The following is a 72,089-nucleotide window of genomic DNA, read 5'->3' as shown; positions in this document are numbered from 1 at the left end:
TGGGAGTAACTTCCTAAGAAGGACCCAATGGTTTAAGCAGTTGTTTGCCACCTTCTCAAATATCACACAAATTAATATTCTTATAGATTTATAGAAACCTTTCCCAACATTTCACAGTAGCTATCCAACTGAAATTGCTGCAAAAGAAAACAGAAAGTTGGTTAATTTTAAAAAATCCATAACCCAGAGGTACTTACTTTTGTAAAACTTATTGCAGTTGGTGCTTTGATTGGGGTCTTCAAATTAGTCTGGTTTCTGAATTGGAGCCTGTTGGTTTGGCTCAGCTGCTCCTTGCATGAGCCATGTTTGGGGAGGTTTGCAGAAAAGTTAGCTCTCCTTTAAAATCCCTGTGATTGTAGGGAAGGTGTTTTGAGCTCAAGGAAGGTTCTATTTGTAATTGAAGGAAACTGACATTGTGAAGTTGAGTAATTCCCCAGCCTATTTTTGAATGTAAGTTTTATATTGTCATGAAGTTATGAAGATGTCAGAAAGGTAATTAATGCAAATAAGTTTTTGACTCATTAGATTTGGAAACCTTTTTTGGACTTTCACCAAGATTTTCTTGGATTTCTTTTGACAGAGGGAGTATAATTTTGTCATAGGGAATGTAAATGTGATACTGCAGATTGGCTATTCATTACAGATACTGTGATGGTGATTAAATTTGGGTGATAAGTTGAACATGTAGTTGGATTCCCAAATGCTTTGAAGCAAAAATAAACTACAAATACTCAGGTCAGGCACCATCTTTGGAGAGAGGAGGAAAAGTAGTTGATGTTTCAGGGTGATGTCTTCTCATAAGAACTGAGAAATTGGAAAATAAACATGATTTAAATAGTTTCTTTTATAAAGAAGTGCTTTGAGTCATATGCATACCTTTTTTTTAAAGACTTTATTTAAAATTTTATAACATGAATACAATAAAGAATTACATTTAAATAAAAATAGAAAAAAAGAATTTAAAAAGGTATGATTACAATATTACATCAGAAAACTAAACAAAATAACCCCCCCCCCCATTAATTGTAACACAATATTAATAGTCTAACTTAAAATTAGTCCAACCCTAGTCATATGCATACTTTGATGAAGGGCTCAAGTCCAAAACATTTGTTGTGTACCTTTATCTTTGCTATATAAATATCTTTGCTATATTTCTCCAGCATTATGTTTTTACTTTGAGCCTTGATGATCTGAAAGCTAACTTTTTGCATTGAGTTTATGTTCATTTGTCACATTATATCTAGTACAGTTAGAAGAGTTCTTCTGCAATATATATAACATACATACAGCCATGTAAAGAATACAATGAATGGAGTATAGTGTTACAATGAAAATAAAGATCAATTAGTACCAAGCAAGGTACACAATTGTAGGATTTATTCAGGATTCTGTTGGCTGTGAGGAATAAAACTGTCTTTAAGCCTTTTGATGTGCCCTTTCACAATCTTGAGCTTTCTTCCCAGTAGGAGGAGGGAGACAAGTGTGTGTCTGTGGTGTAATGGCTTCTTCTTCCTTGGCAGCAGGAGATGTCGATGGAATCCGTGGAGGAGAGGGAAGTTTGCACCATGTTCTGAGATGCATTCACTACCTTCAGTAGCTTATGACCTTGAGCAGAGCAACTCGCATAGCATGCTGTGATGCATCCAGCAAGAGTTCTTTAGCAGTGCATCTTACATCCAGGGACAAGGAGAACATGCAGGAACATAGTGGCATTGATGGGCTTTCTTGACCATTGCTTCAGTGTATTTGTCTCAGGTCTATTGTGTGTGCTTCAGAGATATTTGTACTTCAAGCTTATCCATTTATCACAATTCTGATTTCTTGCTAAATTTTGAAAAAGATTTTGTGATTTTCTCCCATTAAACACTTGTTTTTTTTAAAGAGTGGGTGAGGAGATGTAGTTGATCTACTTTAATTCTGATATAGAGAGGCATTGCAGTTGGATCAAATACTTCCCTGTGAATCGTAGAAACTATTGCATCTGTCTGATTACAAACATGTAATAGCAGAATTAGAGAAGGTGGTCATATGTCCAGTCTTAGCCGGAATGTTGTGTGAAAATGAACACTGCAAAATCACTTTTTTGGGATAGATTGTAGGAAAAGCAGGATACACCTTGAGTAAAAAATATCTGATTTGACAGATCTGGTTTATCTACTTGGGACCTACCAGTGAGGCTCAGATGAAGAAACTTTTGTTTTCCTATATTTCGCGGTCACACTGTACCTTGTCCTTCCAGTGTTTTGCCTTTTTATTTTATCAATTTATCTTCTATACTTTTATTGATTTCAATTTTTTTTCTCTGCAGGACAGTGTGATTTTGGTGCAAATTGCAAATTTTCCCATATGACAGATGAGGATATTCAGAAGTTGAGACAAAAGGTGGAAGGTAAATGCAAATGACGTAGAGGTAATGAAAGATGAATATTCAGAGGATTATATGGCAGCTAAAACTCTGATAAAACACTGCATTTTATTTCTTCAGGATTGAACTTGAGGATTTGTATTTGTAATACAGGTAGTCCCAGACTTACTACTGTAATGGGGACTGAAGGATTGATTGTAACTTGGGGTTGGTCATAAGTTGAGGAACGGGGACCTCGAGCTGCCACTCGGAAAGGAGATTTCTGGCTGCCGACAGAGAACGGAGACTTTGGACTGCTGCAGGGAATGGGGAGCGGAGACCACTGTATACAGTACTTTAAATACAAAATATGTACTTATACAGTACTTTTAATAAAGATTTTAAAAAAAAATAATTTTGGTCATATGTGCGGGTTGGCGGAAGTCGAGGACTACCTGTATTTCTTTGGTTTGTATTTTGTGACTATTCTGGGTCTCCATTCACACTCAAAGATGTCACAAAGTTTGAAATTTAGTATCTTTCTTTTATGTACCTGTAAAGTAAGACCTGGAACAATATTGAGGGTTTGAAGTTGTCGTACTTCTTCAGCATGTCAGAGAATAAGATTCATACTGAATATGAGCATTAATTTCCCTCAATATTCAGTATAGTTCACTGGGTATCTGTTTCTTCTTCTTTGGCTTGGCTTCACAGACGAAGATTAATGGAGGGGTAATGTCCACGTCAGCTGCAGGCTCGTTTGTGGCTGACAAGTCCGATGCGGGACAGGCAGACACGGTTGCAGCGGTTGCAAGGGAAAATTGGTTGGTTGGAGTTGGGTGTTGTGTTTTTCCTCCTTTGTCTTTTGTCAGTGAGGTGGGCTCTGCGGTCTTCTTCAAAGGAGGTTGCTGCCCGCCGAACTGTGAGGCGCCAAGATGCACGGTTTGAGGTGATATCAGCCCACTGGTGGTGGTAAATGTGGCAGGCACCGAGATTTCTTTAGGCAGTCCTTGTACCTCTTCTTTGGTGCACCTCTGTCTCGGTGGCCAGTGGAGAGCTTGCCATATAACATGATCTTGGGAAGGCGATGGTCCTCCATTCTGGAGACCCAGCGCAGTTGGATCTTCAGCAGCGTGGATTCGATGCTGTCGGCCTCTGCCATCTCGAGTACTTCGATGTTGGTGATGAAGTCGCTCCAATGAATGTTGAGGATGGAGCGGAGACAACGCTGGTGGAAGCGTTCTAGGAGCCGTAGGTGATGCCGGTAGAGGACCCATGATTTGGAGCCGGACAGGAGTGTGGGTATGACAACGGCTCTGTATACGCTAATCTTTGTGAGGTTTTTCAGTTGGTTGTTTTTCCAGACTCTTTTGTGTAGTCTTCCAAAGGCGCTATTTGCCTTGGCGAGTCTGTTGTCTATCTCGTTGTCGATTCTTGCATCCGATGAAATGGTGCAGCCGAGATAGGTAAACTGGTTGACCATTTTGAGTTTTGTGTGCCTGATGGAGATGTGGGGGGGCTGGTAGTCATGATGGGGAGCTGGCTGATGGAGGACCTCAGTTTTCTTCAGGCTGACTTCCAGGCCAAACATTTTGGCAGTTTCTGCAAACAGGACGTCAAGCACTGAAGAGCTGGCTCTGAATGGGCAACTAAAGCGGCATCGTCTGCAAAGAGTAGTTCACGGACAAGTTGCTCTTGTGTCTTGGTATGAGCTTGCAGGCGCCTCAAATTGAAGAGACTGCCATCCGTGCGGTACCGGATGTAAACAGCGTCTTCATTGTCGAGGTCTTTCATGGCTTGTTTCAGCATCATGCTGAAGAAGATTGAAAAGAGGGTTGTTGCGAGAACGCAGCCTTGCTTCACGCCATTGTTAATGGAGAAGGGTTCAGAGAGCTCATTGCTGTATCTGACCCGACCTTGTTGGTTTTCGTGCAGTTGGATAACCATGTTGAGGAACTTTGGGAGGCATCCGAGGCGCTCTAGTATTTGCCAAAGCCCTTTCCTACTCACGGTGTCGAAGGCTTTGGTGAGGTCAACAAAGGTGATGTAGAGTCCTTTGTTTTGTTCTCTGCACTTTTCTTGGAGCTGTCTGAGGGCAAAGACCATGTCAGTAGTTCCTCTATTTGTGCGAAAGTCGCACTGTGATTCTGGGAGAACATTTTCGGCGACACTAGGTATTATTCTATTTAGGAGAATCCTAGTGAAGATTTTGCCTGCAATGGAGAGCAGCGTGATTCCCCTGTAGTTTGAGCAGTCTGATTTCTCGCCTTTGTTTTTGTAAAGGGTGATGATGATGGCATCACGAAGGTCCTGAGGTAGCTTTCCTTGGTCCCAGCAGAGCTTGAAAAACTCATGCAGTTTGGCATGCAGAGTTTTGCCGCCAGCCTTCCAGACCTCTGGGGGGGATTCCATCCATACCTGCTGCTTTGCCACTTTTCAATTGTTCAATTACCTTATATGTCTCTTCCCGGGTGAGGACCTCATCCAACTCTAGCCTTGAGGGCTGTTGAGGGAGCTGGAGCAGGGCGGATTCTTGGACTGAGCGGTTGGCACTGAAAAGAGATTGGAAGTGTTCTGACCATCGGTTGAGGATGGAGATCTTGTCGCTGAGGAGGACTTTGCTGTCTGAGCTGCGCAGCGGGCTTTGGACTTGGGGTGAGGGGCCGTACTCAGCCTTTAGAGCCTCGTAAAAACCCCTGAAGTTGTCAATGTCCGCGCTGAGCTGGGTTCATTTGGCGAGGCTAGTCCACTACTTATTTTGGATCTCCCGGAGTTTGCGCTGAAGATGGCTACATGCGCGACGGAAGGCTCGTTTCTTCTCTGGCCAGGACGGCTTTGCAAGGTGAGCCTGGTGGGCACCACATTTCTTTGCCAGCAGCTCCTGGATTTCTTGGTGGTTTTCGTCGAACCAGTCCTTGTTTTTCCTGGAGGGGAAGCCCAGTACCTCTTCAATGGATTGCAGTATGGCAGTCTTCAGCTGATCCCAGAGGGTTTCAGGGGACGAGTCCGTGAGGCGGATTGCATCGTCGAGCTTTGCTTTGAGGTTTGCCTGGAAGTTTCCTCTCACTTCGTCTGACTGCAAGTTTCCAACATTGAACCTCTTTCTGGGGGCTTTACTGTTCCTGGACTTTGGCTTGAAGTGAAGGTTGAGCTTGCAGCGAACAAGCCGGTGGTCAGTGTGGCATTCCGCGCTGGGCATGACCCTGGTGTGGAGCACATCTCGTTTGTCTCCTTCTCGCACCAGGACGTAGTCCAGGAGGTGCCAGTGTTTGGATCGGGGATGTATCCAGGTATTCTTAAGGCTGTCCCTCTGCTGAAAAAGGGTGTTTGTAATGACAAGCCGCTGTTCTGCGCAGAGCTCCAACAGGAGGCACCCGTTGTTGTTGCACTTGCCGACACCATGCTTGCCCAGGATTCCTGGCCAGGTTTCGGAGTCTTTGCCGACACGAGCGTTGAAGTCGCCAAGGATGACAACTTTGTCGTCTGTAGGGGTGCGTTGAATGAGGTTGCGCAGATCAGTGTAGAACTTGTCCTTTTCTGCTGGTTCCGCCTGGAGGGTTGGAGCATAAACACTGATGAGGGTGTTGCGACGCTTGTTTTGAAGAGGGAGTCGCATGGACATGATCCGGTCCGAGTGGCCTGTCGGGAGGTTTTCGAGTTTGGAGGCAATGGAGTTCTTGTCCATGAAGCCTACACCAGATAGGCGTCATTCATCCATAGGCTTGCCAGACCAGTAGAGTGTGCAGCCCGCGCCGCGTTCTTGGAGGCTGCCACCATCTGTAAGGCGGACTTCACTGAGAATGGCTATGTTAATGTCAAGTCTGAGGAGTTCATGTGCGATGAGGGCAGACCGACGTTCAGGTCGGTGGCTGTCAGCCTTGTCTAGCATGGTTCTGATGTTCCAGCATGCTAGCTTGAGTGAGCATCTTTTGAGGGGAAGGACGTAGAGTGGGAGGACATGGACATGTCGTCGGTCCTGCGCAAAGGAGCTTTTAGGTGGAGTGCAGTGTGCGCAGTACTGGCCCCACCCTTTACACCCATGGTTCGTGTGCCGTGGCCAAGCAAGCTGGGACGTGGCAGCGAGTTCCTTGTGTCATAGGTTTTATATCAGAGTGGCCTTCTCCTATGCAGGTTTCTTACCCAGGATGGAGGGGCCTGCCTCCCCTCCTAGGTCGGACCATACCTGGTCGCAATCCAACCTGTTGGCCTCCGCCTGCCATTTCCTATATTTATATGTTAGGGGTATGTTAGGAGGCCCCGGTCCTGGCAGAAGCGAGGGTGAGGCGGTGGCCCCGGCCTCGGCAGAGTGAGGCAGGCGGAGGCCCCGGTATCTGTAGATCCCAGATTAGTTCTTTATTTCCCTTGTTAGTGAATGTCATTTGTGCTGCATTTAGCCTCTGTGATCTTGAATGAGGGGAAGGGGGAAATTCCATCCTGCAGTGGGCCTGGATGATGGATGTGGACTTGACATGGCAGAAGTGATGTCTATCACAGTAGCAAGAAATGTCACTTCTTGCCATCTGGGCTAATGTGAAAAAAAAATGGCTGCCAGTAATTTCTCAATTAGCTGGGGATGCATGGTTCACTAAAGAACTGCCATTTATTTTATTCTTGAAATTTTCAGAACCAGCTGGTGTGAATCCAGCTAACTTGAACTTTCTATGGTATGGAGAGGTAGAAAGCAAATTTTTGACACCACTGCTTGTGAAATCTTCCCTCCGTTGTCTGATTTTCAGTAGGTTTGCGATGATTTTGCTTCCTTTTTTTCTCCTGTGACTAGACTTAATTTGAATTTGAGAAACAATTCAAATATCTTGCTATTACCATGGAATAAAACTTATTCACCAACATTTGGTTTACTGGTAAAAATAATGAGCAAGCTGCATGTGGGGATGCAGAGAAATGGGCCATTTATCAAGGGCTGTCGAAAACTGGAAAACTAGAATCAATTGTAACAGTAAACCAATGCTAGTCTAATTTGTTTACATGGCAATTTTGTTTCAATTTGGTTTATTTTCAGTGGAATAATTCCATTCAGACAAATGAAAAGAAAATCAAATAATATGCAACCAATTAGAGACACACATTGGATCGTTTTGGCACATACTGCAACCTTGAACAGTTGAAACACATGCCCATACCAATGTCAGACGCCATTTATAACTTCAATTGTGGCTGCAATTCTGAGGCAGAATTGTTAACTGAAATATCAACTTTCACATCTGTGCAAAATTTATCCTAATGTAAAAATAAATCATGAAATATCAAGTTCTACAAATGTAGGTCAAGTTAAATATTCATAATCTATGCATGTTCTTAGATTTAAAACATCTCAGGAGATTTATATGCCAAAGATAATATTGAGGGTTGGCAAATTTGGAGAAACCAGTCTTGTCACTGGCATTCCAGTTCAATGAAGAACCAGTATAATAAGGAACTTCAAAGAATTTTAGTAAGTTCCTGCAGCCTAATAACAGTGTGTTTCAGTTGAGTTTATTTGGGGTTAATCACACTGTTGCAAAAACAATCCAGGAATTGATAGAGGCAGATGGCAGACAAGAGTAAGGTTCAGATCCAAAATTAAAAATAGAAAATGGAGGGGACATATTTCATCTGCTTTTTTTTTGCAACAATCTTAATGAAATTTTATTAAACTGTAACAACTTTGGAGATTGAACTTTTGCTTTCAAACATTTCTGCCCCTTTCATTCCCCTCCCCTCACCACCCACCCCCCAGCTCTTCAGATCTCAGAAAACCCTACCAGGTGTCTCACTTTTACATCCAGCAACATTGATTTTTTTTAAATGACTGCAAAGATTCAAGAGAAACCAACTCTTCCAGCAGATGGAGCTGTTGATTTCTTTCCCACTATTCCATAGAAATGTGCGGTTTGTATGAATCATTCCTTCATTTCAACACTGGAATGTACAGGACCTGAGTGTGGCAGATAGATCTAAATGACTTTATAAAAGAGGTTGCATTTGTGTAGGCATTTATCAAATCCTTTCAAATGTTAGTTTTGTGTGGTCATACAGATGATTGATTCAATGTATACAAAATACATGAAATCTTTCCTTTGTTTGCCCTGCCAAGACGAATGAAGAGTCACCAATCAATCCTGCACCATTAAAACAATAAGGAGAAGCAAAAGGAGAAAGGGTCCCTTGAGAAACATCAAGTGACCTGGATCTCATTGCTACAACCACTTGCCATTGCCCCTTCACAAGTCCTGGATCTGACTTCTGGTTCCCAGAACCAGTCACCAGCACCCTTTTGCCTGGTGTGAGACTTTCGGCATGTACTTGGCATGCACTCCATGTGCTAACCTAAAGTCTCTCCGGATGCATTTCCCTGGCTCAGCTCAGGCTGACCTGGTTCAATGTAGGATTCTCTTCAGAGCTTCTTCCAGGTGGGGTGGGGGGGGGGAGGGGGAGTGTTTTCCCGTCCTGGACTCTGCTCTGACCCACTGCTTCCTTGGTACTGTTACAAGCCCAGAGGACCCCAAAACCTAGCAGCAATAGAAATTCACCAAGACAAATGATTACTTAAACAAAAGTTGCTTTTAATTTTCTTTAAACATAAAAATAGGATCAAATTAAAGTTTAACTTAACTTAACCCCCTTCTAATTCTAAGTGCACATGTATTTAATGTGAAAATGTTCAGGAAAATTCTTTGCTTTAATAGCCCAATCATTCACTTCTCATTTCTCCAAGTTCACTGGATCAGGCAATTCTTTTACTGTGCACAGAATTTAACATTTATGAACCTTCACCAGGCTCTGGTGCTTAAAGGCAAATGGTTACTGCTCAGGAAGGTTCTTGTTGGCTTCAGAGAGAGATTTGTTGCTTGTTCGACACACACAAACTGATTTCCTCCAATCAGTCATTTCAATGTCTTGCCAAAGAAACTTGTCCCATCATGGGCTTTCCAAATGATGACCTCTTCTTCCAGGTCACCACAGAGTTCCTCTTGTTTCCCTTATATCAGGAGAAACACTCTAGCCAGCCATTTCCTCTTGTAAAGACCAGAAGGGTTTTCAACAGTCTGAACTCAGAACTCACAACCCGGCTTCAAAATGGGGTTTTCAATGAGCTGCCAGCTTGCAGAACTGACTTTCTAAGAGAAATCCTGTTTTTTTTTCTCTCTGCTTTTAAAAACCAACTTCTCCCAAGGGTCCTAACCCAATCCTTAAAAGATCTTTATCAGCACTTGAGTCGGACTTCTCCATTTGCACCTGCTTTTGAAATTCTTTCCAAAGCAGTTCCATTGTCTCTGCAAAGTCACAGAGCCTGAATGTCTGGTGTCAGCAAAGCTCTTGCATTTTAAATGAGATGTGAAGTGTAAGTATCTGTGAAGTCACCTGCACTAAACCCTCCATAATCTATATCTTTTAAAAACATATGTATATATAATATAAAATATAATATAACCCATAACAGTACCCATAACTTGTTGTTTGCTGCTGAAAGTTGGTGCTGCCACCTTGGATATGGACCTCAAAGGGTTTCCAATGTAAAAACAACCGTTTGCCCCATTCTCCAAGGCAATTTAACTTGCACCTGGGACTATTGAGCAGGATGGCCAGACAGTTGGACCCTTCAGAGAAGTACTGAAAAGCCCTGCTCTTCCTGGGTGTGCAACAGTGGCAACCTTACTGCCATCATCCTAATGCTGTGAATCAATTTGTGCAAAAGAGGTTTCACCAATAGAAAGTGATAAATGGTCAGAAATTCTTTCATTGGTATTTATTTTAATTAAATATGGTGGCTAGATCATTGGGAGACTGTTCCATTGTAGACAGGATGAATTTTTTCATGTTTGAGAGTGATTAGAAGTTTGCTGAATGCAGACTGCAGGACTTCCTGTTTTTGAAAGAAATTATAAATCTGGATTTTTTTTCTGCCAGTTGAGTTTGATGTTCTTCAGGAGTTATTCCATGGGGGGCGTGGCAAGATGGCGTAGGGAACAGATGTGCCTTCCAGACCTCTCCTGACTCTGATTTATTGTTTTGTCTTTAAGTGCCCGTTAAAGTTCTTTTAAAAGTTTATAAATAATAAGAGGTGTTGGATTAGTGCCTAATGGTTTATATGCAAAAAAAAAAGGTAAAAGAAAACATCAACAGACTGTTAAAAAACTACATTTTCCAAAATTGTCTGAGCCTACTTGTTTACAAGAAGCCAGGACTCAGCGTAGAATGGATCCAGAGGAGGACGTGCAGAGTTCGGCATTGAAGCTCCGTTTTAAGCCGGTGAGGCTCTTAGAAGGTCGCATTCAACAGCTTTCGGACCAAGGAGCTGGACGGGTGCCAGTATTTCACACAACGGCCACCGTGAGTGCTGTTACTCAGTCTTTGACAGTTGAATCAGCTGGGGCGCCACCAGCTGGAGAGTTAAAGAGCTGTCATTCGACTGCTACAGTGGTGGCGCTGCAAAATTCATCTTCAATTACAACGGTTTTTCCAGACATCGATTCAGTGAAGATGATTAAAGAGATTTGCCTTAAAGATAACTCTGATCTTCAGTCTCCTGGCATTGCTGGGGGGACTTTGAGAGGGATTTTTATACGAAGTCAAACTGCTAGAAAAGATACTAAATTAAGGGAAGGGACAGAAGATCCCGTGGTCTCTAAGGAACAGCAAGACCCCATTATGCATGAATCTACTTCTGTTGAAATGTCTGTTAAGGATCTTGAAAATAAGATGTATTCTGTATTGAGTCACTTAGCTAATTTTGTGAACCTGTTTATTTCCAAGATTAATGCGATGGCGGAAGTCATTAATGGAGCTTTTAAGCTTGAAACCATTGAAAGATTTGAAATGTGTGATCAAGGTTTAGTCGATGCACAGGATCAACTGCAAGATGAAAATAGAATAATTGAAACATTGCAGATCCAAAATAAAAATTTAGCAAAAAAGTTTGATTATTTGGAGAATCAATCTAGACGGACCAACGTGAAAATTGTTGGTTTGCCAGAAGGCATAGAAGGACCAGATCCAAGAAAATTTTTTACTGAATGGATTCCACGAGTGTTAGGACAGGATAAATTCCCTGAAGGTTTAATACTGGAACGTGCTTATAGAGTTTTAAGAAGAAAATCTTTTTCAGGACAGAATCCAAGATCTGTTTTGATCCGTTGTTTGAACTATTGTGACAGAGAGACAATTTTACGTACGGTTACTAGAAATGCCCAGCAAAATAGATCTCCTTTGATGGTTCAGAATAATCCTGTTTTCTTCTATCAAGATTTGAGTCAAGAAATTATGTTTGTTGCGAATTTAATTCTGTGAAAGAACGGTTGTGGAAAAAAAGACACAAGGCAACATTCAGGTATTCTGCGGTACTGAAGATTTTTTAGGATGGAAAGTAGCCAAAGTTCTTTGACAATCCTAAAGAGGTTATGGACTTTGCTCAGTCTCTACCAATCATGCAGTTTCAGGAACGATGTAGTCCTTCAAGGTCTCCAAAGAGAGTAGAGATGTAAGATGGGATCCAGATTTTTAAAAGAAATGGAAGCAATGGTGACCGAAGTGGTAACATTGATTTAAAAAAATAAATCTTTTATCTTTTTTTTGAGAAGAGTTTAAATAGTTTAAATAATGATGATAGTTTAATGAAATGGGAGTTGGGAGAGGGAACTGGGTGGGCACTAGTTTCCAGAAGTCATCAGCTACCTGTGAGTTATCTCACACCCAATATTTTGGGGGAGTTACCACTTTGGGCGGTTTAAACAGGAGGAGGTAGTTGTGACCTCCGACCTGTTTTTTTTTTCTTTTTAATTTTTGGGTTAAGAAGTGAAGGTTTTTTTTAATTATTTTTTTAAAATAAATAATTTTTTTTAACACTTTTTGTTTTCTGATTGTAATTGAGAGGGAATTAGGAGGTTTTTTCTCTCCTTTTTTTTCTCTTTTTTTGGGGGGGTTTCTCTTTTTTCTTTCTTTTTTAAGAGGATGATATCACAGAAGATAATAAGTCAAAAATTGAGGATGTTGAATTAGATGAAGAGGAAGATGAGGGGAAAGGTGATAAGAAGAAGAAGAAGAAAATTAAGTACAAATACATTGAGGGAGAAGAGTTTAATAAAATTAAGTTAATTTCGATAGAGAATTTTGAAGATGTTATAAATGAAGAATATGGAGAATTTTATAAGAGTTTGAACTTTTTTTCTTTTTTTATATAAGGGGAGGGGAAGGGAATAAAAAGTTTATCTGATTGTTTTTCTAAGGGATGCTTTTGTTCTCTCGATGAATTATAAAGGAAACGGTATTAATGGAAATTCTGTAATTATGTATTATTAATTATGATTTTTTTGTATAACAGATATGTGGTTGATATATGATTTTAATATTTGAATTTAGTTTTAAAGTGGATTTCATTTGTTAAATACATGAATTATGTTTGATTTAAATATATGTTTAAGGGTATTATTTTAGTATTGATTTTTTGTTGTTAGTAATTTTTTTTGTTGTTAAGTTTTATCCTTTTTTTGTAAGTGGGGTTTTTTCTATTTTATTTACAACATTGTTAATTAATTCTTCACTCTTTATTTTGGGGGGAGGGTTGGATTAATTTTAAATTAGATGATTAATGTTGTGTTATAATTATTGGGGGGGTTAATTTGTGTAGTTTAATTATGTAGTATTCTAATTTTTATTATCTTATTTTTTATTATTTCTTTAAATGTAATTTTTATTTTATTCATGTCATAAAATTTTAAATAAAGTTTAAAAAAAAAGGAGTTCTTCCATTATATTGCCTAATAACTCTTCCACAAGTAACAGTACAATTTTTACTGAAAATACCCAATCTGATCTTGTCATATCTGGTCACTGCACAGAGCAGTCTATTCTACATCTGCACCACTCTTTAGGAAGACTAATTTTAAAGCTATTTTACATTCATCTTTCCTCAGAGCCTTTCCTATGACCTTTATAAAAATCTGGGATCTGTAACTTAAGTGTATATTTACCGCTGAAGCTTCCATGTTATTGCTGTAGTCAGTTGTCTTAAGATTTTTCTTAAGAGCAGGCTTTTTTTTAATATGGAGGTTCAAAATAATGGTCTTTAGCTCTGATTCATGTTGAGGTGTATTTTCAGAATTTACTGTTTTTACTTCCTATCTTAACAGTTTCCTTTTAAACATAAGAACCTTTGCAGACTGTGTACTTGGCATGCTTACTAACAGATGGACAGCAATCAATAAAGCAGACGGAAACTGAAAAATGATCTAAAGCTGAAGGGAATTATATTTCAACTGAAGATTGACCTGGTTGTATCACATTTTAAACAATGTACTCTTAAGATTTACATCAGAGAAAATTATCCACCTACAGTTCAGAACTACCTGCTGTTTTCGGCCCTGAATTTGCTTTGCTGCTTGTTTGAATCGAACAGTAATTTAATTTGAATAATTGATTTTTTTCTGCGTTCCTGCATTAGGTCTTCCTGTTATCTTGATGAACCCAAAAGAACATGATTTTTTTTCCAAATTTTTCTTGTTTGTTAAGGTTGAATTTCTTCAATGTATTTCAGTTTAAAATTTGAAGTAGTTGAGGCATCCTCAATAAATGCATTTAAAACCACAGTTATATAGATGTTTGAATAGTAGGGGTTATAGGTGACAGATGGGTTAAGTGGAGCTGAGTACATGGTCACATAAACCATGAACTTTCTGAATGGTGGACCAGGTAAGAGAGGCCAGGTGGCCCCGACTACTATTTCTTCTATTCTTATGTGTGCTTTGTTGATCAGCCATTGGGCATTTAAAGTGCATAGTGCACTCAAGAAATTCACATGGGAAAGAATTGGTGAGATTGATTTAGAAATATGCACATTGTAGAGCCAGTGACCCCAAAATAGCTTGGATAGGAGTAGTGAGGCAACAAATAATGTTGAGTCAACCAAGCAGAAAACAGCGGAAAAGAAAATATTTTATAATTCTGACCTTTACCAGCTCCTTGTGAAGTTAAAATATAATAAATTAAAGGTGATTTCTGTATGCAGATCAGTAAAAACCCAAATTTTATTGCTTTGTCCCTTATCTTTTGTAAACATAGTAACATGCATTTGTAAAAACAAATATAGTCAGGGGCAAGGAAAGGTTCAAATTTACTGCACTAACTATTCAGTCGCTACTGTTTGGTTATTTCTGTTATTAACATTATTTGAAATTCATTTGTTGCAGAAGAATATAAAGTTGGACAAGAGGATAGGCCAGAGCCTAGCATTGATGAATGGTTGGCAAAGAGAGTCAAAAGAAAGGAAAACAATTCACATGTCAGGTAATATTGATGTGATGCATGTGAACTCTAATATTTTGCAAGCTTTTTAACACAATGACACTTAATTGGCTCAATTATTATATACATAAAGAAGCAGCAAATTGCAACTGGACATATGGGGAGTTAATCAGGGAATATGTCATTTTTCAGATGTCATGGGGCAAAAACATTAAACATTTTGTGCAGCTGCTTTATACAAATTCCATTCAGTAGCAGTTAACTTTTGGATGTTTTTTTCTTTCAACATAGTGAAGAGATGTACTTATAAATACTGTATATTATTGACCTAGCAAGAGGAAAAATATAAGCATATTACAATATTTCTTCCTTCAATTTATCATGAGCAAATTCGTGTTTTTTTTTGTATTCCAAAAATTCTTTATCTTTTATGTCTGTCATGTGTTATTCAAGTTCAACAAACAGTAAAATATACGTGAATGGTAAAGAACGGTGATAATAAATGATATTATTACATATCTAGCATTGAATAAGATGAAGTTTTGCAAGTTTTCAGTTGTGTCAACGTAGAATTGATGTGCTTGTTAATTAAAACTGATAGCTCTGAAGAATGAGATTTTTCCATTTTGTGCATCAGTAAATATGAACAGTCACGTGAAATATGATGCATGTTTCTATACACTCTCCATTATGGTGATGACTGTATTCAATTAGGTATTTTTAGATGTGGAGAATACTGTGTTTTAAATTCAAAGGATTTAAGTTCAAATCTTTATTGACTTTTCGGGGGGGTGGGGTCATTATTCTCTTGCTAGTATTTTGTTTACTGTATGCATTTCAGATGTGAGAGACTTTCTAACATGTTTTCCTATCAATTTCAATGTGAAATATGCAAATTAAAGTGTATTGTAAGTTTCATGCTCTAATTACAATAGCATATAAATTTGCACTATACAATGCAATTTCATTTTTTAATTTTCTGATTTACATTGCTTTGAAATGTGGATAGAACTACAGACAATAGAGCATCTGTAAATTAGAAAAAACAATAGTTGAAATGAAGTTCCTCAATTTTGAGTTGCCTAGGAATGGAATAACACCTTGCCTCATTGAATAATGTAGTGGAATCTTTCAATGGTCATCAAAACAGCTGTAAAATTATCTTAATTTCATGGACATTATTGATGTATTATTTTTTAGATTTTGAAACATAATTCAACTTAGCTGAAACTTGTGCAAACTTGTAGAAATTTTAACTGTGGAAAATCAGGGTTTTGGTATACTTCTATCTTGGTTCCTTCACTTCAGATTGACTTAAGTCCCTTTTCCATGGATTTCCATTAGGCCAGGAGGGTTGCATAAGCTTGTAACATCCATCAATAAATGCTGAAAGAAGTGAACCATTTTACTGTTTTTTTATATAATCTATTTGTAGCTTTGTTCTGTAATATATTCAAAAATATGCATCTTCTCTTGAATGAGTAGGGAGCAACAAGCTGCTTTTGGGCTCTGTCATTTATTTATGAGATGTAATTCAGGGCCTTATTTGATATGCTGTCAGATTTTGAATTCAGAAATGTCTTCCAAAGTATTTTCTTGCAATTATTTTCATTTTTATTTCCTGACCAAAGAGATTGAATATTTTTCTGTTTACAATTTAGGAATCAAATCTGTGGCTTTTTATTCAATTACCCTGTGAATTAATGTGCCAAAATAATGAGTGGTTAAGTTGTCCTAACTATTTTAAATTGCACACACAGAAGTTTTTTTTAAAGGAAAACTTAAATAATGGAACTCAAATTGGAAAATATTAATTTTAAATATTTTGGACTGGTTGAATTATATCATTTTAGACTGAGTTGTGGGAACATCATCTTGTAGGTTTTTAGTTGGTCTTCTGGGGCAGTTGCTCCACACACAGTGTTTAAATTATGTATAGTAAATTTACATAATTACAGTTAATCATGTTGTACTTTGTGCAATATTCAGAATAAACACCCGTTTCTTTTTACTTCAAGGACCTTTAGAGTTTTGTTAGAGGAATAAAGTGCATTGCATTGTCGAAGAGCAATTACATTGTGATATGCCAGTGTGTACTTAGTTCATTGAAATAATCTTAATTGCTGGATACTGATATGGAATACAATGGTTGCTATTTCAGAATAGTAGAGGATCTTGAAAGCTCCTGGTGATTGCTTATTGAAGAATTAGACCTGGTTTGGGACTTATCCTGAATAAATTGATAACTGTATTGACATTTATTTGTTTAGATGTCATCCTGATTTTTTAAAATGTCCACATGAAGCTCCTTTAGTGGTGTTTGAATTTCAATATTTAATTATCTAATATGACCATGTTGATGCACTCATAGATAATCCATTTCAATGAAATATTTTTCCGCGAATGTTTTAAATTGCTTTGGCTTTTGCCTACCAGGTCTTCTATTTGTCATATCTAGTCAAATTGCATTGTCCCACAAGCAGCAGTATTACAGATAGACAATCCTTTATCCGGAACCCTTGGGGGACAGTGTGTTCCAAATTTAGGATCTTTCCAAATTTCAGAACAGAAGTCAGCTGCCCCAGATTTAAGCCCACCCAAATTGTGCTGCTGTATCCACCCCTTTCCAGTTGTGCTGGCGTCTCTCTACCCCCGCCCACCTAGATCACGCTGCCGTCTCTCCCCCACCCACCCAAGTCATGCTGCTGTCTCTCTCCCCTGCCCCCCGTCCAACCTAGTCACGGTGCCGTCTCTCTCTCTCTCTTTTTATCTCTCTTCCCCCTCCGCTGTACCAGCACCAGGAAAAAAATGCTGGATTTTGGAGTTTTCTGGATTTTAGATGACTGGATAAAGGATTGTGTACCTGTATGTGTAAAATGATTGTTACATTTCCAACTTGACAGTCGTTTAAAAGCACTAAATTGATTGCAAAATATGTTAGCCATTGTAAGGTCATGAAAAGTGCTATATAAATAATTACAGTATTTTGTACTGAACTCTCAGTTTTGCAAATTACTGCTGAAGCCACCTCTGAGATCCCTTGTGTTTAATTTTACTGACACATTTAACTGCATACAGTTTAGATTTGTGTGCAAATATATTAAGTTTGTTCTCCAGAATTTTGTATTCTAAAATCCTGTGTCCAAATATAGTTTTGGGATTAGTAGTGGAATCTTAACAAAAATAAAGTAGATTACAATAACTCTAAATTTGTAATAGTTATAAATTTTGACATTGGTGGGACAGATCTTCTGCTGCTCAAGCCATTAGGCCCTTTCAAATTGCAGCGCCTGGGTAGCCCTCCTGGGACCCGGGTGTGATCACTGGGGCAAAGGTGCTGGAAAACTGCAGTGAGATCTACCCATTAAATCACCAACCCGGCGATTTAAGGGGGAATCCCGCCCCTGCAATGATGCTTCAAGCACTCACTGGAAGTACTGCCAGATGTTCAGATGCTGGCTGCCCGGTGATACATGCACGCAAGCACTGACTTCACCGGAATAAGTGGATTGGCCATTTTTGTTTTCAAATCGGCCTTGGACGAGACCTAGGTAAGTTTAACTGGGTTCCCTGACTACCTCTGGGGGCACGAACCGTGCAAATTGTTGGTTAACCTAATTTTACACAGCAGTTTGAAAGAGCCTACTTTTTGGCTTCCTGACTATGTGGCATTCATTATTGCTGAGCGCACCATGGGGCAGTTTCAACATGTAATAATATTGAGAGAGTGGTGAAGTACTTGTAGTTTTTCTTATGAAGCTAAAAAGAGTTTCAGAAAAATAAAATTTAAATTATTAACATCAAAGTACTTATTCTCTTCAAAAACAGTTCTCTAGCTATATTTCTCTCACTCATGTGGGTTCCTTATGGCAGGTTTAACAGGCAGGAAGTGAGTGGATGATTTCACTCTTCCAACTGGCAATGCCAACTGAAATTGAGGAGAGTAGCTGAAGTTGGCAGCAGCAAGGAGGACGCTTCTGCTTTGGACTCAGGTCAATAGCAGCACAGAAAGCTGGGACTAATCTTGGCATGGTTAGAAGATTAGTACCATCTTCTCTCCTCCCACACCCACCATTATACAATCTCAACTGAAGAATTATCTAGTTTCTTTAATCAAAAATTACAGCACAGTTTGAGTCTAAACATTCCCAGTGGTGCAGGTTCTACTTTGTTCAATACTGGTGAAAGAACCCATGAATTTAATGTGTTCCTTAACATCAATTTTAAATTGGCAAATAGTCTTCACAAGTTCCACATTTAGGATGCATGAATTTAAAGATTGTCTTCACTTTCTTGGTGGGGTATGCTGTCCTGAGAATTGTAAAATTGGTTTGAAATTCTGAAATTAAAAGTACTTGCGTTTAGATGCTGGTGAATGTTGCATTTCCAAGACCAATCAGTAATATATCCCATTATTAGTCCACTGTTTATTACGCTGTAATATCATGTTGACTATATTCTTTGTTTGAGAATTTATTGTCTACCATAGTAATGTTTATAATACAATACTATATCATATTTTATTACAGTGATTTGGAAGTGGAAAAAGAGGATGATGATATTCCTGTTGTGTATTGGCTACCTCCAGGATATCATGCAGTCCATGAGTTACCACCATCTTTACATCCACCGCCTCCTGGAGGTTGGAAGACTGAACTGAATGTTGAGTGGGGTTAACGCCAAAGGACTTGAAATAGCGAAAAACATGATTGGTGATTTACTTGGATGTGATATAAGTGAAGAATGTTACTTTAGTTTATAAAACTTCCAAAGAAGTTTTATTTGTATGCCAAATTACACTGTACAGCAACTAATTTTCAAAAGTAAAATTTGTGTTTTCTGCATCATTATAATGACCAAACACCACAAAGAATCAATAAAGAGCAAAGTGCAAAACAAAGAAATAGTAATTTTTGGAATAGGTGAATATTTAATCATCTGCCTGATGGTTAATCAACTGCCTGATTAATTGTCTTCTGCAGAATATTACAACTAATAGTTGTTTTGAAATATTTCTTAAGGAGGAAAATCATTCCACAATTTTGCATTTTTCAGAGTTTTCCGTTTAGTTATGCCATGGAATGTACCTAAAATGTGTTGGCCTAGGGTACAGTATTATAAACCTCATTCACTACAGGTCCTATTTATAGTTCTTACCTCAAATGCAACTAAATGGCAAAAATATTATTCCTGTTTTCATGTGTAATACCTCTGAAATTCTTTGTAATGGAGAAATATATTAATATTCACCACCATTTGCAGATTGGCTCAATGTGAAGTAACAATACCGAATTAAAAGGACAGAGAAATCTGTAATTATGGACCCTCTTCAAGACATTACTATTTACATCTGAGTTCCCTATTTCTCCATGGTAAAAAATAGATGAGAACACTCACTTACAATCTCGCCCATCTTCTGTGGTTCAATGTATAGGTGACCTCATTGATTCTTTAGGGGCCTTGCTCTTCTTACTCTTGCCCTTCATATTTTCAAAGAAAATCTTTGTATTCTCCTTGACCTTCTATACCAGAACTATCTCATGTTTCCTCATTGCTCCACTGATTGCATATTTATTAAATCTGTAATATTTATCTCTGGTGCATTGTCTATGAACCACAGGTTGAGAAATACTGGTCATATGGAAAACTAAAGGAGGTGCTGTGCTATTTAAGATACTGTCCTTTAGGAAAGATTTTAATTTGAAGTCATTCTGGTGTTTGTCAGGATAATAACGGTTTCAACACTGTTAAGTAACACAGAAGAGTACTGCACAGAAACTGGTACTTGGTCCACAGTGCCTGCACCAAACAAGATGCCAACCTAAGCTTATTGTTGCATTGTGTGTAATCCGTATCTCTCTCCATTCTGTCTGTCATGTGTCCGTCTAAACATCACCTTTTTAATTGCTTCTACCACCTCCTTTGCCAGTGCTTTCCTCCCAGTCTGTGAGTGGGGTGGAAAAAATGCCTTTCACATCTGCTAAGACTTTCTCTGTCACCTGAAACCTGTACCCTTAAGTATTTGATATTTCTATCTTGGGAAAATGACTGATTATCTACCCTATCTGTGTCTCTCTTGATTTTATATACTTCTGTCAGGTCTTCCCTCAGCCTCCCAAATGGTACATCCTTATTGTAACATGACAACCAGAGCTACACAAAATACTGCAAATATGGTCTAATCAAACTGGAACATTGCTTCCTAACTTTTCTATGCCCTGATCAATGAAGGCAGGCATCTTATTTATCATCTACTGTTACATTTAGGGAGTTATAGACACACCTCAAGGTCCTTCTGTACTTTATGCCATTTACTATCCAATTGCATTTGACTTCTCAAGATGCAAGACCTCACTTACATACTTTAAAATCCCATCTGCTATTTCTCTGCCTAAATAACCAACTGACAACCTTCCTCACTTTCTAGAACTCCACCTATTTTTGTTCTGTTTGCAAACCTACAGGATCTCCCCTGCACAAAGCCATGTTGACTTTCCCTAATAAGTTTATCCTTTTCCAAATGCAAGTAAATACTGTGCCTAAGAGCTTTTATTTAAAGATGAGTGGTTTCTTTGAGCAACAATATAAAACAAACTGTCACTTATTCTATTGCTATTTATGGGATGTTTATCATTGCCTAAATAACTGTTCAATACGTGGTGGTGCTGCAGATTACTTTGTGCTATCTTGAGTTTGTGTATACCTTTCAGCTCCTTGTGAAAATGATCAATATTGCTTAGATCAATTTATTTTTCTTCCTCTATTGCTCTCTTCCTACACCTGGCAATGAATGAAGTCTCAATGTATTGCTGAAGGCTTTATTTCAGTATAGTTGAGACTCGGAAGTTATTTACCACTTGTCACATTTGATTCCTTGGATTTTTCTCCAAGAGAGTCCCTTGGGGTTGCGGATACTTGCTTGTACTTTAGCTCTGTAGATTCTGATGAAGCTGATGTGGAACATGCAGAGAGGGTTAGGTGGTTTGTTCCTTTATTTGGGGTTCCTGTGCACTCCCAATAATGGAATTTGATGCTCCTCTATTTTGAAGGACACAAGCCAGGGTTTCCCATGACTTAGTGGAGACATTGTGCTTAACCATGGAGAATTTGGGAAGGTCCTTGAATTTTTCCTTTCCAAAGAGTAACCTCTTGCTGTTGATGAAGTCCTGAATAGAGTGTCTCTTTTGAAAGTATGCAGACATTGTAATTGTAGTAAATTCTTACAGTGTCCACAGGAGGCTCAAGCCCAAAATGTTGGTTCTATATCTTTACCTCCCATGGACACTGTGAGACATGCTGAGTTCCTCTAGCAATCCTGTGTTTTTACTTTCTCTTTATTGATTTTGGGCTGGACGGATGAAGCAAGCAGCTTGTTCAGCAGAATGGCCTGGTAGCAACCAGACCTCAGTTTCGGGCATATCTGTGACCTGGAAGAGGTCACTGAAATCTGTTTGCTTATCATTGAAGCCTGTTCTGGCTGTGATTTTAGAAGATTTTCCAGTGAGAGCGTTGATATTCTCCTGTGTTCCTAGGTGCCTGCAGTAGGTATCGTGTAATTCAGAGGCGTACTGGAGGAAAGGAATTTGTTGTCCAATGGAGCACGAGCTTTGTGTCATATTGAGTCCATCAACCATCGGCACCTGGAATGGCAAAGTTGATATAGACATCCTTATGGTCTCATGCTCATGATATAATCCAGTGATGCTAGCGTTTGATTTTCCATTGGAGAAAAGTACAGGGTCTCATGGCAACCCAAGCATTTTAATGGAAGAAGGGATTGTTTGGGGTCGCATTTCTTGCTTCCTCTTTGCCACTCATGTAGAGGATGCCAACTTTTCTGATCCTAGCATTGAAATTACCCAAGGAACAGTTTATTTCCTTCCAAAATGTAGTCCATGGATTTTTTTCAAAGTAGGATAACATCTGTACCTTCCAGGTTTGGGGTGTATTTGCACGCAACTGTGGCTTGCTGGTTATATATTTAAGAGCCTGAAGTATCAGAATTAAAAAAACAATTTGGACATACAGCATGGTTAACAGGCCATTTCAGCCCACAAGTCCGTGCCACCCAATTTACACCCAAATAACCTACACCCTTAGATGTTTTGATCAGAGGGAAGAAACTGGAGCCCCCGGGGAAAACCCATGCAGACATTGGGAGAATGTGAAAACTCCTTCTAGACAGCACAGAATTCAAATCCAGGACCTGACCACTAGCGCTGTAAAGGCGTGGCGCTAACTCCTACACCAACCATGCTGCCCCACTGATCCCAGCGGGTGAGAGAAGGGGGATCTTGGTGAAGTTACAGACATTTGCCCCTCATTTCTTATAAAAGATGCTAAATAACATTCTGATTGATTTTCACAGGTTTCTCCTCTAATTCCCAGTTGTTCCGATCTGCACATCTCCTGACGTGGTAGACCATCCCTGCCACCATGATAGGAGACATTTGTTAACTCAGCAAATACCAAGAACACATTTTCTAACATAGTTCACCAAAGTGAATGAGAACTCCAGTTCTGTTTTATATTACATAACAATATGGAGTCATGTTGTTGTCCTGAATGACCATTTGGAGAGTAGTTTCCACATTATTGCTGCACTCCTGGCGGCTAACTCAGGAGACCAGGTAGACTGAAACATGAATCACATGCTGAATTCCTTATGGAAATAGCTCCTTAGTGCAAGGAATAGTGACAATATACCATTGAAGGCTCTGTTCTGGTATTATTAATGCTAGGCAAGTTATTTTTCACTTGCCACAATTGATTCTTTTGGGTATATTTATTATTAAGCAACATCTGTTATGACAGAGGGAAACATTTAGTTCGTAATAGATATAATGTAGGTAGCTTGCAAAATGAGTGAAAATGTGATTGCACCTGAGATCAATATACCAAGTTTAATCTTGTGGGTATACCTGTCAAAACTTTATTCATAAATCATTGTCATTTTTTTTAACCATAGAAGTAATAAAATTTAGGTTGAAACAAAAAAGCCATGTAGAATAACCAATACTTACATTTATTACAATAAAACTGCAAACTTGTTATTGATACCCTACTCAAGCCTCTGACAGATGATACATTTCTTGGTTAAAACAAAATTAAGCAGTCGGCCTTCACAACAACTGCATTGTGCCATGGCATGACTTGAATTCAAGATTGTTTATTATCATCTGATTGTTTAGATACAACCCGACGAAACACTGTGCGTAATGATCACACAAATTATCAAAGTAAATATATAAACTATAAATATTCGGGATGATTTACACAGTTATAGAAATCTGTTCAGCAGTCTCACAGCCAGCAAAAAGAAGCTATTTCCCAGCCTGATGCTCCTGTTCCACTTTCTAAATGGTAGTGGGTTAAAGATATTGTGCTCTGGATGGAAAGGGTCTTCTGATAGTTCCTTGAGCCCTATTTAGGCAGCGCTCCCTGTAAATGTCTATCGAGGAAAGGGAGTCCTCAATGATCCTCTCAGCTGTATTAATGATCCTCTGTAAAGACTTCCAATCGGATGCTTTGCAGCTACCATGCCCCACAATCATGCATTCGGTCAGGATACTCTCAATTGTGTTCCCCTGTAAAAGGTTGTCTAGATAGGGGGCTGGAAATCTTGCCCTCCTCTGTCATTTTAAGAAGGGCAGGTGCTACTGCACCTTTCTGAGTAATGAGAAGGCCTTAAGAGTTCAAGACAAGTCATCCCTCAAAAGCATGCCAAGGAACTTTGTGCTGTCCACTCTCTCCAAGACAGTTCCGTTGATATATAAAGACCTTGAGGGAGGCTAGTGTAGAAATTGCAGGGGCTCCGGGAGAAATATTTAAAATGTCCTCAGCTAAGGGTGTGGTACCGGAGGATTGGAGGGGAGCTCTCGTTTTAAAAAAGGCTCCAAAAGTAACCCTGGAAATTATAGACTGGTGAGCCTGACATCAGTAGTAGGTAAATTATTGAAAGGTGATTAGGGAAAGTCAACATAGTTTTGTGTGTGGTAGGTCAATCTTATAGAGTTTTTGGGGAGGTTACCAGGAAGGTTGACAAAAGAAAGACTGAATGTTGTCTACATGGACTTTAGTAAGGAGTTTGATAAGTTCCCACGTAGGAGGCTAGTCAAGAAGGTTCAGACACTAGGTATTCCTGGTGAAGTAGTGAACTGGATTTGACAATGGCTGGATGGGAAAAGCCAGAGAGTAGCGGTGGATGATTGCTTCTTAGACTGGAGGCCTGTGACTAGTGGTGTTCCTCAGGGATCGGTGCTGGGACCATTGTTGTTTGTCATCTATATCAAGGTTCGAGATGATAATGTTTTAAAGTGGATAATCGGATTTGCAGATGGCATTAAGATTAGTGGCATAATGGACAGTGAAGAAGGTTTCCAAAGTTTGCAGAAGGATCTGGACCAGTTGGAGAAATGGGCTGAAAATGGCAGATGGGATTTAATGCAGACAAGCGTGAGGCGTTGCATTTTAGAAGGACAAACCAAGAAAGGACATACACAATGAATGGTAGGGCACTGAGGAGTGTGGTGGAACAGGGAGATTTGGGAATACTGATACATACTTCCCTGAAAGTGATGTCACAGGTGGATAGGGTTGTAAGACCTTTTGGCATCTTGGTCTTCATAAATCAAAGTATTGAGTATAGGAGTTGGGATGTTATGGTAAAGTTGTATAAGACATTGGTGAGGCCAAATATGGCGTATTGTGTGCAGTTTTGGTCACCTAACTACAGGAAAGATATCAATAAGATTGAAAGAGTGCTGAGAAAATTTGCAAGCATGTTACCTGGACTTCATGAATTGATATACAGGTTAGGACTTTATTCCCTGGAGGATAGAAGAAAGAGGGGAGATTTGATAGAGGTATTTAAACTTACGAGGAGTATAGTCAGTAAATGTAGGTAGTCTTTTTCCACTGAGGTAAGGTGAGATACAAACCAGAGTGAAAGGGGAAAAGTTTAGGGGGAACATGTTCACACAGAGTGTGGTGGGAACAAGCTGCCAGCTGAAGTGGTGAATGCGGGCTTAATTTTAACATTTAAAAATAATTTGACAGGCACATAGATGGGAGAGGTATGGAAGGCTATGGTCAGGGTGCAGGTCAGTGGGACTAAACAAAAAAATGGTTCAGCACAGGGCTGAAGAGGACTATTTCACTGCTGTAAGAAAAATGAAAAGATACCAAGATTACAAACGTCCTCCTGAAGTCCATAATCATCTCTTTTGTCTTGGCCACATTGAGACTAAGACTGTTGTTCTTGCACTATTTTATGAGCCTTTCAACATCCTTTCTGTAATATGACTTGTCAGTGTCGCCGATGAGGCCAACTATTCTAGTATCATCCATAAATTTGATGATTCTGTTGCAACTTACCAGCATGAACAGTAACAGGATGAGCACACAGCTCTGAGGTTCACCTGTGCTCAGCGTGATGCTGCCAACCCGGACAGACTGTGGTCTTTTTTATCAGAATCCAATTGCAGATAAGGTGTTTGAGTCTTCCCAGTGGGGACAGTTTATCTCCTAGTCTCTGAGGTGTAATCTTGTTGAATGATGAATGTCAGTGAACAACAGCCTAGCATATGAAGAATAGTCTTCTAGGTGGGTCAGAATGAAGCAGAGGGTTAAGGCAAAACCATCATCTGTGAACCAGCTGGTGAAACATATTGAGTTGTGGTCTTGCTATAAACTGACAGGAGCTGCTTCATATGGTGATGGATTATCTGGACACCACATTTTGCCGCATCACCCACTCCTATCTCCCCCTCTCTTTGATTGCTCAAGCTCAGAGGTTGATTATCATCACTGAGAAATTTCTGGAACGGAAGGAGCTGTGCAGCCAAACAAAGAGAAGGAGAGACAGCAGCTTCCATCACCTCCGATAGGAGGTGATGAGAGAGGCTACAACGTCAAGGTGATCTGTCAACCCGTAGAGTGGGTTCTGCTAATTTCTGCCCGTAGTCCCCACTCAAAATGCCTGCTGGTTTGCAGCCCTGAGGCTGGCATCTCTCCGTTCATCCCTGCCCACCGAACACCAGCCTTCATAATCAGCCTCACGCACCAAATAATGGCATGTTTGGGCCAGGCCAAGACTTTGTGGCAGGTTTCCAGCATTCAGGTTCTCTGTGCAGGAGTTGGGTAAGGTGGAGGGAGGGATGGCATTGGTTACTGGCAACAGACCAGTTTTTTTCCCCTGAGTGTTAGGACTTGGGTAATGCTGGTCAGGGTACCAGTATAGTTGGCGGTGCAAGTAAAGATGCTTGATAATTTTCCAGGCATTCTATACCTTGTGCTCAAGGTACTGGTGACCACTTTAATCATGAATCCTTTTAATACTTAAAGGATTATCAGAATTAGGTTTATTGCCACATACACACGTGTCTTGGGTAAACTTATACCTCTCACTTTGTGCATTTTAGATTGGTCACAGTGTTTGAGCTACCAAAAGAAAATAGACACACACACACCGAGAGCAGTTCAGTTTATACAAATGTTTATTACAAATTCAAAAGCTGATTTCACACTACAATATGCAAGCCCTTCCCAACTATACTTATCAACGCTTGGACTGGTCCCAATTGCCGAAGCAAGGCAACGACTGCACACTTGTAGTTGGTTGTCGGGGCGCCAGTAGCAGCTTCTCCACCTCCCCTGACCGGGACGTTGGCTGGACTCTAGAAGATCTTCTTCTTGCTGAGAGATGTTGTCACCTCTCGGAGAGTCTCTCTCTTCAGCAGCGGGACCATGGCTTATATTACCCAAAAACTGCTTACCCAAGCACCTATTCCCAGCACAGCAAGAAAGATAAGCAAGCAAGCTAGCATGCTAGACTATTAACGAATAACATAATTTTCAGCTTATCACTTTGAATACAATGATTTATTTTGCATCAAGGCTAGGCCTCTGATAGTCTGTGATCAAAGCAAGCAGGAAGATTAAATGTTATTGGTACACAGATGTCCTTTCTTCAGATAACAGCATCTCTGGCCCCTCGGTGGAATTTAGCTAAAGTCTGCTGATTCTAAAACACAAGCAGGTCCTCAGCCTTGCAAAACCAAGAGCAGCAAATAAAAAAAAAACAGGTTAGAATCTTCCATTACAACACGTCACAAAATTTGTTGTTTTGCGGCAGCGGTAGCCAAGCCAAAGAAAAAAAAGTATGCATTACAGGTGCAAAATTGCTATAAATTTCCGTAAATACAATATTTAAAATATAAATAATTAGTGCAAAAGAGAAAACAGTAAGGTAGGATCTATTGGTCCATTTCCTGTTCAGAAATATAATGGTGGAGGGGAAGGAGCTATTTTTATAACAATGGGTGTAGGTCTTCAGGCTCCTGCACTTTCTGATGGTAGCAGTGAGAAAGAACAAGGCCTGTGTGGTGAGTGCCCTTGATAATAGATGCAGGTTTCTTGAGACACTGCCTGTATTGGGAAGGGTTGTGCCTGTCATGCAACAGCACTGCCACCCCTCCACCTATTAGAGGACACACCACCTGCCAATCAAGGTTTGGTTCCGCTCCACCCATTGGTGCACAGCTTGCTGTTAGAACCATGTAAATTACCTGGACTGCACTCTCCAGCTTGCCTGTACTTAGTCTTGGGCCATTGGCTGTTGTAATTGGATTAACCCTCCTGGCATTGAGTCATTGGTTCCCCTGGAAATGATCTGGGCTTGTCCTTCCAGCACTATAAAGGTACCATGTGCTCTTTGCTCGCTCTCTTTGCCAGCTTGGGATCACCCTGCTTCACTCCAGGCCTAGAAATGTGGAAGGTGCTGGAGAAACTTTTGGTAAGATATATACTGTTAAAATGGTTGGGAGCATTTAATTAGTGTCCCTTGTAGCACAGAACCGTGCCTGCCTGCCTGAGTCAAGGGGTATTGTAGTGATTTTTCCTTGATGATTGTATGTACCAACTCATTGTGTGTGTGTGTGTGTGTATTTTGATCCCATGCTATTTTCCCCACATTCATTATTAATTGTCCACCATTTCTTTCCCATGGCTGCTGTAAAGTGTGTGTGTGTTGCATCAGTTACCATTTCCCACACTTTCCTTCTGTAAATAAAAATCCTTCACTACAAAAAAAAACTCTATTCAGAGTCCTTGCCTTTGAGACCTACCAAACCTGTTTCCTCACTCACAACACCGCCACATATAGATGTCTTTAATGGCGCTGGCCGAGTTTACAACCCTCTATAGCCTTTCCCTGTGCATTGAGTCCTCCATACCAGACAGAGATGCAACTAGTCAGAAAGCTCTCAATGGTACACCTGCAGAAATTTACAAGTCCTTGATGATATACCAAATCTCCTCATACTTCAAATGAAACATAGGTGCTGCTGTGCCTTCTTCATGATTGCATCAACATTATGATCCCGGGATCGATTTTCTGACATGTTGACACCCAGGAATATGAAGTTCTTCACCCTCTCCAGTGCTGGCTCCTCGATGAAGACTGTTTTGTGTTCTCCTAGTTTCCCCTTTGTGAATCAATCAATCCTTAGTTTTGCTAACGTTGAGTGCAAGGTTGTTGTTGTTACACCACTCAACCAGCTGATCTATCCTATACACTTCCTCGTTGCTGTCTGTGATTCTGCCAACAACCGTGGCATCATCAGCAGATTAACAGATGGCATTTGAATTGTGACTAGTCACACAGTCATTGGTGCAGAGCAGTGGACTAGGCACATAATTGAGGTGCACCTGTGTTGATTGACAGTGAGAAGGAGGTGTTGTCACTGATGTACACTTACTGTGATCTGATGAGCAAGTCAAGGATCCTGTTGCAGAGGGAGGTGGAGAGGCCCAGGTTTTGAAGCTTGCTGACCAGTACTGGTTAGTTCTCTACCCTTTGAAAAACATAGTTTTGTAGGGTCTGCAAGTGAACCGGGTCACGGAGATGCAGGCTTGCGCGGGGCTGAGAGCCCTGAGACACTAGGAGCATTGCCAGACTTCCAGGCTGATGTCATAATGGTCTGGGGGTGGGGGGGGGGGGTGGTGGGGGGGGCAGCAAAGTATCTTGGGGATTGTACTTATAAGCTCACACAGGAGTTCCAGTAAGATCAGTTAAATACACTGACTGTTGTGTCTTTGCTTGCTTCAGTTTTCATTTAAACCACCTTTCACATACCCCCTCCCTAAATCCTCAAAAATCCCCATACCCTTTCTTTAAAAAAAAATCTTAAAATGAAACCATTTCTAACCAAGATATTGAAGCTAATTAGGATCTACTTATTATCTGGTAACTGAAGCTATAAACGTGTAGCATAGTTTATGTGCTTGGGACTATTTTAAGGACCATACTATGTGCCAACTGCTTTGTACATATAGTAAAACCATTGTTATCTGGAATTCAAGCAACTGGCAGCCTCAAGAAACTAGCAAATTTTTTTTTGCGGTAAATAAATGGATAAAAAATATGGAAGTTTAAAATTGGTGCAACTCACCATTAGTTTGCCAATCACACAATATGCAATCTCTAGCAACCAGGAAATTCACTTATTCAGCATCGATCAATCCACAAACATGCCGGATTTCAGGGATTTTACTGTATTTCAATAGTATTCTGGACAGAATTTTCCTCTATGGAGAAGCTTGTGAGCTTCTTTTTTTTTTGTAATAACTTGTTAGTTTAAATAACTGTCTATCCCTCAATATCTCACAGTAAATGTGGTCCTCCTTTTCAAGAAGGGCAGCAGGCCATTACAGACATCATGGTACAGAAGTTACTGGAAAATACTGAGGGACACACTCAGTGATCACTCTGAAGGGCAGAGATGGCCACATGGATTTGTCAAGGGCAAATCTTGTCTGACCAATCTGATTGAATTTTTTAAATGATTTACAAAAGCCACTTTCAGGTGTTCCCACATAGATCATGTGCCAGCAGTCGCGGCTGGGGAAGTGCAGCTGGCATGTTCAGGTGGCCACGGAGTTGTTGCCTTTCTATCACTTGAACATGCCAGCTGATGGATACCCATCTACCAGCGAACGCTGACACCTCGGGACTGTGGCCTAGTCCTGCCCATACTGCTTCGATGTCATGGCAGCGTGTCAGGCTGAAGTGGAACACAGAATAAAGAGCATGGAGGACAGAAGAGAAACGCTTATGGGGTTGTTGTCAGCCTTTGTCAGCATCCAGGATGAGATACGCAAAATCCTTGGTGAGATCATGAAATATGTTGAGGTTCTTATCAGCTCCATGCGACCTGAACAGTGCATGGAGCTGAATCAGAGGATGATTCCTGCAAAGGTTGTTGGCCAGCAGGCAGCAGATGGAGGTGGAAAGGTTAGCGGAGCACAAGTGCAGCAGATGGATGCAGATGTGAATACTGCTTTTCAGTCAACTGGCCGTGATCACAAATCGGTCTCTATGGAGGTTGAACAGATCCCAGGGGCTGCATTCTGGAGTAATGTCCTCACCAAATTTGATGATGACGAGTGGAGGAGACACGGGGTACCTTCAACTCCGTGCTGGAACTCATTGAACCTTACCTGCAGCCTCATAGACCAAATCCATTGGTCTCGGGAATTCGACTGGCTGTGGCCCTGTGGTGGTATGCAGCCCCTTGAGAGTATCTATTCATCAGTGCCATATTCGGGATAGGCATCAGCACTGTGTGCATGGTGTTACGGCAGGTGACAGGAGCCTTGAAGGGTGTCCTCAGTAAGCGTTTCATCTCCCTGCCAAGTGGAACACGCCTCTAGGTGACAATTGACGGCTTTGTAGAAAGGGGCTACCCAATGTGTGCTGGCGCCATCGATGGGTTGCATATTCCCATTATCACCTGAGCGTGGCCCCCGCGGCCTACTACAGTCACAAAGGGTGGCACTCCATGGATCTGCAGGTGGTTGTTGACCACAATTTCTGGTGAGTTAGAGCCTGACTTTTTGTTTTGGCATCTCGCTTGCCCATGTTCACTGGTACAGGCTACTTTATTCGTTATATTGCAGCTTCTCTGACGTGTTTTGTGGGTTGGCCTGGCCACACGCATGATGCATGCAGGCTTGCCAACTCCCCTCTGAACAGAAAGGCAGAGGAGCAGGCTGGATAACTCTTTGCACGTGATAACCCTTACACGATCCTCGCGGTGACGTTGTTCATGCCTCGTGGGTAAATGGGCAGGTCATTGAAATAACGACATCTCTGCAGTTTTGTGCCCACAGGTGTCCAAAAATGTTGATGGAGTGGAGATCCCAGCTCATCTTGTGGGCGATGCGGCATACCCCCTTAGATCCTGGCCAATGAAGGGCTTCACACAGCATCGAGTACTGGATGCAGACCAGCGAAAATTTAACAAGGCGCTGAATTCCCCAATGATAGTGATGGAGCATGCCTTTGGCCGTCTAAAAGGCCACTGGCGATGCTTGTACAAGTGTCTTGATGTTGAAACTGCTTTTGTCCCAGATGTTGTGTTTGCCTGCTGCGTGCTGCACAATATATGTGAGCTCAACAAGGAGAACATTTTGCCCAAGTGGGCATTGGTTCAAGCAGATCCCCCTGCACCCAATACCCAGGACTGTAACGATCCCCAACCCCCTGGAGTACAGATCATACGCTCCGCGATTATGCCCATCCTGTAGGGGGGTGGATCTCAGGGGTTGCCCCGTGCAACGCGGGTATGTCCCTCACACCCACCAACCCAACTCCCACCACTGTCCTCCACCCCCAACCCTGGCCGAAAGGCTGTGACAGGAGCCAGCTGCCTGGCCCAAGATTACAGACTTGGATTATTGCTTGATCAGAACAGTGACAAAGTAGATGAGACTTGTATGCTTTTTGAAACTTTGATAAAAAAATTGTTCATTAACACTTGCATGGTTTCATATCTACCTGAGGTAGATAACGCGCCATAAACATTTAACTTATTGCAACAGACATGCTTTGTTGAATGGAATGGAGAAAAGAGTGTAAATCCACCCCATACAGCAAGTCAACAGATTGGACTTAAAAAGAGCACAAAATGCTTAAAGAACTACAACCTCCACCACCCGGTGGCCACGAATGCATGTTTCAATCCTTCACATTATGCATAGAGCCATAGAGGGTTTCTTTAGCATCAAAAGTGACTAGTGACTTGGGGCAGCATCAACAAGATTACAGGCAGACACATAAATCATTCCAAAAATGAGATGAATGAGGAGGGGGGGGTGTGGAAACACTGCTGGACCCCAGCATCTCCAACCTTTCCAAGTGATCACCACCATTACGCGTTGGCGTTGAACGATATTGTAGGCCAGCATGAGGGGGGAGGTACATGGACGGTGATCCATAGGGGTGTGGGAACTGGGATGGACAGGCATCCATTTGCGTAAAGAATTGTTGGAATGTGGAGGATTGCCTGTCCAATGCAGCACTGAGGTGCTCAAGCACGGATGACAAGCATGTCACTGCCTGCAGTTCGGACCCGTGAACAGCATTCTCGTGGCTCCTCAAATCTGCCGTCAGCTCTCTCTGCTGCTCCAGAGCCAACTCTGTATGCTAGCGGTCCCTCTCCACTTCCTCCTGGTCCGTGACAGACATCATGATCTGCAGCTCCTTGTTGGTCTCCTTTGCTTGTGTCTTGGACCGGGCACTGAGGGTCAAATCATGAAAAGTGCATCAGTATTTAAATTATGTGCTTCTCAATAAACAAAACCTCTTTAATGCTACTATACCTGTCCCCCCGGTTTGAATGATGCCTCACTACTTCCACAGTCAGCGAGTGGTGCATTGTTGTCTTGGGGACCATCCAGGGCTGTGCCATTAAGTCATCCACGGTGTCCTGCACCTCCTGGGTCTGCATCTCCAGTCCTTCTGCAATGCTGTTTGCATCCTGAGATGCCTCAGGGATGAGATCCTGTGAATAAGGGCTCTCCATGGCACTGGCAATGCTTAAAGCTTCTGCTGAGCAGCTGGACCCCCAGAGAGTGAGGCATTGCTGGAAGTACTGGCACTCCATTCTACCACTGCCACTCCTGTGGTTGTGAGCAAGCACCGCATGAAATTTTTTTCTGAAGTTCTTCGTCTTTGTGCCGGCATGGCCAGTGGCTGAGAGTGCACTGGCCACTCTTTCATATGTGGGACCATCCCTCACAGTCCCCATCAGCTCCCTCTCCTGTGCTTCCTGAGATAAATTGTCCAGAAGCAGTCTGACCTCTGCATCTGACCAGTTGGAAGCCATACATGGATATAATGCTGCAATGTAATGGTAAATATAAAACTGCACCGCTAACAACGAGTCTGCACACCGACTGGATTGTCAAAAAATGCGCCAAAAGTCGATGGCTCACGACGTCATCACGACGTCATCAGCCCGCCTCCTGGAAGCCCCTGCTGCTTTCAGCTGCAACGGAGGATTCTCGAAGCAGGATATTACACCTACTGGAGAAGGGTTAGGTAAGTAGACCTCCTGGTCGGGTACTCCAGTCTCAGATGGCCACCCAACAGCCACACAGGAGGAAAATGTGCGGCTTTACAGTGGGGTATTGTGGCCATCTGAAAGTGCCTAAAGTGTATCGGTAACGGCAGTGCAGTACATATGACTTGCATGGTTTTCAGTTAGTCGTCAGACATGTGAACCACATCAGTGCCTGATAAAGAAATAGCCTGAATTTGGGAATGAGTGTGCAGGATATTGATTGAAACATTGTTTCTGCAATTAGTACACACAATGAAGAGGGTGTCCAAGGTCCATGGATTGAATAAGCAGTGCTATGGAAGGGCTAAGGCAAAGTCAGATTCAGAAGTACCTGCCGCAGAGCAAGGTAAATTCTATAGAAGGAACACCCACAAGATGTTGCTCCAGGGGCAACCAATGACATTTAATTCTTTTTTGGGAGCCTGCTACAATGTTCTTCCAAAGCACATGCAACAGGAATTCTTTAAAGCTGACTCAGAAATGTTCATTGAAGTTGAATCCAAAGTATCTACAAAGTTGTCATATGTTATTTCATCAAATTAGACCAGAAATTCATCATATCTAGATTTCATTATATTACAATACAACAAATGGGATGGATGAATGGTCATACATGTACAACAAATTGGATGGATGACCGGACGTACATGTACAACAAATGGATATTTACAACAAACAGGATGGATGAACAGACATACATGTACAACAAATGGGATGATGAACAGACGTAAATGAACAACAAATGGGATGGATGAACAGACATACATGAACAACAAATGGGATGGATGAACAGACATACATGAACAACAAATGGGGTGGATGAATGAACATGCACAACAAATGGGATGGATGAATGGACATGTACAACAAATGGGATGGATGAACGGACATACATATACAACAAACTGGATGGATGAATGGTCATACATGTACAACAAATGAGATGGATGAACGGACATACATGTTTAAAACTTTATTTATTCGTTCAAAAAACAAATAATATATGACATATACAACAATTAACCATAAACATGAACATTATTTTTTATATAGAAAAAAAAGGAAAGAAAAGAACCCCCCCTTCAGCCAACTCTCCAAAGGAGAGCCATAAAGAAAGAAGAAAAAATATGAAAGAAAAATTAAATATACATATTAAAATCTAATCAATTTAAATTGAAATGTAAATATTCTGAATATAACAACCACTTATTAATAAAAAATATAATTATCATGTGAAACATACGTAATTTTTTCCATTATTAAACAATATTTCATCTCATTATGCCATCTACTAATATCAATCATATTTGTATCTTTCCACATATTAGCAATACACTTTTTTGCTACAGATAAAGCTAAATATACAAAAGCAAGCTGAAACTTATCTAATCCCAAGCTTTCAGAGGTTGCATACTACCCAATAAAAATACTGTTGGATCTAAAACTATTTTAATCTTATACAGATATTCTAAAAATGATTGAATTTTCTTCCAAAAAGATTGTATACATGACCAAACAGCATGAAAAAAAGTTCCAACCATATCACCACATCTAAAACACAAATCTGATTCATGAAAACCATACTTTTTTAATTTTTCAGGTGTTAAGTATAATTGATGTAAAAAATTGTAATTAATCATTGCATAACATGCATTTATCAATCTAGTTACACTATCATAACAAATATCTAACCAATCATCTTCGGAAAAAATAAAACCAGTATCCGCTTCCCATTTACTTTTAGATCTGTCCCAACCCTTTTTATCCATACCATCCTGTAATATTTGATACATAAATGAAATATAATCCATCTCAAATTTAGTAATTTCAGGTAAAATCATATCTCTACCAAACATACATTTTACCAAAGATCGAATTTGATAATAAAGAAACAAAGAGTTCTTATCAATACCAAAACCTTCCCTCATTTGATTAAAAGATAAAAAAATTACCCTCTTTAAAACAATCTCCCAAATTTTTCACACCTTTAAAATCTCCAATGCAATAAACTTTATGTATTGAAACAGAAATAAGTTGATTATTATACAACGGAGTCAAAGCCAATAATTTACCCCTAGAGCCTGTCATTTTACTTTTCTTTATCCATAACTTCATTAAATGTTTTAATATAAAAAAAAAAAAAAAAAAAAAAAAAAAAAAAAATGTTTTAATATAGGCACATTATATTGTTGTAACAAATTTGTATTCCATCTAAACAAAAATTGATGTATTTCAAATTTAGAAATATTTGCCATCTCAATTTTGGCCCAACTAGGAGGCCGTACCAAATCCATCAATGAACTAATAAATTTAAGTTGGGCTGCTTCATAATAATTTTGAAAATGTGGTAAACGTAATCCCCCTAACTCATATTTCCAAGTTAATTTATTCAAAGCTACTCTCAAAAAATTTACCTTTCCATAAAAACTCCCTAACCATTTTATTCAAGTCTCAAAAAAAAAAATTGTCAAGTAAATACGGAATAGATTGAAACAAATATTGTATATGCGGAAAGATATTCATCTTAATTGTATTTATCCTACCCACTAAATTAATAGGTAAATCTTTCCATTTGATCAAATCAGTTTTAATTTTTTTTCATTAACGGAACAATTTAATTTATATTAAGATTGATAATTAACATTCAAAATTATACCCAAATATTTAATTCGATCAGTCCATTTCAAATTAATAATATTCTTATAAACTGAATAATCTCCTTCACTTACCGATAATATTTCACTTTTTTCCCAATTAACTTTATATCCAGAAAGACATCCATATTGTATTAAACACTCCTTCAAGTGCAAAAGTGACTGAGCTGGATTTATTAAATACACCAATACATCATCAGCAAATAAATTAATTTTATGCTCCTCATCTAAAACTTTCATTCTTTGTATCTGTGTATTTTGTCTTATCAGCTGTGCTAAAGGTTCAATCACTAACACAAACAAAGCTGGTGATAAAGGACAACCTTGATTAGTTGATCGAGTTAACTTAAAGGGTTCCAAAATCAAACCATTCGTCAATACTCTAGCTATCGGTTTGCTATATAGAGCCCTAATCCAACCAATAAAGAAAGGACCAAACTTAAATTTCTCCAAAACTTTAAACAAAAAATTCCATTCAACTCTATTTAATGCTTTTCTGCATCTAGAGATATCACCATCGGGTGATCTGAAGATTGTCGAGAGCTATTAATCAAACTAATCACGTGCAAAATATTATCTGAAGCACATCTATTCTTTATAAAACCTGTTTGATCCATACGAATAAACTTGGGTAAAAATTTAGCAAGTCTATTCGCTAATATTTTAGCTATTATTTTATAATCTACATTTAACAACAAAATTGGTCTATATGAAGATACTTTCAAAGGATCTCTATGTTTTTTTGGGATTACTGTAATTAAAGCACTAGATCAAGACTCAGGTAGTTCATAATGTTCTCCAACTTGACGTAATACATCCCAAAACACTGCAGATAAATCGTCATAAAAATTTTTATAAAATTCAACCGAAAATCCATCATCACCAGGTGATTTATCGTTCAGCATTTCCAGCATAGCCATTTTAATTTCCGAATCAGTAAATGGTTCTTTTAACTTCTGTATATCTGCATCCTCTAATATCGGTAAATTCAACTGTGATTAAAAAAAAAACAATCGATCCAGACATACATATACAACAAATGGATGGATGAATGGACATACATACACAACAAACAGTATGGATGAATGGCCATAATATACAACAAATGGGATGGATGAATGGACATACATGAACAACAAATGGGATGGATGAACTAACATATATATACAACAAATGGGATGGATGAATGGACAGACATGAACCACAAATGGGATGGATGAACGGACATATATATACAACAAATGGGATGGATGAACGGACATACATGAACAACAAATGGGATGGATGAACGGACATATATATCCAACAAATGGGATGGATGAATGGTCATACATTTACAACAAATGGGATGGATGAATGAATATAGTAATTTTCTTTTTTGGAACAGGGAAATGAGAGGTGGAAAAAATGTGAAAGCAACTAAGAACTTTGTACCAAAGGATTTAAAAACTGGAAAGTTATTTTGGGTATTTTTCTTCTTGCTTTTTATTATTAAAGGAGTGATGTGTAACACAAATGGGATATTGGTTGATAGTTCTTAATAAATGTACCATGTAATTGTCTATTCCCTGTGAATGTTTCAACAATGGATCTGACTGACCCAGCCTACATCTGTCGGTCTCTCCCTGTGCTAGCCCTTAAGCTTTCTAATGATTTCTCGGCTGCATGGCTCTTAGGAGCATACCAGTATCTATCTCTATATTGGTCTCTGTGTGAGATGGAGAGCATCACAGGTTGACCCATTTGACCCATTTAGCTGCAAACAGCTAAAAGGTATGTCCCTACCAGCAGGCTATCCCAATGGACAACTCACAGCTCATGGTGTCTGAAGGTCACTTCACTGCTTCCTTGTGTCTCTGATAAAATGTCACTTATTTAGGTGTTTAGAAAAAAGATATTTCAAAACACGTGAGAGATATAAGTGAATTAAAAAAAATCAAGTTAAAATAAATTCACTTGAAAGCATGTCAAGTGAGTTAATTAAAAATGATCATATTATTTGAAATTACTAGAAAAGAAACATTGAACCACTTACCATCACTTTTAAATTAAGCTTGGTAGCCCCATTCAAGCCGAATGTGCAAAAGGCTACCTGACATCTGACGCTTTCATGTATAGCTCATATATTTGTGAATAAACTGAAAGGGAGGTACTTGGAAAGTGCTCAAGAGGCTCAACTGCCCGATGTTGCTTTTTACCCTGCAGTTATTTCAAGAAAGAATCTGGAGCACCATCAGACCAAAGAACAAGTATTCAAGAGCAGTTGCTCTGCAATGAACCTGGCAAATGGAAAAAAAAAATCTGTTCTTGTCCGGCACTCATTTAAGCTAGAAACAAAATCTCTGATTCTAATTGATAGGGCGTCAGGGATGAGATCAAATGAATTTCAGGGTTTTGGTGATCTGTTTCAGATTTTTTTTTCGAATGTTACAGTTATGATGTGATCTCTCTGGAGTTGATTTCTGTGTAACTGAGGTAATATATTTCAATAAATTCAGAACTGCATTGCTTACAACTTTGGACAGTATTTTGTTGCCATTAACAATTCCATCTCGAAGCAATTTTGATTTAGGCTTTGTTTAAGATGTACGAATGGATTTTTATGGAAGAAGCCATGAAATAGGAATGAATTTGCAGGAACATAAAGATTAAAGGCTGTTGAAATGAAAACTGCTTTAAAAATCTACAGCTCCTTTCAAATTCACTGTTTCTTCCAGCAGCAGGCTAATTTACTAACATTGGCCATGATTCGAACAAGCAATTGTTTATCTGCTTTTAGAAACATGAAATGAGTTTGTGCTCCGATATTCTGGGAAGCAAAATATTCCAAATGTTATTTGTTGCAAAAGCAGAATGTATTTGAAACACAGAGTCAAGGAGCTGGTTCTCTTGATGATTGATTTGTATACTTTAAGACTATAGGTCTAATTAGTTTCTATCAGTAAGAAGAGCTCATTCACTTCAAGACATCTATGAGTTATTAAAATGTTTTGAAGTCCCTGAATATAGAATCTCAATGGCTGATGTCCCTGACTGGCAAGAAGGCAATTCTTTGAGGGGCCTTGGTGATAGAGAGCAAATGTTTTTTCATGTCTGATCATACTTTTAACATTTTACAGGATCTAGGATCTTCAGCACCTGAATAGCTAGAAATTTCCATTGGTATTATTTCTTGGATATTGATTAAGCCTGTCATCACTTCTGCTTCCAGCTGGACACCAGACATAGGGAATGTGAACGTTGATTTAAATTTAATTTAAAAAAAATATTTACCACTTGATAGAAGCCGATTCCAGCCATTTAAGAACATAAGAAACAGGAACAAGAGTAGACCATCCGACCCATCAAACCTGCTCTGCCATTCAATGGCTGATCTAATGATCGGCTCATCTCCACCTACCTGCCTTTTTTCCATATCCCTTAATTTCCTTACTATGTAAAAATCTATCCAACCTTGTCTTAAATATATTTACTGAGGTAGCCTTCACTGCTTCAATGGGCAGTGAGTTTCACAGATTCACCACCCTCATGGAAAAGCAGTTCCTCCTCATCTCTGTCTTAAATCTACTAGCCTGAATCTAGTGCTGGTCTCCCCTACCAATGGAACAACTTACCTACCTCTATTTTATCTATGCCTTTCATAATTTTATGTGTTTCTATAAGATCCCCTCTCATTTTTCTAAATTCCAGTAATTACAGTCCCAGATGACTCGATCTCTCCACAAATGCTAACATAGAAACATAGAAGATAGGAGCAGGAGTAGGTCATTTGGCCCTTCAAGCCTGCTCCACCATTCAATAGCTGATCTTAAAGTTCAGTGCCCCGTCCCTGCCTTCTCTCCGTAACCTCTAATTCCCTTATACTGAAGAAATATATCTAATTCTCTCTTAAATATATTCAATGAACCTGCCTCTACTGCCCTCTGTGGCAATGAATTTCAGATTCACCACCCTCTGGGTAAAGAAATTCCTCCTCATCTCGGTCCTAAATGGTTTGCCTATTATCCTCGAACCATGGTCCCGGGTTCTGGACTACCCCACCATTGGAAACATCCCTTCCGCATCCATTCTGTCCAGTCCTGCCAGAATTTTATATGTCTCTATGAGATCCCCTCTCAATCTTCTAAACTCCAGCAAGTACAATCCCAAATTGTCCAATCTTTCCTCATAAGTTATTCCTGCCATTCCAGGTATCAGCCTGGTGAATCACCTCTGCACTCCCTCCATTGCAAGAATATCCTTCATCTCTGAAATAAACCTGGTGAACCTGCTCTGCACCGCCTCCAAAGCCATTACATCCTTCCTCAAATAAGGAGACCAGAACAGCCCGCAGTACTCCCAATGTGGCCACACCTGTACCTTGTAGCACAACTTCCCTCCTTTTAAATTCCATCCCTCTTGTAATGGCCAACATTTCATTTGCCTTTGTTATGAGCCCAGAGGACCCAGTAGGTCAGCAGCAAGCAATAGAAATAGAAATTCACCAAGACACATGGTCACTTCAACAAAAAGTTACTTTTAATTATCTTTAAACATGAAAACAGGATCAAACTTTAACTTATTACTATTAACTTAACCTCACTTAACCCATACCAATTCTAAGTGCACATGTATGTAATGTGTATGTACACAAGTTCAAAATATTTCTCTAATTCACAGTCCAATCTCACTTCTCATTCCTCTAAGTTCACTGGTGCAGGCAATTCTTATACAATACATTTATGTATTTCACCAGACTTTGGTGCTTGAAAGGTAAATGGTTACCACTCAGGAAGGTTCTTGTCAGTTTTCAGAGAGAGATTTGTTGCTTGTTGGACACAAACTGATTCCTTCCGATCAGCCACTTCAGTGTCTTGCCAAATCAACTTGCCCCATCATGGTTTTCCAGATGATAACCTCTTTTTTTCAGGTCACCACTGAGTTCTTTTACTGTTTTCCTTATTTCAAGTGAAATATTACAGCCAGCCATCTCCTCTTGTATGGACCACAAGGTTGTTGACCAGGCTGAACTCAGAAATCACAACAGACAGTCTGCAGCTCCAGAACTAATCTTCCAAGTTTATTCATCTGTTGGTTTCCAAAACAATAATCCATTACCCCACAGCATGTCCAATTAGCACCTTCTTGTGAAGTCCTTATAGGCATCCTTCAAAGTTTTTGCAAAGACACTCGGAGCTTGGACTGTCTGGCTTGAGCAGAGCTCTGGCATTTTAAATGAGATCTGTTTTGAAGTGTTTGTATGTGACCTACCTAAAAACCCTGCCACAATTTATCTCTTTTAAAACAATATAAAATATAACATAATTTGTCACACTTTCTTGTCAGCGTGCTGCACCTTCAAACCAAATTTTTGCAATTCATGCACAAGCACTCCCAAGTCCTTCTTCACAGCAGCATGCTGCAATCGCTTGCCATTTAAGTATTAATCTGATCTTCCATTTTTCCTTCCAAAGTAATAACCTCACATTTCCAACATTGTACTTCATCTGCCAGACCCTTGCCCTCTCACTTAACTTATCTATATCTCTCTGTGGACTCTCCATACACTCTGCACAATTTGGTTTTCCACTCAATTTATTTTTATCAGTAAACTTAGATACTCTGCACTCTATCCCTTCTTGCAGATGATTTATGTATATTGTGAACAGTTGCATGCTCAGCAATGACCCCTGAGGTACCCCGCTCACCACCAATTTCCAACCAGAAAACACCACTGTTCCCCAACTCTCTGCTTTCTATTTGTTAACCAATCCTCTATCCATTCTGATACATCAGCCCCAACTCTATGATCCTTATCTTCTGTAAACAGTGTCCTCTGTAGACAACGCCTTCCAAGTTCTAGTAATTTTTCAATTCCAAAACATGTCACTTTTTGTGTAACTTTTTATTTATTGCACTATGAACCATATCAACATATACAAATATTTTTCATTAAATATACACAGTGACATTTTCCCTCTTTTCTCCCCTGCCCCCACTAGCCTCCCTCCCCCTCTAAAACCAATAAATATCAAACATATAAAATACAAGAAAACAACAACTTCACATAAAAGAAAACAAAAAAGAAAGTTGTGTCGTCTACTTTTGCACATTAAATCTAATCATGTTTATCTTCTTATCACTTTAGGAGATGGAGGTCCGAAGCCGGCCTTTTCTGTCATATTTCATATATGGTTCCCAAATTTGTTCAAACAATGTAAATTTGTCTTTCCAGTGGAATACACTTATTCATTTCCATGTACCATTGTTGTATTTTCAGGCTCTCTTCCATTTTCCAGATTGTCATTATACATTTTTTTTGCTTCTGCAAGGGCTATCATAATGAATCTTTTTTGGGCTCTATCCAATTTGAGACTTAGTTCTTTACCTCTTATATAATTTAAAATAAAAATATCTGGATTTTTTGGTATGTTGTTTTTTGTAATTTTGCTTAATATCTGGCTTAGCTCCTTCCCATAAAGTATTCACTTTTGTGCATGCCCAAATTGTGTATATTGTTCCAATTTCTTGTTTACAGCGAAAGCATCTATCCTATATTGTTGGGTCCGACTCTTTTAATTTTTGAGGGGTGATATATAGCCTGTGTAACCAATTATATTGTTTCATACGTAGTCTTGTGTTTATTGTGTTCTATATAGTTCCAGTACATAGCTCTTCCTATGTTTTGTTCTTTATCTTTATGTTTAAGTCTTTTTCCCAGCTTTGTTTAGGTTTGTACCTTATTTCATAATTTTCCTTGCATTGCAGTTTAATGTACATGTTTGTTATAAATCTTTTAATTATCATTGTATCTGTAATTATATATTCAAAGCTGCTTCCTTCTGGTTGTATCAATCTGTTTCCCTATTTGTCCTTTAAATAAGCTTTCAATTGATGGTATGCAAACATTGTACCATGAGTTATTCCGTATTTATCCTTCAACTGTTCAAATGTTAATAAATTATTTCCCAAAAAAACAATTTTCTATTCTCTTGATTCCTTTTCTCTCCCATTCTCTAAATAAAAATAGGTTGTCAATTGTAAAAGGGATTAATGGATTTAGTGTCAATAGCATTTTTGGTATTTGGTAATTTGTGCCTGCCACATTGACCACCGCCAGTGGGCTGATTTCGTCTCCAACCATGCATCTTGGCGCCTCACAGTTCGGCGGGCAGCAACCTCCTTTGAAGAAGACCGCAGGGCCCACCTCACTGATAAAAGACAAAGGAGGAAAAACCCAACACCCAACCCCAACCAACCAATTTTCCCTTGCAACTGCTGCAACCGTGTCTGCCTGTTCCGCATCGGACTTGTCAGTCACCAACGAGCCTGCAGCAGACGTGGACATACCCCTCCATAAATCTTCGTCCGTGAATCCAAGCCAAAGAAAGAATTTGGTAATTTATCTTTTTTCTTTCTACATGTATCTTCTTTCATATTTTGAGTAAATGATGCAGTACTGGTGAGTTCTTATATTGCACCAGCTTTTCATCCCATTTATAAAGTGTATGCTCCGGTACCTTTTCTCCTATTTTATTTAGTTCTATCCAGTTTTTCTCCCATCTGGTAAAAATCTGATAAATACCTTAATTGTGCAGCTCTGTAATAGCTTTTGAAGTTTGGTAACTTTAATCCACCTCTGTTAATTTGTCCAGCGCCATCCTCGATTTCTTTCCCCCTTCCATAAGAAGTTCCTTATTATTCTTCTTAGTTCTGCAAAGAGTTTCTCTGTCAAGGAAATTGGTAACGTTTGAAATAAGTATTGTGTCCGTGGGAATATGCTCATTTTAACGTAGTTCACCTTCCCTATCAACGTTTGTGGTAATTCTTTCTAATTTTCCAAGTCTTCCTGTACTTTCCTTATTAATGGCTGATAATTTAGTTTGTGCAAGTGGTTTAGGTTATTGTCTATCCTGATACCAAGATATCGTATCGCTTGTGGTAAAAATCCATTTAAATGGAGATACTTTTTTGAGTTCTGTATAATCCACATTACTCATTGGCATCACTTCGCTTTTATTTGTGTTGACCTTGTACCCAGATATTTCTCCATACTCCTTCAATTTCTTGTATTTCTTGTATAGCTCTTTTATTGATCTCTCTGGTTCTGTTATGATGTCTGCAAATAGACTAATTTTATACTAATTCTCCTTTATTTTCATTCCTTTTATTTTATTTTCCTTTCTTATCATCTTATCAGCTCTGCCAATGGTTCTATTGCCAAGGTGAACAATGAGGGGACAATGGGCATCCCTGCCTAGTTGATCTGCTTAGTTTGAACTGGCTCGATACATATCCATTTATGACTTCTTTTGCTAATGGTCTGTTATATAATGCCCTGATTCAATTAATATATTTTTCCGGAAGTTTAAATTTCTGTAACACTTTAAATAAGTAGTTCCACTCTACCCTGTCAAAGGCTTTTCCTGCATCTAATGCAACCACTACCGTTGGTCTTTTATTCCCTTGAGCTGCATGAATTAAATCAATAAATTTACAAACATTTTCTGCTGTTTGTCTTTTCTTGACAAATCCAGTTTGGTCTTGTTTTACTAATTTTAGTACATAGTCGGTCAATCTGTTTGCTAATTATTTTCCTATTATCTTATAATCTGCATTTAGTAAAGACATTGGTCTGTATGATGCTGGTGTTAATGGGTCCTTCCCCATTTTTGGTCTTACTGTGATTATTGATGTCTTGCATGATTTTGGTAAGTTTTGTGTTTCTTCCACCTGCTTCATTAGTTCCAGGAGGGGTGGGATTAATAACTCTTTAAATGTTTTATAAAATTCTATTGGAAATCCATCCTCCCCCGGTGTTTTATTGTTTGGTAGTTTTCTTAATATGTCCTGTACTTCCTCTATTTCAAATGATTTTATCAGTTTACCTTGGTCCTCTACTTGCAGTCGCAGCAATTTGATTTTAGCTAAAAACTTGTCTATTTTATTGTTTTTTCCTTCGTTCTCGGTTTGGTACACTTGCTTATAAAATTCCTTAAAGTTTTTGGGTTGTATGTGATTTGGTTATCATTTTTCCTTGTTGCCAATACAGTTCTTGAGCTTGGTCTGTTTTAAGTTGCCAGGCTAATATTTTATGTTTTTTTCTCCCAATTCGTAATACCTTTGTTTTGTTTTCATTATGTTCTTCTCCACCTTGAACATTTGTAATATTTAGTATTTTTTTTTTGTTCGCCATCTCTCTCTTTTTCTTTATATCCTCCCTGTTCACTAATTCCTTTTCTGTAATTACTATCTCCCTTTCCAACTGCTCTACTTCCCTGTTGTATTCCTTTTTCATCTTGGTTACATAGCTTATTGTTTGACCTCTAATGAAGGCTTTCATTGCATCCCATAGAATAAACTTATCTCTTATGGACTCTGTGTTTATCTCAAAGTATGTTTTAATTTGGCATTCAATAAACTCCCTAAATTCCTGTCTTTTAAGTAGCATGGGGTTTAACCTCCATCTATATGTTCTTGGTGGGATGTCCTCCAGTTCTATTGATAATAGCAGGGGAGAATGATCAGAAAGTTTATACTCAGTTTTCCTGACTCTCCCTTGAATTTAGGCTGACAACAAAAACATTTCTATCCTTGAGTATGTCCTGTGCCTACTCGAGTAGTATGAATATTCCCTCTCTTTTGGATGTTGCCTCCTCCATATATCCATTAGTTTAATTTCTTGCATCAATTTAAGCATGAATTTAGCTACTTTATTCTTTTTGTTTGTTATCTTTTCAGTTTTATCGAACATTGGATCCAAATTAAGGATGAAATCTCCCCCCCCCCCCCCAATCAGAATGTTTCCCTGCGTATCTGCTATCTTCAAAGAGATATCTTGCATAAACTCTTGATCTTCTTCATCAGGCGTGTAGATATTGAGCAAATTCCAAAATTCTGAGTATATCTGGCACTTTATCATTACATACCTTCCCGGTGGGTCTGCTATTTCCTCCTTTATTTCAAGTGGTACATTTTTATTAACTAATTTGGCGACACCCCTAGCTTTTGAATTGTATGATGCTGCCGTTATGTGCCCTACCCAGTTTCTCTTCAATTTGCCATGTTCTGCCTTGGATAGATGCGTTTCCTGTACAAATGCTATATCTATTTTTTACCTTTTTGAGTTGTGTTAGTAGCCTCTTCCTTTTAATTTGGTTATGCATTCCATTGATGTTTATGGTCATATAGTTTAACATAGCCATCTTATACCTTTGTTTTCATTTCTTTTTTGCCTCCTTGACTCCTCCATCTCCTTACTTCCATTATTGTTTTTTTAAGTTTTCCTCAATACATGACAACATGCTTAAAACACAAAATATCCCCAAAATCCCCACAACAAATAACACAAAGTATACTTTTACCCCAAATAATATTGAACGCTCCCCCCTCCCCCACTTTGGGTTACCCCTAGTCCCTTGCCGGGCAATCACAACTCCTCTTTCCATTTAGTTTGCGATAATACTCACAAGCGTCAACCAATTTCGCAGTGACGGTTTTTCCCCCCTCCCCATCCCCCCCCCAGAGAAACACTATTCATTTTCTATACATATAACAAAGCTCTCTTTTTTATCCTCCCTTTCCCTTCTCTTTTTCAACTTTAAACATTGTCTCTCTTTGATATTATTATGTATTTTTATACATTTTCTTGCCAGTCTTTTTTTTGTGTTTCTCCTCCTCATCTCGTCTCCTGTCCTGCAAATGTCTGCAAATCCTTGGGCTTCCTTTGGATGGGTGTCGCAGTACAAAGTTAAAGCCTTTCTTCCATAAAATCATTTTCGCCATATTAAACTCCTTCCTCTTCTTTAAACGTTCAAAACTTATATCCAGGTAAAAAAATATTTTTTGTCCCTTATATTCCAATGGCTGTTTGTTTTCTCTTACTTTATTCCTTAACCTCTCCAGTATGTTCTCTCTTGTGTATCTTAGAAGTTTTATTAAAATGGATCTCGGCTTTTGATGTGGTTACGGCTTTGGTACTAGTGCTCTGTGTACCTTTTCTATTTCTATTCCTTCTTGTAGGTCTGTCACTCCCAACACCTTCGGGATCCATCTTTTTATAAATTCCTTCATGTTGGTCCCTTCTTCGCCTTCTTTCAGTCCCACTATTTTTATGTTATTGTGCCTACTGTAGTCAATTTTCTGGGATAACAAATCTTGTGTCTCCTTAATTTCCTTGACTCTTTCTTCCAATTTTCCTCTTAATTCATTTATTTCCATTGCTATACAGTTTCTTGTTCTTCCACATTTTCTACTCTTTTCCCTATTTCTGTCAAGGCCATCTCTAAACTTTGCATTTGGTCTTCTGCTCTTTTCCATTTTCCTTTTAATTCAATGTGTTAACATTTCTTTTAATAACCTCATCTGGTCTTCAAAAAAGTCTTTATCTATAGTCTGTCTATTTCCTTTACCTTCTTTCCTGTGTTGACCTTAATCTTCTTCCTTTTCTGTGTCTGTGTCTTCTTCCTCTCTTCTCTGTGTCTCTTCTTTCCTCACTGGTGTTTTCTCTTCAGCTCTTTCTGGTGAGCCACTCCTGTCTCGTTGTCAGGCCGCCAGTTGCAGGGACATCCTGTTGCTGGATGCCCTGCTGCCAATTGCTCCCTTCCTGCTTCCTGCTCCTCATATCATTGCTCGCCTCTCTCCTCTTCTTTCCGACTGGGTGTCCCCCAGCTGAGCGCCCTGTTGCTGGGCGTTCCTCAGCTGGGCACCCCATTGCTGTCCATCCCTCAGCTGAACCCCCCTCCCGTTGGCATCTTCTTTTGTATGCACGGTTGCGTGTCTTTGTCTGGCTCTGAGAGCCATTTTTGTAGTCTGCCGGTCGGGAAGTTGCTGCTCCTCCAGGCATCTACTAGCTTCGGGGGTCGGTCAATCCTCTCCACGGTGGCTCCCTGCACTTGTGTGCAGGTAAGGCCATCTTCTTTCTTTTCTGGGGATTTTCTTCTCTTTTCTCTGTCATTAGAGCTTTCTCTCTTTTCGGCGCCATCTCCTGGCTCTTCCTTGTTACTTTATCCTCTTTTTCTTGTGTTTTGTGTTTGTTTGGCTCTGTTTTTTTCGGACATTTTTCCTTTTCTCTGGAGAGGGCTGGTTCTACTCGACTGCCCACTACTCCATCATGTGACTCCCTCCAACACATGTAATCTTCTAAGAAATGTATGCTTTGATATACCAAATTACAATCTTATCACTCCATTAAACCAAACTTTGTAGTTGCAGCTTTAAGTAGCCTTATAAGATGATTAAGATGAATTCAAAGAAAAATATTTGAATGCTTACGCTTCCTCCATGGTTCTTTGAAGACTGAGATACAAACTCTCTGTTTGTCCGGATATTACAACATATGAAGACATAGAAACTATGATAACACTACAAACAACAATTTTTTTAAAAAAGGGATAATCACAAAATAAACTAAGAAGTAAAAACCTCCGTATTTACATTGTCTCTCTTTTACACCCTCCATAATATTTGGGACAAAGACATTTTTTTTCCTTTATTTGCCCCTGTTCTTCACAGTTTTAATTTTGGAATCAAACAATTTACATGTGTTTAAAGTGCACATTCCATATTTTACTCAAGGATATTTGTGTACATTTTGGTTTGACCATGCAGAAATTACAGCACTTTTTATGCATAGTCCCTTCATTTTAGGACACCATAATATTTTGGACATAGTAATGGTCTGTATATTAAAGTAGTCATATTTAGTACTTTATTGCATATCCCTTGCATGGAATAACTGCTTGAAACCTGTGATTCATAGACATCACCAGGTGCTGAGTATCTTCTCTGGTGATGCTCTGCCAGGCCTTACTGCAGCCATCTTCAGCTCCTGCTTGTTTTGGGGGCTTGTCCCCTTAAGTTTTCTCTAAAGCATATGGAAGGCATGCTCAATTGGATTTAGAACATGTGGTTTTGCAAGCAGAGAGGGAGTCAAATAGGCTTTTCTCTGAGAGAGAGAGAGAGAGAGAGAGAGAGACCAGTTCTGCAGTTCCACAGTCAGCAGCAATAGCTTGTGGAAAAACCCCATTTGGAAGATGGGTTGTGAGTGCTTAGTTCAGCCTGGTCAAAGCCCTTGTGGTCCATATAAGAAGAGAGGACTGGCTGCCTAATGTTTCACTTGAAATAAGTTAAACAAAAAGGAACTCTGTGGTGACCTGAAAGAAAGAGGTTATCATCTGGAAAACCCCGATGGGGCAAATTTCTTTGGCAAGACAGTCTTTCCAAGGCTACTCTTGGCATTTTATCTCTCCAAATATATGTCCTTATAATTTTGGCTCTTGTAAAAACTTCTCTAGTACAGGGATGGGTAATTATTGAAATAAATACTGTATTCTTGGAAAATTTTCAACTTGACACGTTTTACCCATCCTATTAAAGTTATTGGCAAATCTTTACATTTTTAAAAATCTTCCTCAGTTTTTTTTTTATGGTGGTACGCAATTCAATTTAAATAAATTATTTAAATCTCTATTTATTTTTATTCCTAAATTTTTATATGCTTCTTTTTTCCATTTAAATTTTGTCATTTTTTTGTAACTTTGTGTATATGTATAATCCATTTCAACCACAGGCATCACTTCACTCTTATCAACATTTACTTTATAACCTGACACTAAACCATATTCTACTAATCTTACATTTAATTTGCAGAATGATATTTCTGGTTTTGTTAAATAGTCTATAGCATCATCTGCAAATAAACTATTTTATGTTCTTTATTGTCTATCTCGAAACCTTTAATCTCACTGTCTCTTCTAATTATTTCCACCAAAGCTTCTATGGCTAAAGTAAATAAAAATGCTGATAATGGGCATCCTTGCCTAGATAATCTCTCTAACAATAATAATAAAAAAAAAGAAAATAATATTTGCCAATTTGTGATCACTTTCACTTTTGGTTGATTATATAATGCTTTTATCCAATCTATAAAAACAGTCGGAATTTCAAATGTACTTAACACCTTAAATAAGAAGTCCCATTTTAGTCTGTCAAATGGATTTCTCTGCGTCTAATGTGCCCATTATTGCTGGTTTCTCTTCTTTTTGTGCTACAGTTAATAAACTCATAAATTTAACTATATCATTTACAGATCTATTTTTAATAAAATCTGTTTGATCTATATTTATTAATTTTGGTAAATATTTAGTTAATCTATTAGTTAATAATTTAGATATAATTTTATAATCTGTATTTAATAATGATATAGGTCTATAAGAGGAAGGTTGTAAAGGATCTTTCCCTTTTTTGGAATAACTGTTATTAATGCTGTTTTAAAAGATTCTGGTAGATCATGTGATTCTCTCATTTGATCTAATACTTTCAATAATACAGGAGTTAACAATTCCTTAAATTCTTCATAAAACTCCAGAGGAAAACCATCTTCTCCTGGGACTTTATTATTCTGTAATGACATCAGAGTATCATACACTTCTATCACAGAAAAAGGATTAGATAATTCTAATTTTCTTCCATATTTAACATAGGTAATTTAATGTGATAAATATTTCTTTTTTTTAATCTTTCAGAGATTCAGATTGATATAATTTTTTTGTAAAAATTTCTAAAATTATCTTTTATTTCTTGCATCTTGTTCTTGATACTTGTTGAAGTTTTAATTGCCACACTAATACTTTTGAGCTCTTTCAACTAGTTCATAATATTTCTGTTGAGTTCTCATTATATCTCTTTCTACTCTATAAGTTTGTATTATATTAAATCTATTTTTTTCCAATCATCTTCTTTATCTTCATTTTTTTTGATATGTAATTCCTCTAAATTTAATATTTCCTTTTCCAATTGGTCTACCTCTTTCATATGTTGTTTCTTTATCTTAGATGCATAACTTATTATCTGACCTCTTAAATATGCCTTCATGGAATCCCATATAGTAAAATTATTCATTACTGAATTTTCATTAGTTTCTAGAAAAAAAATTATCTGTTGTGTCATAAAATTATAACAATCTTTTCTCTTTAATAACATTGTATTAAGTCTCCATCTATAACCTATATTTTGTTCATCCTCCAATACATTTGACAAAATTAAAGGTGAATGATCAGATAAAACTCTCACTTGATATTCTACCTTTTGAACGCGGGCTTGTAACTGTGCAGAGACTATATAAATATCTATATATGAATTTGTTTTATGTCTAAATGAATAAAAAGAGTAGTCTCTATCACTTTACTTTTTATAATTTTACTACCTGATCTATCTAACTTTGGATCTAAGGTGAAATTGAAATCTCCTCCTACTAATATTTTCCATTTTACACTCGTTAATTTGCATAAATTTTCCATCATCAGCATTTGGTCCATAAAAACATTCAATAAAGTCCAATATTCTGAATAGATTTGACAAGTAACGATTACATACCTTCCTGCTGTATCTATAGTAGTATTTAATATTCTAATTGGTAAATTTTATGTATTAATATTACCATACCTAGAGGTATGGAATTAAATTAAGATGGCAATACAAATCCAACCTAATCTCTTTTCAACTTTCGATGCTCCTTTTCCGTCAAATTAGTTTCTTGCAAAAAAGCTATATCTACTTTTGTTTTTTTAATATATATTAGTAATTTTTTTTCTGTTTGATTCTGTATTCCATTTATATTAATACTAGCAAACTTTAATTTCCCTGCCATCAGATACCTCTATAAGATCCTTTGTCTATCCATCCACCTTCTCCCACTCCTCCCACTTTCACAGTGTTAGCAACATATTATTCTTAATTAATCTAAGTGTACAAGGAGAAGAAAGAAACATATATAGAAAAAAACAAAATAAAAGAGAAAAGAACCCCCCCCCCCCCCACCAAAGCCAGATGATGTTTTAATGGCTTTAACTCCCTGATCTATACGGGTTGTGGTAAAAACCACACTTACTCACATGATTCCGCAATAGTCAGCTCCATTTTCCCAACTAACTCACTCGAAATACAATACATTCCCCCGTTGCATTATGAATATTAATTCAAGAATCTTTTTAAACATGTACAGATCAATTGTAGGTTAAAACCTTCCTCCCAATTAAATGCTCTCAAAATTTTTGGGTACATCTTAACTCTTTCACACTCATAGGGACCTTTCAAGTATCAATAGCCACCTGCCTCTCTCTTTCTGGCAAAGAATCAGCATACAACCTTTGCCTCATTAGGATCTGAAAAAAAATCTATTTTGTCCATCTGGGACAAAAACTTTTTAAACTGCCGGATACCTCAAGGCAAAGGCACGACTTTTTTTTAACCCCACAATACATTTTAAACTGCTTTAAATTCCTTTCTCTTTTTTTAACAAATCAAAACTTATATTAGAGTAAAAGAAAATCTTACTCCCATTATAAACCAAAGGTGATTATCTTTTTTTTCACCTGTTTAGCTGCCAGTTCTAAGATCTTCTCTCTCACTTCATAACGAAGACATTTAACAGGTATCGGACAAGGTCTCTGATCTGGTTGTGGCTTTGGTCTCAGTGCTCTATGTGCTCTCTCAATCTCAGTGTCTCCTTGGAATTCAGTTACTCCCAAAGTTTCCAGAAAAAACATCTTGATTTCCTGTCCTTCATCGCCTTCTTTAAGTCCAACAATCTTTATGTTATTTCTTCTGCTGATATTTTCTAAAATGCGCTCTAGTATTTGCCAAAGCCCTTTCCTGCTCACGGTGTCAAAGGCTTTGGTGAGGTCAACAAAGGTGATGTAGAGTCCTTTGTTTTGTTCTCTGCACTTTTCTTGGAGCTGTCTGAGGGCAAAGACCATGTCAGTGGTTCCTCTGTTTGCGCGAAAGCCGCACTGTGATTCTGGGAGAATATTCTCAGCGACACTAGGTATTATTCTATTTAGTAGAATCCTAGCGAAGATTTTGCCTGCAATGGAGAGCAACGTGATTCCCCTGTAGTTTGAGCAGTCTGATTTCTCGCCTTTGTTTTTGTACAGGGTGATGATGGTGGCATCACGAAGATCCTGAGGCAGTTTACCTTGGTCCCAACAAAGCTTGAAAAACTCATGCAGTTTGGCATGCAGAGTTTTGCCGCCAGCCTTCCAGACTTCTGGGGGGATTCCATCCATACCTGCTGCTTTGCCACTTTTCAGTTGTTCGATTGCCTTATATGTCTCATCCAGGGTGGGAACCTCATCCAGCTCTAGCCTTAGGGGCTGTTGAGGGAGCTGGAGCAGGGCGGAATCTTGGACTGAGCGGTTGGTACTGAAAAGAGATTGGAAGTGTTCTGACCATATCGGATGTCCCCCAAAGTTCCTCAACATGATTATCCAACTGCACGAAAACCAACAAGGTCGGGTCAGATACAGCAATGAGCTCTCTGAACCCTTCTCCATTAACAATGGCGTGAAGCAAGGCTGTGTTCTCGCACCAACCCTCTTTTCAATCTTCTTCAGCATGATGCTGAACCAAGCCATGAAAGACCCCAACAATGAAGACGCTGTTTACATCCGGTACCGCACGGATGGCAGTCTCTTCAATCTGAGGCGCCTGCAAGCTCACACCAAGACACAAGAGAAACTTGTCCGTGAACTACTCTTTGCAGATGATGCCGCTTTAGTTGCCCATTCAGAGCCAGCTCTTCAGCGCTTGACGTCCTGCTTTGCGGAAAGTGCCAAAATGTTTGGCCTGGAAGTCAGCCTGAAGAAAACTGAGGTCCTCCATCAGCCAGCTCCCCACCATGACTACCAGCCCCCCCACATCTCCATCGGGCACACAAAACTCAAAACGGTCAACCAGTTTACCTATCTCGGCTGCACCATTTCATCAGATGCAAGGATCGACAATGAGATAGACAACAGACTCGCCAAGGCAAATAGCGCCTTTGGAAGACTACACAAAAGAGTCTGGAAAAACAACCAACTGAAAAACCTCACAAAGATAAGCGTATACAGAGCCGTTGTCATACCCACACTCCTGTTCGGCTCCGAATCATGGGTCCTCTACCGGCACCACCTACGGCTCCTAGAACGCTTCCACCAGCGTTGTCTCCGCTCCATCCTCAACATCCATTGGAGCGCTCACACCCCTAACGTCGAGGTACTCGAGATGGCAGAGGTCGACAGCATCGAGTCCACGCTGCTGAAGATCCAGCTGAGCTGGATGGGTCACGTCTCCAGAATGGAGGACCATCGCCTTCCCAAGATCGTATTATATGGCGAGCTCTCCACTGGCCACCGTGACAGAGGTGCACCAAAGAAAAGGTACAAGGACTGCCTAAAGAAATCTCTTGGTGCCTGCCACATTGACCACCGCCAGTGGGCTGATAACGCCTCAAACCGTGCATCTTGGCGCCTCACAGTTTGGCGGGCAGCAGCCTCCTTTGAAGAAGACCGCAGAGCCCACCTCACTGACAAAAGGCAAAGGAGGAAAAACCCAACACCCAACCCCAACCAACCAATTTTCCCTTGCAACCGCTGCAATCGTGTCTGCCTGTCCCGCATCGGACTGGTCAGCCACAAACGAGCCTGCAGCTGACGTGGACTTTTTTACCCCCTCCATAAATCTTCGTCCGCGAAGCCAAGCCAAAGAAGAAAAATTTTCTAAAATATCAATGTTTTGTGTTAATTGTTCTTTCATGCAGCTGTTTCATCTTGTACCTTCTTCATTTGTTCCTTAATGCCTTGAATTTCAAATTCTCTTCCTTTAATTTTTTTTATCCAAAACTTCAAACCCTTTGTCCACCTGCTACATCAGTTTTTTTAACTTTCCTTGTAAAACTCTTATTTTCAGCTATATTCTCTCCACATTTCTTAACTTCTTCCGTTAATAACATCATAGATTGCTGGAAATTATCCCAGGTAATTCTTCACATCAGCTGTTGAACTAAATGTCTCTTTCATTTTCCCCATCATTCTGTCCATAAATCCTTGTTCAGAGCGTTTTTCTTGCTCTTCTTTCTGTTCACTGGAGCTAGAAACCTCTTGAGCCTTTATTAAACTGCCTCCGGTTTTTTTTTGCACCTGAGCATGTATGACTCCTCGCGCATGCGCAGTCACTTCTTCACCTGTAGCAGGCGGCCATTGTCAGGAGAGACCCTGCACAGCAATGTCCAAGGTCTCTCCAGCTCCCAGCTTGTCTCCCTTGGCCAGTACTTTATGCACAGCCCCTGGATCCTTCGTCAAGGTTGGTCCCTCTTCTTTATCTTGATCTTTCTCTTGCTCTGTTTTTTGTTACCACAGCTGGTTTTTCTTTCTTTGGTGGCATTTTAAATTATTCTTTAAATTTTCAACTACTTCTTTCTTCTATTTTCCTTAACTTTTTCAACCATTTTTGACTCTTTTTCTCAACATTTTCGAGCAGAGTAGGGATTTTTAGTCTAACCCCATGTCATCACATGATACACCTCCTCTCATCACCGTTTTTGATGAACTCAGGCACCTAAAGAATTAGCATGTACCCCTGGTCATTATGGATAAAATGGCTTAATATAAGAGAAAAATGTCCTGTAGAATTGCATCAACTTAGCCCTCTGTTTCTACCCTTTTGTTTCCACCCCTCTGTATCACGCCAGGATCACTGCGATCCTCCCCCAATGAGTCTGGATCACCTTGAACCTCCCCCCCCGATGACCCTAGGATCACCATGCACCTCTCCCAGTGACTCTGGGTTCACTGTGGACCTCCTGTACACCGCGTGGCAAGGGACGGAATCGGCTGTGATTGTCAACCCTTTCTCATGGTGATGGCATATCCAAATCTTATTAGTCCACAAGGTGTTGGAGGAGTTTGTTGGGAGTAGGGGGAAGTAATGCATTAAAGTAGGTGGGTGAGTTAGTGCATTTGCAGATGGAACATGGATTGGTGGAGTTGTGTAATGATGTTTTGAAGGATATAACAGGATATTGATCAATTACAGATAATCCAGACAAGTGTGAGTGTTGCACTCTGAAAGATCAAATGCAAGAGGAAAGTGTAAAGTTAATGGCAGGACTCTTAAAGGTATTGATGGGCAGAGAGATTGGAGTCAATATCAAGAACTACTTGAAAGCAGCCATGCAAGAGATACGGTGGTAAAAAAAATAAAGGCAGATAGCATGGCCCATATTGGTCAGGACACTCAATGCAAAAGTAAGGAAGAAAAATCACAGCTACATAAAACTTTAATTTGACCATGATTGTGCATTTCTGGTTGTCCCAATACTGGAAAGACATGGAGGCTTTGCAATGGCTGCTGATGAGATTTACCAGGAAGATGTCTGGGGCTGTTTAGAGCCTGAGAGACCTGAGTGAGTTAAAACTATTATGAGAGGCATAGACAGGGTTTATTCTCGACCTGTTATCGTCGTCATATTTTTCTGGGTGATCACATTGAGTGAGTAACTGCTTTCAAAGAACAAGCTGCACCTCCTTTTCCTAATATGAGGCATGTGTAAAAATACTGAAGAATAATCATTATTTCATGTGATATTATTATAAATATCTTTCTCTTGTGTCTTCCCAAGACTGAAAAACAAAAAAGAAAAATACTCCTTCCCTTCTGTCTTTACAAAACAGCAATTTGCACATAATTTCTGCAACTTGTAATTTTGAGTTGATTTAAGTTTGGGGGAAAATGTTTTTAAATTTTTAAAAATCTTTTTAGCAAGATTAAAAGCTGACATGTAGGGATCAAGTGACAACAACCTGGAGATGGACAGCACAGCAACAAAACTTCAGAACAACCCAAATTCTTTAGGTTATGATAACAGTCCATAAATGGACCCCACATCTTTTGAAAGTTAATATTTGACTCTTTAATGCCGTATCTAATTTTTTTCTAAACTTAAACAAGACATGATATCGCTGAACCATTGTGTGTGTGTAGGTGGAGTATTGTCTTTCCATTTCATCAAAATTGCACACCTGGCCATCAATAAAGTAAAAGATAAAATTCGGTTGGAGTCAGTAAAACGTCACCATCTTGAAATGATCCGAATAGAGCAACTGAAGGGCAAGGTTCCAATTTGAACTTCAGAATCACTGAAAATGTTTGAAAGATTATCCTATCAAAATTTTTCTGAACCTAAGAAGCATCACCAATCTTACATCTGTCACATAGAGGATTTATATCTGAATAAAAACAAAACAATTTAATTTTAGACATATGAACTCTATGAACCACTTTAAATTGCAACAAACAATGTCGTGCACAAAAAGAGGTCGTATAAATCAGATTACAAATGGAGTCCCAAGCCTCAACTGAGAATGAAAGATTCAAATCCTGTTCCCAATCATTCTTGATTTTAACTAACAAGGCTATCCTTAAATCAAACAAACTATTATAAATAACAGATATTAAACATTTATGTGAAAGTTGTAAATCAAAAAGTGTGAATGGGAAAATGTTAAACTGAATTCTCAGATGGTTGTTAAAGATCGCTTGTATTTGCTTGAAGAATGGTAGATATCTGCTGGTTTGGCCCACACTTATTCCTTTCTCAATATCAATTAAAAGAAACAAATTGACTCAATTTTTCATTGATGTTTGTGAGACCATGTTTAGAGATTGGCTGCTGGGTTTTTAAACTGTACAGTCAGGACTTCCAATTGATTATGAGTGCCTTTGGGACAGACTGAGTTGCTTTAAGGTACTATTTAAAGGAGAGATTTTTTTTTTCAGACCACAACTTTTATAAGTGAATTAAGAAATTTTCAATCATTTCAACAAAAACTTTAACTTTTCAATTTTGAGCATTGTGCACAAAACAGAAAAATCAATATTGCCCATTGATGTTTGTGGGCATCATTGTCCACTTATGAAAGGACACATTTGTAATTAAAATCATCGGTTTGTCACAACAAATGAACTTAAGTAAACACTGGATAGAATATGACTGCCTAAGTAAAGTGATACATTAGCTAAAAAAAAGCATGTTTATTTCAAGTTTCAACAACAACAAAAAAAATGAGGTTTATTGTGGCAGCTAACAGAACTGCACAGATAGAGAAGGAATAGGAAGATTACACAGGAATCAACTGGCTACACCAGAGAATAATTCATTTTTATCACTGACAGCAAGAATTGTTTGTCAGAAATTCTGGGGATTAATTAGTTTCTACACTGGAATGCATTCATCTGACATGAGTTTAGCTGCATGACTTGTGCCAAAACAAAAGGGGCACGTTTTCTGGATAAACTGGGAGGAAAATTAAGAAGTAAAACACAAAAATCTGTAGACACAATGCTGGAGAAACTCAGCAGGTCAGGCTTTATAAAGCAAAAGTAAAAATACACGACCGACGTTTCAGGCTTGAGCTCTTCATCAAGGTTTGGAAAAATGTCGGCAGGCAACCGAACAAAAGAATAGGGGGGAGGTGTGGTCACAAAGGCAGGAGATGATAGGTGGAGAAGGGAGGGAGGAGACAGTAGTGATCAGGGGAAGAAGGATGACCGGGTGAATAGAGGGAGGAGAGAAGGAAGGGAAAGGGGGGAGGGGGAAGAGGAGTGCAGATTAGCAGAAACCGGAAAAGTTGATGTTAATGCCATCAGATGGGTGGTCTTAGTGGGATAGTACATAAGGCCAAGGACAAACATGTGAGTATGGGAGTGTGACACAGAACTGAAATGGTTGGCTACTGGGAGGTCTCTGTCATTAATGCGGATTGAATGAAGGTGCTCAGTGAAGCGATCTCCCAATCTGCACCCAGTCTCTCCAATGTAGAGAAGGCCACAAAGGGAGCACTGGATGCAGTAAATCAGTCCTGTGGATGTACAAGTGAAGTGTTACTTCACTCGAAAGATGTGTTTGGGGCCCCGGACCGAGGTGAAGGAGGAGGTGTGGCACAAGTGTATCATTTCCTGTGGCCACAGGTGAAGGTGCCGGCGGGAGGGAAATTGGTGGGAAGGAAGTCATGGAGGAAGCAGTCCCTACGGGAGGCAGAAAAAGGAGCAGAGGAAAAGATGTGCCTGGTAGTGTGATCTTGTTGTAAATGCTGGATATTCTGGAGGATAATGTGTTGGATGAGGAGGCTGGTGGGGTGGTAGGTGATGGATAAGGGGAATTTCATGTTTGTTGCATCTGGGGCAGAGGGGGCCAGGGCTGATGAGCGGCAAATGGAAGAGATGTGCATGAGGGCTGCGTTGATGGTGGCAGAGGGAAAGCCACATTTGGTGAAGAAGGCAGACAGTTTGGAAGATCTGGACTGGAAGAGCTCATCTTGGGAAGAGATGCGGCGGAGACAGAGAACTTGAGGGAAGGGGATAGAATCCTTGCAGGTGACAGGGTGTGAGAAAGTGTAACCAAGGTAGTTGAACTTGTGGGAGTTAGTGGGTTTGTAATACATGTTGGTGGAAAGATTGTCTCCCGAGATGGAGGCAGAGAGATTTGGGAAGGGAAGGGGTTGGAGTTGGACCAGGTGAGTTTGAGATCTGGGTGGAAGTTGGCAACACTTCACTTGTGTATCCATAGGGTTGATTTACTGCTTCCAGTGCTCCCTTTGTGGCCTTCCCTACAATGGAGAGACTGGGAGCAGATTGGGAGATCGCTTCACTGAGCACCTTCGCTCTGTCCGCACGGAGGCTTCCCAGTAGCCAACCATTTCAGTTCCATTTTATACTCCTATACTCATGTATCTGTCCATGGCCTGATATACTATCCCACCAAGACCACCTGTAAATTGAAGGAACGACACCTGATTTTCTGTGTGGGCACTCTCCACCAGATGGCATCAACATCAACATTTCCACTTTCTGCTGACCTGCTCTCCTCTTCCCCCCTCCCTCCTTTCCCCCTCTATTCCCTTCTCCCCTTGATCACTGCTGTCCACACCCTCCCTTCTCCTGCCTTTGCGACCAGATCTCCCCCAACTCTTTTGTTCGAACGCCTGCCGAGATCTTTCCATACCTTGATGAAGGGCTCAATTCCGAAACGTCGGTCATATATTTTTACCTTTGCTTTATAAAGGACACTGCTTGACCTGCTGAGTTTCTCCATCTTTGTGTTTATACTAAGGCATCAAGACTAACCTCCTTGTTTATTGAATTAAATCAGATCGGACAATAATTTCAGGCTAAACAGGTATAACATAACATGATAATTAAAATCTTCCATTGAAGGAATTTGGTGAGAAATGCCAGAATCACTGATGCACTAAAATGCAATCATTATTATTGCTCAAGGTGAACCACTGGAAGTTATAGGGTTAATGACAGACAAATAGAAAATTGAAATATTAATGATCCTATTATTCAGTGAAGAAATTCACCAAGAACTGCTGTTGTGATCATTGACTTTAGCTTGGCACAAGAATATTTTATTTGTAGTTTTCAAAATTGACCTCAACAGTTTACACGTCATCAACAGTTTTTACAAATTTGTGTCAATTACAACTTATCCTCGTCCCATCTATGGGAATTTTCTGTTGAGTTCAAACCTAACATTCCTTCCCCTTTCTCCCTCCCCTCAGCCCATTCCCTCGACCTCCAACATTTAACTCTTAGACAATCAAAGAAAAAATATCTGTTTTATATAACCCTTTTAAATATTTTATGCACATGTTTGCATAGGAGTTCTGGGTAAAAGAATAAGTAATTACAGGACCATGGAACTGGCTTTGCAGGTATTAATATCATATTTTGTTTGCAAAAAGAGTGGCAGAGAGGATCCACCCCCTCCCCCATCGACGTGATCTACCGGGACCATTGCCTGAAATCAGTGAACAGGTGCGGACTCGAAAGGCCAAAATGGTCTGTTTCCGCTCCGTAAATGGTTATATATGGTTATATGGTTAATAGTATAAGCTAATACTTTGATGGAATTAATCAGCAATTAAGCTATTTAGAATGATTCTTCAAATTATTTTAAAAGTCCAATTTGGGCTGTAAATGCCTATTTTAGCAATTGTGCAACACCACACAAAACATATGGAAATCTGCTTCCCTTATGCATTCCCATATGCAATCAAGAGGACATTATGATTGGGGATCACGTGATGTTTGGTAGATGCTGGCCTAGGGGCTCTCCAAACAAATTCATTTTCAATCCTTCAAAAACACCCAACCCCACTTTTAATTTGGTCAGACAGCTGCAGTATGGACCAGAGGCGAAGAGAAGCGAGCAAATTGCAACATCTATTACTGGGGCTGACGACCTTGAAACTCACGTAATGGCGCCGGCACAGGAACATCTGGGAGGACAAGACTCACTTATTCTTCAAGAGATAAGAAATGGTCATCAATCCCAGCGAACTTGACTCTAAAACCGTAGAAATTAGTTAGTCTATCTCTGGACTGCAAACCATGTCGGGTAAGTTGAACTGCTGCACAGCCAAGATGGGGGAGAGTGTCGGTGTGATGAAGGACCGGTTGGTAGAGCTGGGCTCCTGTTTTCAAATTGAGGAAGGAAAATTATTTTTTTTAATGGAGAAATTCGACCAACTGAAAAACTACAGCTGACGCCACAACTCACGTGTCGTTAATCTTCGGGAAGGTGGCAAGGAAACAACCCTGTTAACATTTTTGCTAACTGGATCCCAACCACCCTGGGATAAGGGCATTTCACCGAGCCCCTGATAATAGAGTGAGCACATCAAGCTCTCGCGCCCCACCCACCTGCAAACCAAAGACCGGGACTTGTTCTGATAAGCCTGCTCAAATATCAACACAGGGGTAAAATCCTGCATTATGCTGCAAGGCAGTCCAGAGAGAACAAGGGTCCTATCATGTACTGTGCTGCTTTTTTTCCCGACCTGAGAGCCATCTTGATGAAATACGGGAAGGAGTGCGACCAAGTTAAGAGTGAGCTTGAATCTAAGGATATTCCGTTTGATCTACTCCATCCAGAAGTCGACGTTAATGCCATCCGGCTGGAGAGTACTGAAAATTAGGAGTTGCTCCTCCACTTTACAGGAGCTTGACAATACACGAGGCCATGGACAGACATGTCAGTTCGGGAGAGGGGTGCAGAATTGATATGGTTGGATACTGGAAACTGATGTGGACAATTCGTCAACTTTTAATAGTTGATGAACCTTTAAGCAATTGGCGTCAAATGCAATGCATATTGAAGGTGTTGAGGATGTGATGGCTCCTACAACATGCTCACAGCTATCCTCCAGATAGTTTCCCTTGAATACAAACTTCTCCTCAGAGAACCGAAAGGCCAATGTACTGAGCAAGTACATTGAGTGTCACTAATTTACTTTTCATGCATTAGGTTAAATGGAGCTCTACATCTGAACGCTGTTTTGCGCTGAATCCGTGGACCTAACGGAAATAGACCAGAGGTAGACTGTTTCTCAGTGACTCCTCAATATCCACTTTTGCTTAGTGGCAAAAATGCATGGGTTAGTGAGAATTAACCAGATTGTAGGTGCCCACAATGTTGTCACTGGCACCAAAAGGAGCAATACTGTAAAGGCACCCTGATGACTCTTGTGATAATGGGAAACCAGTGCTGTCCAATTTTTAGTGAACTGACAGATTTTTTTGTTTGAATTCTTTCATTGACGATTGAGCATGTGTTTTGATGAAGTTGTTAAGAAACCCTTATTATACTCAGTGACTTATTGTTAAAAGGCAAAGTGCCTTTACTGATTAAAATGTTCATTCATCACAGCTGCTGTTGAACTATTGAGTGCCTTTCGTGCATTTGTTATTTAGTTCTTTTGAGTGAAACACGCAAGTCTGCAGGCGCTGTGATTGTCGAATTACTTTCTGCTTCTTCTTTGAAGAAGGGCTCAGGCCCGAAATGTCGGCAGTGCTTTTTATCGGCACTGAAAGACTGAGTTCCTCCAGCATTTATAGTTTTTTCTATAATCACAGAGTCTGCAGACTTTTACGTTTCACTTGATATTAATGCCACCCGTTCGGAGGGTGCCCCTTCCGAAAATGAGGTGTCGTCCCTCCTACTTGTGGGTGGTTGTCTTGGGTAAACTTATACCTCTCATTTTGTTCATTTTAGATTGGTCACAATGTTTGAGCTACCGAAAGAAAATAGACACACACACCGAGAGCAGTTCAGTTTATACAAATGTTTATTACTAATTCAAAAGCTGATTTCACACTACAATATGCAAGCCCTTCCCAACTATACTTATCAATGCTTGGACTGGTCCCAACTGCCAAAGCGAGGCAACGACTGCACACTTGTAGTAGGTTGTCAGGGTGCTGGTAGCAGCTTCTCCACCTCTCCCGACCGGGACGTTGCTCGGACTCTGGCTGTTCTTCCTTCTTGACATGGGGTGTTCCCACCCCTCGGAGAGTCTAAACTTCAGCAGCAGGACCACAGGCTTTTATACCCCAAAAACAATTAATCATGCGCCTACTCCTTCTAACATTTGTCAGTCAAAATCAAAACTGAACATTATATTCTACAATTTAGAAGATTAATTATTATGGAACCAGGATGTTATGATTTCCTGGTTTATCTCGTAGATACAAAGTCTTATTAAAACTTCTTGAGCAAGACAGGTTGTGACCAATTCGTCAATTTCAGAGTGTTGCATTTGACAACTGCTTTCCCTGGGCCTCACAATGGAATTCCATTTCAAAGTGTACTTTCAGATAAATCCCCACGGCTGAGTTTAATTACATCTGCTAGTTCTGAAAGTAAGGTGACCTGAGTGTGGACCCAGTGTCGTCAGTTCCACATAAGCAAAAAGCATCTGGGCACATGGTTTTAATCCTCCATTCCAGTGGTCTCAGTCTGGAAGTTCATGTGACAAGGGACAGACATGTAGGCAAGGGAATGGAATGGGGAAATGAAATGGGTGGCCACTGATATCTCTGCAGACAGAGCTGAGTTCCACAAAGACATCCAATTAACACCTTTTGTTGGTCTGGATTCCTCCCCCAGCCAGCATTGTCTTAATTTTGAGATTTCCCGCTCCTGGCTCAGTTCTGCTTATCCCTTGAATAACAGCTCAGGCCCAAAACATCAGCAATATAACCCTTTTGCCCATGCCTTTTCACATGTCTTCACTCCAACGAGGACATCTACAAGAGGCAGAATCTTAAGAAGGCACCCTCTATCCTTAAGGACCCCGCCACCCAGGCCACGCCCTCTTCACTCTGCTACCATCGGGTGAAAAAGGTACAGGAGCCTGAAGACAAGCACTCAGCGGCACAAGGACAGCTTCTTCCCTGCTGTCATCAGATTCCTGAATGATCAACAAATCACCGGCGTCGCCTTATTTCGACTTTTTCTTTTTCTTGCACTATTTTTATTTATTTTGTACAGTGGTTTATGGAAATGTTTACCCTTCAACGCTGCCGCGAAACAACAAATTTCATGGCCTAATCATGAAAATAGATTCTGACTTTGATTCTGGTGAAATCTTTGGTAACTGCAAAAATCAAGATTTCAGAGGGATTTATAGTCTTGAGGTAGCTGACTGCACAGCAATGCTATTTCTGTCTGGCAAAGTGGACTTTCCTGACAATGAAGTCACATTTCCAGGATGCTGTGCTAACAAAGAGATCATTTACCTTGCATTCCATCACATCTTGGACTTCGAATGAATAAGGAGCCCTTTCAATCCAAGAACTCCTGGTTTTCCAGAACTCAAGACCACTGCACAGGTTTAATCAAATGAGAAGCTGCTGCAGGGAGAAATTGATGTAAAACAGAATCAACAGACAGAAAAAATGGGGGGGGGGAGCATTTTCACATACGCATTTTTTCGCTCCCAGCCTTACGTAAGATGTCTAGCTTAAAGCTGTACTCAAAAAAGTGCTCTCGTTGACATCCTCCCAAAAGTGACCATGGTGGGAAGTTGGTAAGTTGCAATTTTTATGTGGAAATTCATGGAGAGCTTGTTCAAATGCTGGATACTGTTGAACTCATGGAAATAGTCTCTCGAGAGTTCTCTGAAGATCTCTGTGAGTGGCCCTTAAGGAGTATTTGTTACACAGCCCGATTGATTGAACCCTACCTTTTCCGAGGCTGTCTAATGATTTTTGATGCCTCGATCTGGCAGCTGAATACGTTGCTTACCCCTCCCCCCCCCACAACCACCCATGGTGACGCACTCACCCTCAGGCCAAGTCTTCAGCACAAAACAAACAAATCTCTTTTTCAATTAAAATATATTTTAAATCTTAAAATGTACCTGTTCTCTAAATGAAATCAAATGAAATACAAATAGAAACAGGAAAGGAAAAATACTTACGCTCGTGACGTCAGAAGGGAAGTTGCTTTGTAATGCGCTCGTGACCACGGTGCCCCATTTAAACCTGAATAAAGTTGATCGTTAAAGAAACACACACAATTGATTGTTAAAGAAACAAACAACAGAAATCAAGGGAAATGGATACAAGAAGATGGCTGGATGTATTTGCTTCTTAGAGACCTCGCTTCTTAGAGACCAGCATGTCCACCTATGTAAAGCCAGAGACTCCTAGTCTTTCTCCGAGTAGTGGCCACAATGCTGAAGTCAGCGCTAGCTGCAGTAGACAACCTTTAGCCACAGATGACCTCAGGACTGACCAGCCCAACCCAATCGTCTTACAGAAGTACCCTGCCTGCATTTTCAGTGGTGGGAACCGTTCATTTGTCTCTGCTTGGTATCACAAACAAGACCGGCTTGAATACAGGGTCAAGGCTGATGCAGCATTTATTTTTGCTGTCACTTGTCTAGCACAACTTGGAGGTCTCAGATGATGGATCCCTTTGTGAGCGTGTGCTTTCATAACTGGAAAAATTCTGTGGAGAGAGATTGGGGATTTCATAAACATGAATCCACAAAGGAAGATATCTGTGGAAGGAGCAGGAGAGGCGTGTCAATGCTGGAAAGGAGATTTCAACATGTCAATACAGACCAACTGTGAAAGAACAGGTATTATGATTCCTCTCTCATCAAAGTTCTTGGAGTTTTGGTGGAAAAACATTTGCCTTTACGAGGGAAGATAGCGGCTTTTGATAATATGTTGGAGTGGTGGGGGGTGGGGGGGTAATGGACCTTTCCTCTCCTAACTGGACTATGCGGTTAAAAAGGACCCTGAATTGGCTGAGGTGGCGAAAACGATCCCTCGTAACACCACGTACACCTGTCACGGCATGCAAAATGAACTCATAAGTACACTCAGCAGTGTGGAGACAGAGGCTATAATGGAGGAAGTAGGCGACGCCTATTACACTTTGAAAGTAGATGGAACCCATGACCCCACTGGGTGTGAAAATCTATTGATTATCATTCGATTTGTAAATGAGTCATGTGAAGCCACAGAGTGTCTGCTAACCATGGCAAGATCTGGCGAAGATGATGCACAGACATTAGCAGACACCATTTTGGCAGAGCTCAATGAAGTTGGATGGACACATCAAAGATTCTAAGTATTTGATGGGGCTGCTCTGATGTTTGGGAAGCATGGTGGTGTCCAGAAGCTACTGCGAGAAACTGGGTTGTGAGATACCTTATGTGCCTTGTATTAACCACCAGCTACACTTAGTGGTGGTACACACAATGTCAGCAGAGTTAGCTGTTGTGGACTTCTTTCACGTGTCTGATGGCCTCTACAATTTCTTCAGGAAGCCCACAACTGCTGTGCACTATAAGAGTGTGCACCTTAACTGCCTTCTGGGACAGAGATGGGCCACTGTGTCAGACATTCTAAACTCTTTTGATGACATTGCATCTCTTTTGACTTGTCGATCGACTCTTTCCTGGTCTATAGGACAGATGCATGAATGGAGGCTGTGGGCCTGCTGCCTGAGATTACCCAAGCCAATTTCTCATTCATTGCCAAGTTCATGCACACAGTTCTTGCCCTGTTGGACCCACCAGTCTTCCGCAGAAAGGGGACACGATGACAAGTTTAAATATCGTGGCTAGTGCAACAGTTTTCGTAGGGAGACTCCATTGTGACGAGGATTTAATAAGGTGTGTGTAGTGCACTCAATAATCACAAGCGGACTTGAAGCGAGTGATTAAAGGCTTTAATAACCTAAAACACAGGCATGTCTTCACATGCTGCTGGCCTGGTTCCAAGGCTGGTACGAAGGGAGGAGACTAGGGCAGCTCAGCCTTTATTGGGGAATTACAAGGTCGGAGGCGGGCCAGGCTGTACAGTATACCTGCAATCCACCACATTCACCCCTTCTTTTTAGATGAAATCTGGTGGGGGTAAATGTGACAGAGTCCATTGTTACCATTCATACAGTCATTTACAGTTCACAAATCCAGCCAGTCTGGTGGCTTTATCTGCTGCTGTGATCGGTGCAGCACCGATCATGTAGTTGTCTGTTCCTGTGGGGTGGTGACTTGTATAGTGGGATGAATGTCCAGGAGCAGAACTGTATTAGTCTGAACCGCTTCAGTGGGGCATGGGGGTGTTTGGCATTGCAGGGGTGGTAGGGGCGGAGGCCTGAGGGGTAGTGGTGGTAGGTTTGAGCACTCATTTGTCAGCAAGATACAAGGGTCTGGCTGGTGGATGGCTAGGGCTCCCAGGTGCACCTCTGCTGATGGAGCCCCTGTGCGAGCCAGGTCCCGGGACAGACACCGTGTTCTCCCGACCATCCTAGCAGAAATTGGTTATTTTTGACAACGAGGGGAGGATGGGGGCTGTCAAACCATATGAGCACGGAAACTGCATGGAAATCCAGTCCCAATATGACTGGCGTGCCGAGGTGGGGCACGATGAGCAGTTTGAAGTTTTGATACTTCATGCCCCTCATGGCTAGGGTCACTGTGCAGCATCTGTGGATTTCCATGGATTGGGATTTTGACACTAGCACTACTTTACATCTCGCAGGGAATAATGTTGTATGGTGCCTGGGTGTTTGAAACTTTCAGTGCCCCCTGTGGCAGTGGCTGACGCAAATATGGCTGTCCTGGAGATCCAAAAGATGGCCACCCCCATGGATCGCACACAGTTGGGTCCAGAAGAGACACCAGAATTGTCATTGGCCCATGTTGTCTTCCTCCTTTTCCCGCTGTTGGGTTCTCTGATGCCAAAAGTGATGCCGGAAGTTGGTTGTTCCAAAATAGCGAAGCTGGTTGCGGCCTGCATGGGGCACTGCTGGAGGAAGGTTTGGACCGGCATACCTTGGTGTAGTGTCCCTTCCTCTGGCAGCTCAAGCAAGTTGCGCTATGGGCTGGTCAGTACTTGCAGGGTGCTTAGACTGGCCGCGGTAGTCACACCTCGTGTGCTCAGAGGTGGCAGTGGCTGTTAGGGAACCCACGTCCCAAAACGGCAGTGCCCATGCTCCCCTCCAGGCGGATGCATTGCCAGTGGAGTGAGCCTTGCCATTTCGCTGGGCCATTTCAAGCAATTGAGACAGCTGCACGACTTCCTATAGGGTCCTATTGCCCTTCTCCGGAGTCGTTCTAGGATGTGGTCCTTAATAGACTGTCACAGTTACATCTCTGCATCCATAGGCTCGTCCCAGATCTCGTATGGCCCTCATTAAGTCATCAACAGGCTCACTGTGACCCTGACACTGGGTGACCAGAAGGTAACATTGAGTTCATGGGGGCACCATATTTCTGCTGCAATAGGCCCATCATGTCATACTTGTCACAGTCTTGACCAACAGATGAGAAGAGTGGATCATACTTATCTACATTGTCTGTGACCTTGTTGCACCTCATGTAGGCCTTGAGACAGTGCAGCCCATGTCAAATCTGAGGGAGGTCTCTGGATCCCTGGGATTGGTCTCACGCTTCTCCACATGAATTGCCTTGTCCATGGCAGTTATGTAGGTTATTAAATTGCAGCGAGTGATTAAAGGCTTTAATAACCTAAAACAGGCATGTCTTCACATGGTGCTGGCCTGGTTCCAAGGCTGCTATGAAAGGAGGAGACTAGAGCAGCTCAACCTTTATTGGGGAATCTTACAGGGAGGAGTTACAGGGTCAGGGGTGGGCCAGCCTGTACGGTATATATGCAATGGTGTGTTCCACCACAGTGTGGGACATTGCCAAAGTTGCCAGTGCTTCACTGAGACCCACGATCAAATGGATATGTAAAGTGAATATGATGATGGATGATTATGTTGTTATGGGAACTACAGGTTGCAGAGATGATCACGATAGAACAAAACTTCAGAGAGTGTACTTACAACCCCGTTAATTCAGTGCTTGGAGAGATGGACCACAGATTCAGCGAGCGCAACTCGCAATTGGCTGGTGCACTTGTTACACTGAATCCAGAAAATGATACATTTCTTGATGTAAAGCCTGTGAAGCATATTATGGACCTGTCATAATTGCTTGTAATTGAGACAGAATTCGAAGTTGCTTAACAGTTGGGGGAGTGGTGTGTTAGTGCTAACAAAAACTCTTTAGTCCCAAACATAATTAAAAGGGTTGTTAGTGCGTAACAGTGTAAATTCATTCTTCACTCTGAGAGACATTTTTTTTCAGACCACAGACACCCAGTGCTCCACAAAAGAAAGACCCAGTTGGTTCAGCTAGAATTTGAGGGACCTAACCCGAAAAGGTCATCATTTTTGAAAGATTCAGTACCAATACTTGCTGCCTGCAGCTCTTCTAAAGGTAAGCCCTGTGTTTATTTCACTTTATGATTGCCAGCCTTGGCTTTCATAATTGTTATGCAAAATGTTGATTTGAATGATTTTTGGGTCTGTCTGTATTTATTCTGTAAGAGTGGAGTATATAGTCTATTTCAAATGATGTTGATGCACACAGTGCGGGGTGTGTGTGTGAAAGAGAGAGACTTTGCAGTATGTTTTAAAATTGGAATTGGGTTGGTTAGTTGGCTGTTTTTTTTTAAATTTTTTATTTTTCACACCATAAATCACATTAGCCATGATATACACTTTTTCTTTTTCACACATATACAGTGACTTTTTCTCCCCCCCCTCCCTCCTCCCAAGCCACTCCCCCACCCCCCCCTCATCCATTTTAGGTATACAATCTAGGTTGCATTAAACCAGTCAGACAATGTTGTCATTCAACAAAAATACACCAGAAATTCTACTGAGTCCATTCTTTTCTTTCCTTCTCCTTCCATCAACTTAGGTAATGTTTGACGACAAAGTCTTATTGTCAGTATCTTGTGTGTGGTTAGATGCTGTCACAGTGGTGGTACTGGGGAAAATAGAAGTGATGGAAATTTATGGATACAGAACTTTGACCACTTTTCATTTAGTATTTATTTTGTGGGTGAATAAAGTTTGTTTGATTGAAGTTCGACTCATTTATAGCATTGAAATGATGATAAATGCATGTGAAGCCATGTTGCTTTCACCTTTTGTCCTTTTCTACCAGTTTTGCTCCTGGCTTACTAGTCGACAGAACCTCTAGACCCCACCAGTCTATGACCATAAAATTTGTATTGGACTCATTCTCTTTGCAGAAACAGCGCATCATTTTAAAATCTGGGTTTCAAAACACAAACTAGGGTATTGAATGGAAATTTAAGCTATTATTCTTCAATATTTTAAAACGTACTTCCATAAGTTAGTTTACCTGTTTTAAATATACCATTGTAGTGGCCCGCGCATGGAGATGCAAATCGGCCTGCAAAATGGCCGCCGAACACAGTGACTGCGTGGACTGGGGGTGACACTGGTTGTCGTCCCAGGTGACCTCTGTACGGAGGGATAATGGGGAACTCTGGTGGGAACGCCAGCCAACCTGAGGTCGACACTCCAATGATGCGGATCCTTAATGTCAAAGCCAGGGGCCAATATAAGCAAAGCTGCCAGTGAAATAAAGCAGTCTTCAATTTCAACTCTGTGTGTGTGTATATTTCTACACTCATTGTAGCGTGCACACTACACCATTCCAATGCAATCTTGCTTTTAATCACAGGTAAACATTCTAACATTTCTTTTTGAATCAACTTGTGTTTATAACACTGAACTCTCATGTTCATGGAAGTTCCATGAAAGCTTCTACAATTCAGCTTCTTAGATTCCTTCGGAGTCTCCAGGTGGCGCTCATGAGTGAACACGTTTTGGTTTTTGCTCCATAAAATATAATATTTTTAACCTGTATCCACCTTTGAACTAACTTCACAGAAGTCAGAAAGATCTTTATTATTTCTCTATTTATACTTGAGTCTGAAAATTTTGAAGAAATGACTGAAGGAAAAGCTACACGAGCTAAAACCCGGGCAGAAGAAGGTGACGGCCGAGAGAAGAAACAACCAGACATTAAACTAAGTGAGATGACCTTCATTGACTTTTTAAAATTTTTTCGTGATGAATTCAAAGATGTTTGTCGCAAAAAAGACCTAGCTGAACTTCGTACAGCTTTAATTGCCTCAGAAGCTGAAACCAAAAAACAACATATCTTAATTGCAGCTCTTCAGACTGAAGTACAACAAAAAGAGATTAGACTGGCTGAGGTCGAACAGAAACTTTCCAAAGCAATTAAACAGCTAGAAGCGCTCCAGCTGAAAAGCATTGATTCAGAGAACCGTTCCAGAAGACAAAATATTCGTTTGGTTGGAATTCCTGAAGGCATTGAGAAAGGAGATCCCCTGACGTTTTTTGCTGAGCTATTAAAAGAAGCATACCCATCCGAATTCCCTGCTGATCCACCGCTACTCGATAGAGTACATCGTATCTGGAACCGAAAT

At 40.1% G+C, this 72,089-nt stretch overlaps 1 protein-coding gene and 1 long non-coding RNA gene across 2 annotated transcripts in view; both read left to right on the top strand.

Moving 5' to 3' along the window:
• Positions 1-19,488, top strand: part of zmat5 (zinc finger, matrin-type 5) — a 21,629-nt gene extending 2,141 nt beyond the window's left edge. The window contains exons 2-4 of the mRNA XM_069933199.1: positions 2,312-2,392; positions 14,530-14,626; positions 19,114-19,488. Of these exons, the coding sequence (XP_069789300.1) occupies positions 2,350-2,392; positions 14,530-14,626; positions 19,114-19,261 (288 nt within the window). The 5' untranslated portion in view covers positions 2,312-2,349 and the 3' untranslated portion in view covers positions 19,262-19,488. The remainder of the gene's footprint in view (positions 1-2,311; positions 2,393-14,529; positions 14,627-19,113) is intronic.
• A 9,781-nt stretch (positions 19,489-29,269) lies between these two features.
• Positions 29,270-71,237, top strand: LOC138761301 (uncharacterized). The gene is made up of 3 exons (XR_011356250.1): positions 29,270-29,425; positions 69,905-70,036; positions 70,996-71,237. It is a non-coding gene; the product is annotated as an uncharacterized lncRNA (long non-coding RNA).
• The last annotated feature ends 852 nt before the right edge of the window (positions 71,238-72,089 follow it).

Source organism: Narcine bancroftii, chromosome 4 (assembly GCF_036971445.1).
Source record: "Narcine bancroftii isolate sNarBan1 chromosome 4, sNarBan1.hap1, whole genome shotgun sequence".
NCBI lineage: Eukaryota > Metazoa > Chordata > Chondrichthyes > Torpediniformes > Narcinidae > Narcine > Narcine bancroftii.
The sequence above is the reverse complement of the archived record's forward strand: the minus strand, read 5'-3'. Positions and strand labels throughout refer to the sequence as shown.